Source organism: Epinephelus fuscoguttatus, linkage group LG12 (assembly GCF_011397635.1).
Source record: "Epinephelus fuscoguttatus linkage group LG12, E.fuscoguttatus.final_Chr_v1".
NCBI classification, from domain to species: Eukaryota; Metazoa; Chordata; class Actinopteri; order Perciformes; family Serranidae; genus Epinephelus; species Epinephelus fuscoguttatus.
In genome coordinates, this window is record NC_064763.1 from 33,132,026 (window position 1) to 33,204,114 (window position 72,089).

General features: G+C 40.5%; 1 long non-coding RNA gene across 1 annotated transcript; it reads left to right on the plus strand.

The window, feature by feature from the left end:
- The first annotated feature begins 3,644 nt into the window (after positions 1–3,644).
- On the plus strand, positions 3,645–53,173 carry LOC125898398 (uncharacterized). Its single transcript, XR_007450623.1, has 3 exons — positions 3,645–3,709; positions 12,458–12,519; positions 53,147–53,173. It is a non-coding gene; the product is annotated as an uncharacterized LOC125898398 (long non-coding RNA).
- Positions 53,174–72,089: the final 18,916 nt, after the last annotated feature.

The following is a 72,089-nucleotide window of genomic DNA, read 5'->3' on the forward strand; positions in this document are numbered from 1 at the left end:
TCACATTTTCACTACTAAATCTTTCTCCAGTGAATTTCCATTACCACCACATTGTACATAATGCTGCTATTGTTGTGCATCTCACCGCTAAAAGGATTTTTTTCTTAATGAAAAGTCAAGTCCATGAACTTAAAACTCTATCAACTAGATGCATGAAGCAGATTGTCAAGGCTGCTGCTCAGGACATCAGTGTATTCTTGTTAGGGCTGGGCAGTATGACAAAATTTTCATATCACGGTTTTAAGAAAAAATCATATCGGTATCATTGTATTTCACGGTATTTTGCTCAGGTTCGGCCAACTTGACATGCTGCTGTGTTGTGCTATGGCCTATTCAAGTGCCGGAATTTGTTATTTACCTGACAATGCCTGAATGCAACGCACGCTCCGCTCCATTAGTGCTGTGCTCGGTTATAACTGTCTCGGACTCGGGACAGGTCGTCTTCAGTCAGGAAAATGCAGCCCGAGCCGTGCTCTAGTGTGCTCACCTGTGTGTGTGTGTGTGTGTGTGTGTGTGTGTGTGTGTGTGTGTGTGTGTGCGCGCGTGCGTGTGTGCACGCGTGCATCGGGGCGAAACTACGCCGTGCGCGATACAGAGGGCAGAGGAGAATGGTAAATGGCGGTGCGCCGCTGCTCGTTGCATATAGGGGAAACACTGCTCTTTTTGGTAGGAGTTCTTCTGGGTCATCGTATACAGTTGCTTCGCTTTCAGGACCGGCAGCCATTCTCGCCTCTAAACTTTTCTATATGCTCTCACGCTTACCCGCTCAAGCGTGCCTGTGGTGTGCAGTGGTGAAATGGGTCCCCGCTGAAGCACTTTCCCGCTGCGCACGTTCCGGACGTTGTTTGGGCGATTCACTGGTATTGCGGTATATGAAAAATTCATATCATAATGAAAATAAATACCGGTTTTCGGTACGAACTGGTATACCGCCCAGCCCTAATTCTTGTATTAGCATTTGCATATGTTTCCAAGTAATTTCACAGCCATTATTTTATTTAAAATGGCTAAAACACGCAGACTGGTCCTGAAGCCAAAGGGTGAGTTTAATTGTTCAAGCTTAAAAGGACAGAGGGTAAATGTTCCCCCCTGAGCAAACACAGACCAGTGTAATTACAATCTCAGACAGCACTTGCTTCATGCTGCAGGAAATACAAAAAATTTCCTCACACACTGAATATTTATCAGTCAAAATGGGCGTCTAAGCAAAATCGATCTCCAAACAAAATCCCAAGTGGATGATGGAATTCAAAAACTTACGAGCCAAAGTTTATCCACCAGGAAAAACTGGATTTAATTTCTCAGTATGTAAATGGGTGAAAATAGTGTAACTGCATTAAAATGCACAGTGCCTTATCTTGTCTCTCTCTATTTCCTTTTGTTTTTTAGACGAGTCAAATTTACCAATTATGATTTAGAAAGCTCCAGATACATACAGTCCTCTGGACACCTGTGCTGATAAGGACTTGCTGATTGAAATCTTGTAAAACCTCTGTGTTATTTTTGCCTTAAAGAAAGAAAACATGGCCTTCTCCTGCATGTTTGGTATTCTTGCAGAGAATCATATCGGAGTAGGAAGGAGACCATTCATCCCATAAATGGTTACAAGCAGCAGCTGTGTATGATTCAGCAGGGAGCGCAAAAACCCACACGGCGCTGTACAGCCCAGAACCCAACAGACACATAACACTGAGATATGGGATATACAGAACGCGCGAGATGAGAGATATGATCGCTAAGTGTGGTAATAAGGACTTGAGGAGATGAGGGAAAATCAGTCAGTCCAGTCAGTGCGCAGCAGGTAGCAGCAAAGCATTACCAGCAGAGCCGAGTGCTGGTCAGATTATAAAGCACGACTCATTGTCTGTAATGACTGTGATTGGTGTTTGTATGTCAGCTGATTCTGATCAGCTGGAGGTGTGCGTGACTACAGTGCGGAGTTACTGCGATGCCTCATTGGTAATCATCTCAGTAACTCCCTCACTGAGCTGATTTTATGTTTGTTTTATTAACTGTCGGCTGATTATATGAGCTCCCACCACCATCTGTCTCACACAATGTAAATATGAATGCTGTTATTCCTCAGCTGATCTGACTGATGACTGATGAAGTGTTTTTTTTTTCTTCTTCATTGTCATTCACCTCTATTATATTTCTGCCTGTTTCAGTATTTTTGCTGCTTAGTTAACTTGTCTTTTATCTAGGGATGCACCAAAATGAAAATTTGTGGCTGAAGCCGAATATTATTAAATGCTTGGCCGAATACCGAGTACCGAATACCGAATATCATTGTTTAGTTTTTCATTAGTTTTTCCAGATGCACCCCCTCCAGATTAGTGTTGTCACGGTACCAAAATTGGGATCCACTGTGTGATACCAATGAAAATATCATGGTTCTGAGTAGTATCACGATACCACAGCGAAAATGAGGCAGATGTGCCTTTTGTCATTTATAAAAAGATAAATCACTTTTCTATAATACATCAATGATATTTTAATGGAATAAATTACTTATTGACTTATTCATACTTCAAAAACAGCATCAATGAGTGATGAACATAGGGGGGATCAAAATAAAATAAATAAATGAAATAAGAATCAACCAGCCACCCTCCTCCCCTGACAAGTCCCTTCATAAGTAACGAACAGTCCCTAAAGTGCGATGACGTTTGTGGGCCGTTACCTGCCACTGAAAGACTAAAAGAGAGAAATGTGAAAGGCTCGTTTCTCCTCTGACACATCACGTACGGTCTGTGTTCAGCTGTCTTGGCTGTTCAGGTACTTCTGGGCAGTCATGACGTCAAGAAGAGGATATTATTGGAGCCGACTTCTCCGTCGCCGCTAAGCCGATGGCCGCCGTATTTAACAGGAATACATTAACGTTACTGTCTGTGACCCCCGTCGGTGGGATTCGCCTTTCGTTTCTGCTGCTGGTTGAAATCTGTAGGCTGCTCGCACAGCGTGCTGAATGATTTAAGCCTATTTTGCTCGCTCAAAACTATTTTTAGTTGCAAATGCGAGTGTCGTGACAGACGGATCGCCACACTGCCAACATTTTACTCCGCCTGTCACGGCACGCTGTTTGATTGCGTTATCAAAACACACCACAATTATTCGGCCTTGCTTTTAGCTTATTCCACCGAATACCGAATGTGTGTTTTTTTGCAATATTTGACCGAATATATTCGGTTACCGAATATTCGGTGCATCCCTACTTTTATCTGCTTGTTTCGGTCTATTACACTGTTTCACGTCTTCCTGCACTGACAGCAATTTGTCTCATTTACAGCAAACATTTGTGCTCTCAACATTGATTGTATAATATTGAATTATTAACAAGTTGTTAGTGATTTGGAGTTTGAAAATGACTGCATGAAAAGAATGCAAACTGTTGGCAACTCCGAACAAATCTGTCACTGCAGTAAACTACATTATCTTGCCATCTCTATAGCACGTTTTCGGACAAACGTGAATCTGGCTTGTTCATGTATTTGAGTCTGTATTTGCATTATAAGGCACAATTTGGCACATATTGCATTTTCCAGGATGAAAACAACAAGTCATCTTTGTGATTCATCTTAGGTGTATATGAAAGGTTGTTCAGAGTTCTGTTGATTGTATCTTTTGTTTCCTCCCCTAGTCCTGACCCTGCCATGCTTCCTCTTTACCTCCAAACCCGAAGGTGATACCTCGATGCCACCGCTGAAGGGTGAGAATGACTGAAGCACCCACACTGCTGTCTCCTGCACAGTCCTCACTCTTCATGTGCTGCACTTTGCCCTCCTTATAATGCATTTGCAATTATTACGGTTAGAAATGTCTAACACACCAGAAATGGAATCCATTGACTTACTACTGTGAAGAAAGATACAATCCATGGCTCCTTCCTGGGCGGAGACGCTACTACTCAAAAAGTCTATATGCATATGAGGTTGCTGTAGTTCAAAATAGAATATTTCATCCTTGCAGATATGGTAATGCGTCCATCATAACCATGAATAGCCCTCTTTACATTAAGAATTTAAACTATTTTGAATCAGATAAATACTAAAGGATGCTGATACAAAATAACAGTCCACTTAAATCTATTTATACATTCAGAATGTACTGTATGTGCTCAATTGCAAGAGCTTTAAAGGATGTACACATGCATCTTTAACTGAGGTCAGCTCAGGATTGCAGGAAAAGTTACAGCACATGCAGCTTACTTTCATAACATTTCATGCTATTATAAATGATTTCAGCAGATGACACGAGCAGGTAATCGCTCTTTCGGCCCCAGTGCGAGAGTATGACCCTCTGACCTCTAACAAACACACACAATAGAGTGAAAAACCTGTTCCCTCCTTCGTTAATCAAGCCACTTCACAGAAACAGCAGGCTGAAAGGGTCAGTGGAAATGAGGGCTCAGTTTTACAATCAGTTTAATGTGGCATGTGCTATAATAAAGATGGTGATAACGATAGGCCAGACAAAGACAATGGTTAGGTCATTTTGTATGTTCCTGTCCTGTTCATCCAATCTATCCTATCCAAATCTACCCCATCCTACGATCTGACAACACTGAATGACCTGGAAGCCGCAAAACTGAAACCAAATATGACTGGCAAGCCAAAACTACATCAAAACTTTGTACCTAAAGGCCCTAACACACCAAACCGACAGTCCGCCATGGGTCAATGTTGGGCCGTCAGTGAATGTCTGTTGCCCTGGTATTTGCAGTGTGTCCGGCACTGTGCTTTTTTTTGTGTCTGATTTAGTATGTTGAATTGCCTTTGGAGATGGTGGAGCCTGTGGGTGAGTGATATCACTCTGATTGGCAGTTCATCTCAGTGGAAGATAAGAGAAGCAGAAGTAAGGAAAGCAAACAAATGGCTAAATTTAAGAGGGCATGAGATTTGACATGTGTAACGTGTTATTTTAGGTATGATTTTTTTTTTTTAGTTATTGTGCTCTTTAGCAGAATTAGTTCATAATTGTTTGTGTCATTTCGCTGGTTAACAGGAAATTTGCTTTGTTCATTTGACATGTGGTTGTGTTATTGATAGAGTTGTACTGATACCGATACCAGTATCGGAAATGCCTCCGAGGTATTGGCGAGTACAGCCTATGACCAGTCTGATACCACGTAATGCCTCATGTCATTACGCATACGCACGCTACAGGCAAACGAAACGGAAACGGAGTTTAAAAAGCATTCTACCATAGCCTTTAAAATCTCTTTTTACCTGGGGCATCGGTGGCGTGGTGGGTGGTGCTGGCGCCCCATGTGCGGAGGTGGTGCCTCGCTGCAGTGGTCGCGGGTTCGACTCTGGCTCTCAACCATTTGCTGCATGTCATCTCCCCACTCCCCCCCCCCCCAAAAAAAAAAAAAAATTGTGTGGCTCACTTTAACCTGTGTCTTGATCTGTGTCAACACTGGATAATAATAATTCAAATAAAGTTTTATGGCAGTTGACAACAATTCATATCCCATCCATTTTTTTTTTTTTTACGTGCTGGTATCGGATCGGTACTCGGTATCTGCATATACCTAAGGCTCAGGAATCGGAATAGGTATCGGGAAGGAAAAAGTGGTATCGGTACATCTCTAGTTATTGCTAACGGCTAACGGGCACACTACTATTGGTTGTAGTCTTTGCGGTGTGTAAAAGTGCAACTTTTTGGCCAAGACACAGGCGACATAGGATGAAGCAACCGTCAGCCTTTGTCATCACAAGTTCTTTGATGTTGGTTTGGTGTGTCTGGGCCCTAAGGATACATTGTGAGTCCAGCTTTCTTGTGGATAGGACTGGGTAATATATGGATATCATACAATGGGACTAGATATCGTCTTAGATTTTGGATGTGGTAATATTGTAAGTGTAATCTTTTCCTGGTTTTAAGGCTGCATTAAAATAAAATTATGCAGTTTTATGAATTTATCAGACTGCTCTGGTTGTTTTATCATTTGCGTTTACCCAGTTAGTCATTATATTCACATTACTGATAATTATGTATCAAAAATCTCACTGTGCAAATATTTTGTGAAAGCAGCAGCAGTCAGCCCCACAGTATTGTCACAATATTGATATCAAAATATTTGGCCAAAAATACTTTGAAATTTAAGTTTCTCCATAATGCCTTCTCCTTGTAAAATAGTGTTTCTTCTTCCATCTAAAATCATGCAATCCAAGACAATGTGAGAACAGATGTTGCTTGCTCGCTCACAATGTTTAAAATTAGAACAGTGAAACGAGGAATTATGAGAAATAATGTGAGGTTCTAAATCAGTTTGACTTCTCGTCCCTCTCCAATGAGAAATTTGTAAAAATTTTACCCGCAAAACAATTCCCTAATCTTAGCCACATGTCTAACTGCGAGGCGGTGAGTCAACCAGGCTATCAGTTGCCACCGGCTGCCAGTGCCACAGAATAATCACCATAATCCCACCACACCAGCCATGGCAGCCCCAGCCAAGCTGCTAGGAAGGTGCTCATCTTTGAAGAGCTGGAGTCCAATCAGCAAAGGAGATGGGGGGTGAGGCATCAATTTACACCCTGTTGGGCTGCTCTCCAACCTATCTTGGATTGAGGCAGACTGATGGAAACAGAGGAAGAGAGAGATGCTGTGATGGTAGAGGCAGCTGCGGCAGTAGATTACATTATGAGAGAGAGGCTGATTGATACAGAAGGATGGTTAATTTGGACGACAATGGCAGTTATAAGAATAGTTTTTGAGAGCTGTGGGCACAAGTGTGTGGTGTGAATGAGTGTGTGGGTTTGTGTTAGTCAGAATGTGATCATTTCACAGCTTTGGGACTAATGAAATTGTTTGTCTTGTGTTTTTACAAGGCTTTCGTATTCGTACCTTAAACAGTATGTCACCTACTAGATGTGTCTCAGCTGGAACCTAAGGAAGAGGAAGGCAAAAGCCACATTCTTTATAGATTTCTTTTTGATATTTTGTTTTCCTCCCCTGGCATTTCTTTTGTTACCGTATTTCGACACAAGGCAACATTGTCAAATGTGCACTCCACTTAATTAGGTCCCTATAATGCTGGTGAACTAGTAACTTCCCCATTCAAGCAGGTTGCCATTTTGACAAGCAAGGATGTTCTCCAACAGTTCCAGCAGCTGTTGGCAGGCGTATATTTAACCCCACCTGCAGTTTGTTTGACAGTCTGGTGTTTTGTGTCTAAAACTAATCATCTTTGACTGTGAACAATTAGCCTGAGATGGAAAGTTCTCACAGAGGGTTGCTGTGCAAGAGCAGAAACAAACAGACGAAGCAAACCAGGGCTCAGTTTCACTTAAATTTCTTCCAGTCTTTAACTTTAGAAAACTAATCTCTGTGTGCCTGCCAGTTCTTTTGATCTCTTGGCCCGCTTCTTTCTCTGCTGGCTTCTCTTAGTGCCACCTCTAAGTGATTTATTTGCTGCTAATTTGTTGGCTTGTTACAAGCACATGGAGGCAGTGAGTCCTCTGTTGCCTTCTGGTTCAGCCTCATATCCAGTAAAAGTGAAGGAGGGAGATAACTGACAGCAAGTGCTGCATTAAAGGTTGTGGTGACCAACTGTGGAAGTTAATTTTCCAACTGCACCTCCTGTGATATTTGTTGGTATAGTCACTGTGGACTGTAGTCTCTGAGAACAGATCTGTCGTTTGCCTTGGATGACTGTGGGAGACTTAGTGACCTTTCATTTCTTAAAATACACTCAGACTTTGAATGGATGCCAGATGTCTCTCTTTCTCTCCGCAAATACTGTCTTAGTGTGTTTGGTGTGGCCACTCTTACGCTGCTCTTCACTGTTTCTCCCTTGTCAATTGCCGCAATTGAAGTGAAGCAGATTTTCAAGCTGTTGTACCTTGCCAACTTTATAGCTTGCAGACTGCTTTAGAGGACATCCTTGATGGAATAAAGTGAATGCTAAAGCAGAAGTGACAGTGACTTGTTTACACTGAAGAACCACTAGTTATCCCCGTGACTGCTGACTTCATTATCTGTCTAACAACTCCTTTGGGAGATAATGAAATAGGGTGTGAATCATGGTGTGTGTGAAAGAGAGAGCTCTTGTGTTGTCACTAAGACTAAAGAAAATCCTCCAGCATGAGGACACAAACTTTGATTCCACCACCTTTTCTGTGTGACAAGAAGATTGCTGCTGTGAGTCCAGTATGTATGCTCAGGTATACCTAATGTTAGGTCAGTGGATCTCAAATGTTTTTTTTTTCTATCAGGCCCCTGTTTTGCAGATAAAAATATTTTGTATGTTCTCCTCTTACCTCCCAAGCTATTCCCATGTAAACGGACAAAAAAACAAATAAGCCTTGTTTATACCTGATATTAACATGTGTCTTAGATGATCCGATCACAAGTGGACAGCGTTCGCTACAAGTGTAAATGAATGGCCAGTTTCAGTGTGATCCAATCACTCAAACCACTTTCTGAGATGGTCAGGGATGCATTTGACAAAATATCTTTTGTCGTGTAAGCGCTAATGCGTCCATGCGACCATGCCATTGATGCAGGACATGGTGGTTGTTTTGGTGACAGTGCGCTAATGCTCTATAGCTTGTCCATTTTACAATGAGTTGGGTGTAGTGTTGCGTGAATGTCTATCGCTTTGCCTGATGGAAGGAAATTATTGAATTCTTCTGACAGCAATATCTCCAGCTGCACCGACACAACAACTGATGTAACTAGTGAGCAGCTAGCGAGAGTGTGGACATAATAGCTGTGCACGGGGCCCTTTGACGTTCAACGTAAGTGACCTAGGCAGTAACCATATCTGGACACTAGTGCTCAGCTGGAGATGCATGATTGACATAGGTGAATTGCAAGCTTCTCAGCTGTCCAATGTATTCAGATCACCAAACTGCAGTGTCAACAGGCTCGTACACATTATGTGCTGTGACCTGAATTTGCAGTGTTATCTAAAATTAATACAAAGCTGAAACTTAGTAAGGAAATATTTGTGGCTGATACAGGAAACTACATCAGAAATAAAGTTGATGCACTTTACTTAATTGTATGCACATTCTAAAACTACAAACAGTTTTGGTCAACTTTGGTTTAAGGTTCATCTGGAGTTTTAAGTGTGAAATTGTGCATTATGAAAATTATGCATAGCTCAAGGCTTAGTGTATGATACGATTGGGAAAATTAAGTTGCCAAGTTAGTAATCTGTTTTATATACTTCAAAGAGCAGAGACAGGAAGGGACATGGTGAGAGGGAAAGACAGACAGACAGAGAGGAGAGAGATCTGGCAGGGATGCAGTGTTTTCTGTGTTGAGAGGTTAGAAATGGACTTCTCGTCAGGAGATGTGGAGACGCTTTGGGCGCTGTGCTGACTCTGATTTCTCCTTTTTGCAAGTTAACTCCAGCTAGCAGAGAACTTGCAAGGTGAGCTGAAGTGACAGCAGGAGGAGAGGCTTGAAAGAGTGGAGGAGTTGCTGCTGAGAGCAGGAATGGTGTGAGATTTGACTAGAGAGCCAAATGGTGACAGAAACTACTATATTTTAACTTTTTCTCATTACTGCGTGATTTTTTTCCGCCTTAAATTAGCTCTAGTATAATGCTTACAAGGTGCCAAGTAAGCAATTGTGTTCTTTTGACAGGCGGATGTCATGAGACCTCAGCATGTCATGAGATCCACAGTATTTTTATATTTTCTGTCAAGGGGGAAAAAGTGAAATAAAGAGCATATGTTGATGCCCTTGGGCCACGGCTTACCACAAAAATAAGATTTTAGACGGAGGCACACTGGAAAATTGCCTTACATTGACCATGTCTACGGCTATTTTTTGCTTAGTGAAGGGACAGATTTGAGGACAACTAGAGGGGAAACAGCCCATATTCACAATATAGAAAGTACCTGGAGAAAAAGACTCTGCAAAGAAAACTAATTGTAATTCTTTGTGTTCTGAGCTGAGTGGTCCCTTTAACCACCTTAAAGGCAGGAGAGCAAATCATATGCCAGGGGAAGAGAGTTGGAGAGTCTGGTCCAACTCGCTGGCTGGGTGTTTCTCAAAGTAACACTAGAGGACTTTGAAAAGACTTTGAAAATAGGCTTCTTTTAAAAGACTAAAACTTGACACTATCTCATATCTAAAGACAACCTAGGTTTGGGGTCTTGCGGGGACTTTATTTTCAAGACTACAACCAGATTCCTTGAGACGTTATTTCCCATCCTGCTCTTGTTAGAAAATATTACACCAAATTCACTTTGAGAAATATCACATATTAAGAATTATCCCTTACATATCCACAAAAGCTCATAACTCTCGAAACACAAGATAAAAGGTGTCATATGTCGACAATATTCTTGTCAATTCGGCATTAAAATAATCCACGAGGAAACTGTATTTGCATACAAACTTTACGTTTTGGCCTCAATTTGCTACCAGACTCTGTTGGTTAGCTGAGTGGGAGAAGACCATGGTAATGAGAGGACCATTTCAAAATTTAAGATTTCTCACTACAATAAGTGCCAGTTGGTGGATCAGATAGGTGCTGAATTAAACACAGACTTGTTCTCTCCACAACTCCACAAGTCTCTCTTTGTTTTCCACAGTCCAAGAGAACCAAGACTTGTTAAAGTTCTTGTGCCTCCCCGGGGTCCCCTCATGTCTACCCGGTCTGCTGCTTCTTGTTAAATGATGGAGAGAGTGCAGCTATTTGTTGTTGACAGTGTTCATGTCATTGAATTTCAGTATTTGCACGAGCCAAGACTAAACACTTATTATATTATTAAATATGTTTGATTATGTCAGAATGTCAAAATGAGGAAAAGACTGACCTAAGACAGTTAGGAAGGCTTTTTATGACCACCTTCCACCAAATGATCGAGATCACGAGCTTGCTAATAGACCTGGATCACTGTATGAATTCATTTGTTGCAAGGCTTGTCATCAGGGGATTGGGCTCAGGTGTGTCTCATTCCATGTGCCGATTGGATAGTACCCTCACTTCAATCACACCAATTGGCCTAGGAGCAGCTTGCGGCGCTGGTCTTAGTGCAACTCTATCTGGGCCTGCTTGGGGCGATTTCCGTAGTTCAGACTGATGACGTTCCCTTTGGGGCACGTATTACCATCTAATACTGTAGGGCAAACCAGTGTGGTTTAAGTTCTGTATTAGATGAACAGGCTGTGCTTTGGTGTGCACATGGATCTCTGCAGTCAATAGCAAAATCAAGCTGTGGTTCTGTGCCTCTTTCTCTGAAATGTGCCTTTTGTGTCCCTTTGAGATTGAAGCAGGAGGTCGTCCTAAAAATAGAACTTTTTGTCAGTGGTGATAAAAAGAGCGTCGTCCATTAGGGGGCTGGAACACTGCGCTCCTACAATATGTTTGGCATTTTACAGCCAATCTCTGTTCCTGAGATACCCACAATTGCAAGAATAGATGGGAGAATATGTTTACATGTGACAGGCTTAAATTATGTGCGCTGTATTTTAAAGGGCTGACTGGAAGGTCATCAGAGTGCAGTATCCGACAACAGTCAGAAGAAGATGAATTACTGAGGATGTGGAGGGATTTCTTTTTTGTGTAAGTGTGGGTGTTCATGTTTGTTGGATGTGTATATAGGTACGTGTGCATATTGGAAAAATTTCCCCATTTCAAGTGATGTAATCTATATTCCATCAGCGGTGAGGGCCCTTAGGTCCCTGGTTATCACACTGTTATGGGCCCTGAGCAACAGAATGACACCAATGTATAATATCACCCCTGTGCCCTATTTCTCAGAGGGAGAGACAGAGATCTCAGAAGAAATGTCTGTCTTTACTTTATGGCTGGATGTGAAATTTATATGTCTCGGCAGGTTGTATCTTTTTCCAGTTTAATGACCTCTTAAGAACAGAGGATTCCTGTCGTAAGCTTTTGTCAAACATGGAGCATGTTTGTCTTTGTTTAATTGAGTATTTCTTCTCATTTAAACAGGACATACACAGATTGATTTGCCTTTTAACCTGCATATGATGAATAAAGATTGGTACTGTCCTCTTCGACAGAATCCCATCAACTGTGCCACAGATCTTTTCTGAGGTGAAGCTGAATAGCTGTGTGTTACAAACGCTATGAGACAGATGACTTGCAGGTCTGCACAGTGAGAGGAAGTTAGAAATTGCTGGATGCTTGACTAACAGACGCTATTAGATACCACCAGATACCACAACAAGGACAGTTTTCAGAGCTATGATACTCGCATGTTCAATCCACCCCATTCTTAAAGCCTTTTTGTATTTGGGACCAAATCAAATTGTAAATGTAGCTTGATAAATAAAACGGTCCTTTTGATTTCAATGTATTTACCCATTTCTGTGCATCTTCCGCTCCATATCCTTCCTTCATTTACAACCTTATTTTCGGCAATGAATGTCTTAGCCAGTTTCTGCAGGGATGCAAGAGACTCTAATTTGCAAATACGCCTTGGTTGAACAGATTCCTATTTCCTGTCTCTTCTCTTTAATGCAGGCCTCCCCATGAAGCGAGTGACAGTGCAGAGGATCGGGACATCACTGCAACCAGGAACACAGGTGATTAACGAGTGTTTGTGGAATCGTGCTGAGAATATAGTTAGGATGTGTTCATGTGTGTGACTGTTTGCTGTGAAGGTGTCTACACTCGGGATGTGTGCACATGCTTAAGTGCTTATACATTTCTATTAGAGTCAACAGCCGTGTTTTCAACACATCCACAAGTCTGCATAAATGACAGCTGATTGTAGTGGGAAAAGATGGTATAGTACTTAGATGGCGGAGGAGATTAAGGCAGTGGTAACTACTTGCTCTTGAAAGGTACTCAATCAGTGTGCTGTATCTTAATTAAATCCTGAATCTAATCATTGAGTGTATTAATTATGGGCATATTTTCATTAGATAATGAAGAATTGTTCTTTATGAAAAAGGAAAAGCTGATCAACGCGAAATGTGTTTTTATTGGGGCAGAACTGGTTATTTACACATTTATAGACAAAAACTGAGAAGCAAAATTTAGTGGCGATCCCTGAGATATACCAGTCCACTTGCAGCGATTATTATCATTATAAATATTCATGATGTATATTGTGATATATGTTTTGCACTTCTCCCACATTGAAGTTTACAATAACTCACCCAGACATCTTCTCGCAATTAGTCGAGGTTGTGATGGTTACAAGGCCTGGCCAATATAATTGATGTACGGTAAAAACACTGATACACACACCAATTAGTAACAACATTAAAACCACTGATGGATAAGGTGAATAATAATTACTTCATATCAGTGCAATCATCTGCTGGGAAACTTGGGTCCTGGCAATTATGTGGATGGCACTTTACAGGCACCACCCACCTTAACGCCATTACAGGCCAAGTGCAATCCCAGATTGCAGTGCCCCCCCCGCCCAACAGCACAATACAGCATACCACACAGGGCTTGACAGTGTGAGCGTTTCACCCGCATTTGCGATTAAAAATAGGTGTGTGCGAACTGTAAAAAATATTTAGGGGCACATGTGCGCATAAAAAAAACAGCTGAAGCAGCCTATATTTTTGTCAATAAAAAAATATGATAATCTAACCGCAAATGTTGGAGGAACTCCAGCCACCTTCCCTCTTCCCTCTCCCTCGTGTGACACGGTTATGGGCGGTTTTCCAAGCCACTGTCGGCACAATGCTGCTGGGCAGGGTGGAAATAAGTCCTGCAGAGTTTCAGAGGACCTGGAGAATGGTTTAGGATAGTAATAACATTATATAAGATAATCATATTGCAAAGATAATATATATAAGATAATGACATTAAAGGCAAAATTAAATTGCAATACTTTTTCAAAACTTGATGATTTTACCTTTCTGTACATTTTGTATACAAATTCATTAAATAATTTTGCTTGTAAATGTCTATTTGCATCACGTTTATTACGGAAAATACATTATTTGATCAATTTACATTTTGCCCCTAAAGTTCTTTGTGCGCTCCTTACCTTTTCAACTTAGGAGCACATGTGCTCCTTGGGGAAAAAGTTAGCGTCAAGCCCTGCCACACTGCAAAAACTGCCAAGGAATGATCCAAGGAGCTCAAGGTGTCAGCCTGGCCTCCAAATTTCCCAGATCTCAATCCGGTCAAGCGTCCATGGGACATGCTGGTACCCTAGAGGTCCTGTGCCAAGTTCTATGACCTTTGACCTGTTGAGGCACAGGACACAGGATCTTTGAGGGTGTACTGTGATGCCTGGCACCAGGGCATTGTGCATGGATCCTTTGAGTCCTGTTGGTTGCGAGGCGTGGTACAGTACCAGCACGTCCCATCCACATGAACGGCAGGACCCAAGGTTTCCCAGCAGAGTGCTGCTTTGTAACAAGTTGATGAAGTTATTTACTTTATATGTCAGTGGTTTTAATGTTGTGGCTGATCAGTGTATAATCTTTAAGGTACTTCTTTATTTTGAAATTCGTGTAGCACATCTGTGTCACCATTTCGATCCAAGCACACCACCCTCCTAAACATTCAATCAGTGCTGGTGGCCTAGTGCCGGGCAGACAATGGCGGGAAGCGAAGAAAAAGACAATGAGGATATTTACTGATATCATCTCATAGTAATTGCAGGCCTCCGAATTGAATCTAATCAAAATCGTATCTTAGAAAACTCTTGTAATAGTGTATTGTTGTACAGAGAATCAATGTAATATTGTACTGTAATGCAACTTGAGATTTATTACCCTACCTGTTAATGTAGGGGAGGGTTTATTTTTATTAGTTCATGAACTTTGGTGACTTCACAGACTTCCAGTCTTTCGGGTATGGGCCTCTTATGGAGTGGCCACAAGCACGCCACCCACTGATCAGATCTTCCTTATTTATTCTTATGAGCGTTATTGTTCGCGCAATAAACAATACACAATGTGGATGTGTCTTTTTCTGTGAGGTCCTTTAGTTACCGAACTCAGTTTGGTCAGCTGAATGCGTCTGTCTTCAAAATCTCCTGAAGGTCCACCTTTTTTAAAAGTACCGTATGAAATACTTGATATTTCATGCATCAGCAGTTATGTCATCTTTACCTTTTTATTTGTGTACACTTACTTCTTCACTTGAATGGAAAAAGAAGTGGAAACCAAGAGACAAGTGTGCCTGAATAATTTACTGTAATGTTACAAAGTTTAAACTGTCTCCCCAAAAAGTTGGTTAAACTTGAATGTGCACGTTTTTTTTTTTTTATGATATTTTTTTAATATCAAGTGTCCCTGTAAAGAAAGACCCCCTCGCCCAATCTGCTGTGTGTATACTCTGTACTTCCTCTGAGAACATTTGCAGTTACACACTGACTGCTTATGGAGTCTTGCCATGGTGAAACTGCTAGAAAAGGAAAATGTCAAATAAAAATAAAATATTGCTTCAACACTGTATATAGTCCACTGCGTGCTGCTTACGTCGGTAAAAAGAAGTACTCTTATAAGTTTGGGTAGAAAGTTCAGGGCACCTTGGTTTTTCAAATCAATTCCTTGACTTTTTATATAAAAGAATGTGTGTTACAGTATAAGGCAGCTCTGCACTCCAGAGTCTCATAGCTGGATCTGTGGTCAGCGGACTCCTCTCTCTTATTCTGTTAAGTTTCCCTGAGATAAAGCCACAATCGATCAACTACGCATCCTGCCACTCTCCCCCATCCCTCCCCATCTCTTGACCTATACTCAAGTACGCCGGAGACTACTCTCAACTGCTGTCTGTGTTTGCCTCTCCCTCACTCCCAGCTTCCCTCCACCTCTCTCGCCTTTCTCCCCACCAACTCTTTAATGCATCATTTATTTGTTCCATTACCCACCAGACAGCAAAGCAGAGCTGCTGGTTATTGTAAGAACAGGCTCCAGAGATCAGCTCAGAGCAGAGCGCCATGTTCTCTAATGCTTGCAAATTCACATCAAGCACAGCAGATTACACGATTAGCTGTAAGATTTACTCACTAACGGGGAATGTTCTGATTGCAGAAGTTGCTGGATGAATAACTTTACCTGCTGAAGTCGTGCTGTGAGCTGAAGGGAATGCAAAGCAGTGTCACATAAACTGACATCCTCACATGCTGTGAATGATTGTCGCTTGTACGACCCATCCTGACTGCCTGATGCTTGACAGCTGAGCTCACATTCATCTTGGACTTTGCATTGACGTGTGCCTATAAACATGGATGTATGTAAATGTACACATCTACATTCTAAGCATGTCTTGTTGTTTATGTGGGAGTGTACAAGGCTGAGTCCACTTATCAGACTGGGCTCTAAGACTGAGGGGGGAAACAACAGGAAACTAAAGAGGAGTCCTTGCCAACCCTATAGGCGCTCTTCAGAACATTAAATAAATTCAAGTAGGTAGTACATCTGGCTGCATTTTTTTTTTCTGATGGTGGGTCTCTGGTCAATACAGTGTAATTCTGGGTGTCTAGTGTGAGTACAAAAAGAAACCCAATTCAGCACAATCTGAGGAGAAAGCATTTTTCTCATGATGATGAAACGGAGTTATTTCTGCCATTTTCTGTTTTTTAATCTCGGTGCAAGCAACTAATTATATACAGCTTCACACAACAAAACAAAACTATCCACAGTATTCTGTATTTCTGATCATATTTCATTGTGTTAGAACACAAAGCATTTTCTGATCCAAAGACTCAATTGCTAGGATGAAACAATTTGTCTGTGCCTACGAAAACATTGTTTCATGATCTGACAAGGCTACAGTCATTTTAGTAGGTTTGGGCCCGAAATTGACTTGCCAAAAAAAAAACAAAAAACAAAGTTTTTCAGCATAAAAAAATTGTTTGTGTTATCAATATAATTAATTTGACTAACAAATACCACCAACAACTTTTTTGCTAAATATTATTTTTTAGCCTAATTAAGATTTCAAGGTAAAAGCAAATCATGTTAGTTGTACTGAACTAATTGAGTTTGTCGGATTATAAAAGATTCATAGGATTGACTAAGTAATGCCAGAGTTGGAACTACTTAAAAAGATGCATGCTAATTGGTACTTTAATTTTTTAAAGTTAAACTACTGGATTATTTTTTATAGAGCGCTCTAAAAAATAATTCATGGGGTTAGCGGATAATGCTTAAAATATAGTATAGTATAAAAAACCTTTGTCTCATTAACATATTTAGCCAGTTGACAATTTTTTTAAATTTATTTATCAAAATAACACTACGATAATTACTGAAATTCAAATGGACTTGTTACTTCTTTCTTGATCATAGTAGACAAATGCTGGCTAGTCCTCAGAATTCTTCCTGGATATGATAACATTCTTAGTGATGCACAGCTCAGGTGAGTGGCACTCAGGCCCTCCCTCTTGTGAGTGTGTGTGTGTGTGTTTGAGAGAGACAGAGGGAGACACAGAGGTAGTGGAAGAGAAGGTGGAAGGTGGACTATTGTACGCAATGTTTGTGCAAGTTATTGATAACTTAATGTTACTCCGAAAACCACAGGACCCACTGGTCGACTAGGATATCACTAGTAGGGTTAACTTGGAAATCCAGATGCCCCACCCCCAGCAAATTTGAATTTGCTCAGCCCGCTGAATCGCCTATCGGACCAATCAGATCAGTCTATCTGACAGAGGTGGGCTCTGGGTGGGTGTAACATGATGACAATAGCGCTGTGCTGTAGGAGTCTAAAAGTAAACAGCCAAGATGGCAGCTGCTGAAGGACCGTGTCCATTCAGTTTAGCTTTGGAAGAAACATTAAGCCAACTACACTTATCTTTTTCCTTGAGAGAGGAACAGAAGACTGCCCTTGAAGCCTTCGTTTCCAGGAAGGACGTTTTTGTTGTTTTGCCGATGGGATACAGCAAAAGCATAATATATCAGTTAGCCCCACTGGTTGGCAAACAAATGGGACTTGCAATGATTACATCACCTTGCTTTTTGCTCTGATTGGCTATCGTACTATCCAATTGCGTGCAGCGGCATTTAATATGCCTCAGTTAGTGCCACCCCTTGTGTAGGAACGGTGTATCGATGAGGGCCAGACTCAGAATCTTTCTAGATTTGAGTCTGGATTTCCAGGCTATAGTAGGGTTGCAACGGTTTGCGATTTTCACGATACGGTAACTGTATCACAAAGTATGGCAGTTCCACGGTATCACAGTATATGATATTACACAGTTACTATTATTAATATTATTATACATCATTTTAGTCAGTGAATGAAAAAATACATTTTTTTTGGTTGGAAATCAAACCACTATATCACTGCAACCCTAATCACTAGTCACCCAACCTTACAGCGGTGCAATAACTGCTGTGAATCAATTAATCAGTCTTTCAGCATTAACTGTCACTGCACACAATGGCCAACAGTTCAGGCAATTGGGTTTGCTTTCCTGGAAAATAGACATTATTTTTCCCTCCTCAACATCAGGACAAATTAGTCCTGGAGTGGTGAGTTGAAGGATTTAAATTACTGTTAAAGTTAAAGGATAAAACTCGATGCGTTTCTTTTTGTAAATAACCTTTATCACTTTTCAGAAGAAATTACTGTCAAATGATCAGGCAATAGTAAAAGAGTAAAAACTGACGTGTTTTGATTTGAAGGGCTGTCGAGACTACAATAAATAGGCCTATTAAAATATATCTATTGTGTTTTATTGCTCCACTACTAATTTTTTACCATGGTGATAATGGGTACAATCATAGATGACATATGGCACTTGTCTTGTCCCACACTGTTCCACAGCAACACAAAAATAATATGGCTGACTGCCTTAAGGAGAGAACTGAAGCAGATATTTGAAAAATACCGGAAAAGTTACTTTCCCTGGTAACTTATTATTTTATGCAGTAATTGATAAAGTAATACAATAACTTTTGAGAGAAGGTGTGATTTAAATTGATTACTAATTTTCAGTAACTTGCTCAGTACTGATAATGAGGTCACCTAACTTCCTCCTTTGCTCCAGACCAACATGAGTCATTATTGCTGCGGCCTCTAGACAGCTGGTTAAGGGGAAAGTGAGCTAATTGTTAAAACTACCTATATTCAGTATTTGTATTGATAATGATTGTGAATTAATTTCCTGTAGTGGCTGTCACCCATTTTCCCTTGGGTTGTTTAGCTTGTGCATTATACTGTATGCATGTCTGTTGATTTACAAGCTGTGAAAAATGGATTGTAATGTTTGAGTTTGAGTGTTATGGGCTGAATTGATTAACTCTCTGCGGATGGTGGTCCTCCATGTATACCTAATTTTCCACCACTCCAGCCGAAAGAGTGCATAATTAGTTTTGTCTTAAGACGTGACAGAGACTTGAACCCTAATCAGTTTAGCACTTCTCTGCAGCTGACAAATTTCTATACAAAAAAAATGATAATGCTCTGGTGAGTTTTAGTTGTTTCACAGTATTTCAATTACAATAATGGAAGGCTGGAAAAAGCACAATGCTGATATTCCAGATGATGATTTCTGTGTAGCTGCTTTTCATAATAGCACGAAATGATTGGAGGCACTTTTCTGTACAAAAAGCTGCTTAACATTTAAGACTAATCATAATTTACGGCAAAAACAATCTCAAAGGTGGGATGGGATGGGGAATTTAAAGTTTCTGTTTTACTCTCCCTCACAGTCTGTTCTATTTTCTGTCATATACAGTGGGCAGATTGAGGGGTAACAATGGGGGGGCACCACATGACATTCCTCTCCATCCCCCGTGTCCAGACCCAGACGATGTCCTATACTGTCTTCTGTCTCTGTCTGCAAGTTGGTATGTCTTCTAGTCTAGCAGTGAAATTTGAAACTAGGCTATAAGTAAAATAATATAGAGAAGAAAATATACCAGACCCTGAAGCTGTTGGGGCAGATCGGCGCTGCAGCGATAGTTTTGGCTTGCTGGGAAGCCAGTGGAGCAGTGATGGAGCTCTGTGGCCAGCTTCCTGGCTGTGGAGCGCTCCCACCTCCTGTCTGAAGTGAACTCAGCGACTCTGTGGAGCTCCGTTGTGGGGATTAGCCAGGAATCTTTATTGGGGAGCAGTTCTCTACATCTTGAGGTCATGACCTTACATTTGGTAGGGGGAGGTTTCCTGTATTGATAAACCTGTTTTACGGGGAGCAGGTGCAGCTGGTGGGTGCAACCTGGGGTCAGAGCTTCAGTTTGGTATAAAAGTCTGTACATTCTGAAGGTTGTCAGAAAACACTTGGGTCTCCTCTCCATGCTGCATGCATTAAAGAGACTTTGGGGGTGGCTTCCAGGCTTTTGGGTGCTTTGCAGCTCTTCTGCCTCTTGCCTAAACACGACATTCTCACCCAGGTGCACTCTCAGGTACTGAAATTTGGCAGAGATGGATTTAACGTGAATTGGTACTTGGTAGTACCAGCATGATTCAGTTGGTACCCTTTTTAAGTACCGAGTTCTGTACTCAACCCTAGTGTCGACACACATGGGAACACAAACATGCACACATGCAAATGCATTTAGCCACACAAAGCTGGATCATCTTAAAATGCACCCAAAGATTTTGCAGATGCACACGTCCAGCAGATCGGCAGGGAGACTGGAGTGTGTGTGTGTGTGCAAGCGTTCTGACATTGCAGACAACTCTCATTTACTGTGTTCAAACAAATTAATTCAGCTTCTCACCCCTGAAACGTGGACACAATGTGCAATAACAAACCTAAGACCTTTACGCTGCAGTTGTTTGTCTGTGTTTGTGTGAACTTTGGCATTACGTCCCTGCATTCTTGTGCTTTTCCAAAATAAACACTACCTCAATTCCATTCAGAATTTTATTATTTGACATTAACGTGTGTGTTCAGGCTTTGGAAGCACAGTGAGGAAAAAAAAAAAGACAGCACAGGTCTCAGCTCATCTCTTTGACCCTCTAATAGCTTGATCTCTCTTGTAATAAGCCCCAGCATTGTTTACCCAATTAGGAAGAACACTCAGTGATTGAAAGTGTCTCCCTGTAATATCAAAGTTCCATTGTGTAAGAGGGGATGGGCCTGCATTTAATTGATAAATGATTAATAATAAGCAGTGTTAAATTATTTAGCTTCCTTGACTTAGTGAGGGAGGATTGCATGTTAGAACTACTTTTAATTGTATTATATATCATTCAGACTTGGTTTGGATGGAAAACTTTAGACTGCACTTACTTCTTTGGAAACAAAATGAAATATTTATGCTGCAGTTGTAAAGTGAAAAACAAACGGGGGACCATACAGCCAGATCAAAGGTGTCATGATTCAAGATTCACGATTTACATCTCTATTGCAAGAAACTTGCAACAGAAAAAAAGAATCTAATCCAGGTGACAACTAAAATACTAATTCACAAGCAGAATTAAAAACAAGCTGTCACCACTCAAACGTTGAATATCCAGGGTCAAACTTTGCATAAGATGAGTTGCTTCATTATGATGCCACTTGGTATCCAAGAAGAAGCCTACAAAGGCTTTGTCAACTTTCAGTGAAGCATCATGAACAAGTGGAACAGATGCTCTGAGCAGAACTAAAATTAGACAGTGGTATATTTGATAAGAAGTGAGGAGCAGAGCTGGCAGACAGTGATCAAAGTCAAACTTTTATCTGGCACGGTACTGCAGTTTGAGCGATGGGCAGTGGGGCTCATACCAGTATGGATGAGGGGAAGGAGCGAAGGAAAGTGAGGGAAGAGGAAAAAATGATCAAATATGCAGCAAATGGATATGGTGCAGAGTGAGCGAGAGGCACATTAGCTCATGAAACACAGGATGAACAGAATTTCATGCTCTTGTGCTCCAAATGTCATGGTGTTAGGGCTATGTATTTCCCTAAATGTCTTGAAAAAATGTCAAGATGGCCAGAAAAAAAGATAATTTTCTCTGACTAAGTTCAAAAGTCCTTATTCTTTTGTGAGAAAAGGTCATAATCAGAACGTTTAAATGCACATTTTGCCCCAGATAGGAAGCCACAGTGTTCCCTTCATGCCAAATCCTGTTTGTGATTTGTCAGCTTTAACGTTCTTGTCCATCCATCCCTCCATTTTCATCTGCTTATCTGAGTCCGGGTTGTGGGGGAAGCAGGCTAAGCAAAGCACTCCAGACGTCCCTCTCTCCAGCAATGCTTTCCAGCTCTTCCTGGGGGACCCCAAGGGCAGATGAGATATGTAGTCCCTCCAGCGTGTTCTGGGTCTGCCCCGGGGCCTCCTATCAGTGGGATGTGCCCGAAACACCTCTATCGGGAGGCGCCCAGGAGGCATCCTGATCAGATGCCCGAACCACCTCAGCTGACCCCTTTTGGCGCGAAGGAGCAGCGGCTCTACACCGAGCTCCTTCCAGATGTCGGAGCTCCTTACCCTATCTCTAAGGCTGAGCCCAGCCACTCCACAGAGGAAACTGATTTCAGCTTGTATCCATGATCTCATTTTTTTGGTCACTTCCCAGAGCTCAAGACCATAGGTGAGGGTTGGGAAGTAGATGGACCAGTAAATTGAAAGCTTTGCCTTCCTGCTCAGCTCCCTCTTCACCATGATGGTCAGCGCCCCCATCACTGCAGAAGCCGCACCAAACTGCTGATCCATCTCACGCTCCAGTTACACTCAACAAGACCCTGAGACACTTGAACTCCTTTGCTTGAAGCAGTAACTCAAGCGAGGGAGGGGATTGGTTGGGAGAGAATGATACCCATAGGTAACATTTTTGTATTATATTTAGTTAGATATGATGAATGTTATTGTCATTATTATATCTTTATAGATAGTTTTAATCCTCTGTTTTTAGGTAAATACACACAGATAAAAGGAGGAAAAGTAAAGATTTCGCAACATTTTATACCTGTATCACCAAACCATCTGAATTTAAAGGTGTAGAGAAAGAAAGACTTAGTGAGACATTTTTTGATCCAGAAAGGATAAAGACAGGTTGAACTGGCTTTTAGTTTAAAACATGCAGTTATGGTAATTGCATAGTTACAAGTGGTTGTCTGAATAGCTGCTTTGTCCTGTGTGTTTGGTGTGTGCTTTCAGTGGGGGCTAGGCTGCTACATGCCAGTAAATGATTAGCTTCGACGTAGACGGTTCATTAAAGAACACCTAAAGTGAAAATCTCAGTTGCCCATTCCTCAGCGAGGGGTAATTTGCAGGAGATGAGTCTACCATTCTCCATGTCAACAGGAAGCTAATTGTTGTTTGTTTGCTTTCTTTTTTTTTTTCGAGAGGATGTGAATACTTCCCTCCAGCAGGGCATTGGCAGCAGCGGTGAGATTGGGGAGGGGGACGATAAAAGATACACAAGCAGGGAGACAGAGTCAGAGAGAGAAAGAGAGAGAGAGAGAAAGGGCAAGCAAGATTGCGAGATAGTCATTATTGCCTAGACTAATGAGAAATTAATTACACCACAGCTGGCTGCGCAGACTGTATTAGTGGAGGCTGAACGTAGGGGGCAGCATGCGGCATCAGTAAAGCTTGGAGGCGTTTGGGGATTTGGGGCAAACAAGATGGACCAAAATCAGTAACCGTGGAAAAGAATCAACAGCTAAGGGCAATAGAGATTGAAGTTTGTGATACAACAAAGCCTTTTTTAAAAGACAGTGTGAAATCAAAGACAAGCCTCAGGAAACAGGAATATGTAAAGTAGGTGAACCTAAATTGACAGGACCTCAATGTTAAAACAGGCTTTTTTATGCTGGCAAATACCCACAGACTAACGGCAGCCTCTTGTCATTACAGCTGGGCTGAAGTGCAGTAATGCATATAGATGTGCATGTCTGACATTTAATATGAATGCGCATTCTGGGATTGAAAATATGTCTGCAAAGCTGATACAAACTGCCAATACTTTGGCATACTGAGGCATCAGTACCCAGACAGGTTCAGCTGAGAGCATGGCATTTCAGGTTTTCTATACCTTCTATTTCTATTTAAATCTGAGGTGAAATGAATGGACAGGCACTTTGTTTCTTGTCTGAGAGGTGTCTGAAGACACCCAGTAATGGACACACATGAATCTATAAATGTATTGGTGGAGACAGGTAGTGCATTTACAAGGAAAGGAGACAGAGTGACCTAAACTCAAGCCATATATTATGCACAAAGGCATACAGGAGAGAGGTTCAGCACACACACATACTTCCTGTAATAGATACTAGTGCCTGATGAGACTGTCTGATCATGACTTTGTCCATGAAATATAAGTTATGGGGATACCTCCAAGAGTTCAAATAAATGCTCTCGAGCCAGAATCAGTTTGATAAAGATTAACTGTAACTCTGCACTGCAAAAAAGAAAATGCAAATGAAATACTTAATAATAGTCTTTATTTATAAAGCGCTTTTCAAAACAGAGTTACAGAGTGCTTTACATGTCAATAATTAAAACAGACAAGACATGACAACAGCAACTTTTAAAAGATCTGATGAGGAAATAAAAGACGGTTTAAATGAACTTTTTAAAATAAGGAAAGGCTGTAAGTATGTTTTATGAAGGGATTTTTAAAAAAATATCAGATTGGGCCGACCTGATTTCCTTGAGCAGGTTGTTCCAGAGCCTTGGGGCCCTGTCTGCAAACGCTCTGTCCCCTTTAGGTATCAGCCAGACCTCTGGAACATATGAATGACCTCTGCCCGAGGACCTCAGAGGACATCCTGGCATGTACGGTACTAGGAGGTTGGAGATAAAGCTGGGACAGAGACCATGAAGAGCCTAAAGAGTCATCAGTAATAACTTACAAAATATCTATATACTTACAATTTAATGTAAAAAAACCCAAACAAACACATCACATATAGAAACAAATCTTAAATCCTAATCTTAATAGTTGTACAATAATACCACCATAATATATCTCATCACCAAAAACTTGAAACACTGTGGTTTACTAAATACCAGGGTTAAAAATCAGCACCAGCCAAATGCTGGTAAAATATGCAATTGGCTGCTAGATTTTCTTTTCTCCCCAGCCAAAAAACAATGCTAATCTATTAAGTGGCCAGTAGATTTTTGAATCCACCAGTCACAGTGGCAGATGGACAAAAACATTTATTTCCAACCCTGCTTAGTACTGACTCACTGTGTACCATATCAACAAAAGAATCAAACTGTACTACATGCAGTAGAGTGTTCAGGAGATTCAATAGTGGGTCTTTTCTTGCAGGCAGAATTGACAATAATGAGACAAGAGAATTTGTTGTTCTGTCACAAAACACAAGCCAAGTATTTAATCAAAACAGATCTCTATTGTGATGCTGTTGGTGTATTTTATAGAAAAAGTACCACAGAACTATAAATCTTCCATAATTTGTTACATCTTTATTTGCGGCTTGTGCTGAAAACGTATCTTTATATATTGATGACTCAGCCATATTGGCTTTGCATAAGAGAACACACAAAAGATGATTTTAAGTAGGGTTGGATATCGTTTGTGTTTTTCCAATACCTTGCTGAAACCATAACCTTAAAATGGTACCAGTGCCTAAACTAAAACTCAAAAAAAAGAAACAATAAAGGAGTGGTAAACAACATTAAAGAACTTTTTTTTTGTGAAATACAAAACACTATTGACAAATTCACATAATAAATTAAACCTAACCCAACTACAAAAATTCAAAACTTAACAGTTATACTATCAGTAACAGCAAAGTCATTTGTTAATTGGGATCAATAATTGTCTCTAACTCAGCAGAGACTCAGCAGCCAGAAATTTCTACATTTTCTGTTTAGGAGCAGCTGACATTGTTACTACAATGAGAATAGCTTGTCTACTGTAACAATCCCGCTTAAGTGAGCCTGGTCAGGTTCCCATGGGGGTGGGGGGGGGTGGGTTGGCAAACTTTGCCTGCTAACTTGTAAGCTAAGTCCCTATAATCAGCAGCTAGCAAGTAGCATGGGAGCCTGGCTTGGGTCTTGAGGAGCTTCAGAACTTATTCACTGACGAATACCCTAAACAGCACTCACACCTTTTTCAACCACACATTTGCTATGCATACAATCTGGCACTGAAATAAGGCACTGAAGTCTACATTGTTAATCTGGTTTGATAGGTACCAGTCATATAGAAACTGGTGGCATATTGGCACCAGTTTCGGTACCCGACCCTAATTATAAGTAAAGAATTCAGTGAGATTAAGAATAATTTTTAGACTGCAAGTTGTCTCTTCATATGGCCAAAAGACAGCATATTTCATTTGGGTGAAACCTCGGCTAAGCAAGCCAAGTTCGTCCTGTCTAGGAGCTAATCATCTAGGACAAAATGTATTCCTCTTATTTTTTTTACTGCCAGACCCTGTTAGTTATCCAGGGTGTTTGCTTGACAGTAATAATGAATTTGTGGCATTTAAAGAAACCATAAGGAAAGTTAACAGAACTACATTTCTGGCAAGAAAGATAATTATTTATTGCTACAATAATAATGTCAAATAAATTCGACTGAAAGACTCTTTCTAGCTCACCTACTGCCTGTGTGCTTGTCTACATTGTACACACTGGCAGCAGTGTGGCCTTGCAGCTACAGATACCTTCATCACTGTGCTGATTTGGCATCAGACCCAGCAGCAGCCATATGCACTGCCCTTGAGCAAGGCGCTGAGCACTCGCTGTAAGCTACTGGAGATGAGAGCGTCAGCTAGCCAACTAAGATGCCTTTACATGTGTCTGTTTGTATAGATGCATCTGCGTGTGCAATTATGTGCCTGCAGAGTGTCAGTCAGTTATGAAGGGCCTCGGTAGACTTGATATTCAATTACATGACAGAGTTTTTGTGAGGCGAGACCGATGGCGCTGTAAAACCGCTGCATGCTCTGAAGGAACGCGCCATGGTTAATTTAGCTTTCGTAATGAGACGGCCGAGAGAAAGAGGAGGAGGAGACTGTGGGGGCAGTGCAATATAGAGGGGGTGAAGCAGAGTAATGGAGCAGATGTGACAGATAAGACAGAAGACACACTGCAAGATTTACAGTATACCAAACATCCCAGGTAAACTGGTAAGATTAAAAATGTTCAAGAGGGGGAAAATGTAATCACAAAGACAAAGAAAACGAGCCAAAAAACTATGCAGAGAAGAGAAGTGGGAAAAAGAGGTGAGGGCGAGGTCAGTCTAGATGGATGAGGAGAAAAGGCTGCTAGTGCTGTGACAAGTGCTCTTACGCCCTTTTTATTAGAGGAGGGTGGGACAGATCAGTCCCTATGGATTTAGGCCATTTGTAATGTACGCACACACACACACACACACACACACACACACACACACACAACCTCTAAAGTATCATTATTGATCGTAATAAGCCATTCCTACACACTCCAATAATTATGTCTATGTCGTCGGCTGTCATTTGTTTCTGAAGCAGAGAGCAGGAGGGAACCCAGTTACACTGCATATTTACATCTTAATTCACACTTTGCTCATTCTTTCATTTAAAAAAAAAAAGATACAGCGAATGTTCCATTAACACAAATGGACAAAGTTTTAATTAGAACAATGTTTTCTGGGGTGCTGTCCTCCAAAAATCCTTCACTACCAACCTAAAGGTAAGCCGAATATCTTTGGAAGCACATTTGAAGCAATATGTTATTGCAATATTCCTGGCAAAATTTACATATATTACGGAAAGTCTGTGCTTCACCTTGCAGCTATGGGTAGACTGGGCAGACTAAATACCCATAATAATAGAACTGTCCAGAAACGAGGAGGATAGGCCAGTAGACTTTCTGCAGGCACTGCAATCCTCCTCTGAATGTCAGAGATTTGGAAAGCAGCCATGTTCTCTCTGCCAAAATGAGGGCTGCCGTCTCTATGAGACAGAGAAACAAAGTCTTGTTGTTCCCGATGGCACTCATCAATCTGAATATAACAGTGACTTGTTTCATATGGGTAATTCTACCCTGCTGTGACATTCTCTACACCAATGCTGGCTTCAGGGCAGCAGGCGAGCTACCTATCTACATAACAACAATGGCCCAATTACCTGAGTATCTGAGACACACAGGCACGCACATTAATAATAATAAAGCAGGGGATGCTTCAGGGCAGGCCTACCTTGTGATTGAGAAGTGAACTGTCAATCAGGATAGAGGTGTAGCAATGCATATCCATGGCACTGTGTATATTTAAATAGTGGTGGACTTGGTTTTGCATACTGTAGCCGCGAGGCGAGGTCCAGCCAGGCTGCCATTATAGGTGGGCGTGTATAGTGTCCCCAGGTTTTCACTCAGATCCACCCCTCATCCTCCCCCAGCCCCACCGTTTCATACAAATATGGTCACTTCTGGCTGCAAAAAAACGTGATGCCGACTGCCAAAATGCAAAATTCAAGGCCTAAAAACCTTTTTTTAATGCAGTCTGTGGATAGAACTGCTAGGTATTCTTCTACAATGGAAATCAAATATTGAAGACAACAGCGCTCATGTGGGTTGCAGTATCATGGTATCCAGGAAGGTGCTCTTTGGTCAGGACATGTAGTACAGCTTGAAAAAAACAAAATCCAAGGCAACTCTTCTCTGGTGTAAAAGTTAAAAGGCCTTTATTAAATGGCTAGTTCATGATGAACATTAAAATCACCAACATGTTTCGGCCATGCTCACTGGCCTTCATCAGGGCATAAAGCTACAGGGTTCACAGGTGGCCTAAATGAGGCCCTACTCAGACATGGGTGGAGCTAATCAACACTCCTTTTGCCAGACTGCAGGCATGTAAGCAAAACTCCCTCTACACAATGTATTCATAACTAGAAACCTGCATTATAGGGCCAGTAGGCAAACAATGAGAATATAACAGATATAATTAGGAAAAAATCACAATAAACCATCAATAGGTCAAATTCTATAAGGAGAACAAAATATATATATATATAGACTGCATTCAAAAGCAGAAGTAACATATGCAAATTAATAGAATATATACATAAAGCACAAGCACAAAGACAACCAAAAATAACGAAGCAGGAAACCTTTACATAGGAAGTATTAATTTACAAAAATGGAGTACGGTCAAGGTCCTCATTAATTCCCGGATATACAGTAGCTTTCAATTTGAAAATCCATTCCGCCTCTTTTTGATTGAGACATTTCTGTCTATCCCCTCTTCTATCTGCCTCAGGGACATGGTCAATGCCCATAGCCAACAAAGAGGAGGGGTCATTGCCATGGTGTTCTTTGAAATGTTTAGCCATAGGGTAGTCCAGGTTACTTATCCTGATTGCATACTTATGTTCTGCAAGTCTATCTTGTAACCTGCGTTTAGTACGGCCAATGTAAAAGATTCGGCATACCTGACATTCAAGTTTGTAAATCACAAAGGTGGTTTTACAATTGATAAAATGATGAATACGATATTTTTATTTCTAACTTCAAAGGTTTTAGATTTAACAATATTATTACAATGAGGACAATGGCCACATCTGTAACAGCCCTTAAGTTCAGATTTTAGCCAGTTATTGGGATGTGCAGCTGGTAAATGACTATGAGACACTCTGTCTTTCAAAGTAGGTGCCCTCTTAAAGGTCACAACAGGGGGTTCAGGGAAAATGTCCTTGAGAGTGTTATCACATTCAATTATGTTCCAATTTTTCTTAATGATATTTTTAATTTTGAAGGCTTCTGTGCTATATTTAGTTGTAAAATACACACCTTTAGGTGCCTCCCTCACAGGTTTTCTTTGTAGCAAAGAGTCCCTATTAAGGGCTCCGGCTTTGTTACTTGCCTGTTTGACCATCTGTCTTTTATAGCCCCTATGAAGAAAACGAGCTTCCATCTCCTCACTTTTCTCTGTAAAATCTGATGCCTGATCACAGATGCGTCTCAAGCGCTGGAACTGGCCAAAAGGAATATTTTCTATAAGAGATTTTGTATGAAAAGATTTTGCATGGAGAATTGTATTTCTATCTATTTCCTAAATATTGAGGTATGTAGCTCTCCATCCGCAGTCTTAGAGATATTCAAATCCAGAAAATTAATGTCAGTTTTGCTGTAGTCAAGCGACAGTTTTATATTAGAATTTGTGCTATTAAGGTATTGATGGAATTGTAATAATTCATTTTCATCTCCCGACCACAGCAAAATGACATCATCAATATATCTTCCCCACCATATAATATGATGAGCAAAAACATTATTCTCTGCACTGAATACAAAGTCTTCTTCCCATTTACCCATAAAAAGACCAGCATAGCTAGGACTAAAACATGCGCCCATAGCACAGCCTTTAGATTGTTTAAAAAGTTTGTCTTGGAAAATAAATATAGAATTATTCAGTGTCCGCTCTGTTAATCTTAAAATGAACTCTGTAGGGGGATCATCTGCCTCTGGGCGTTTACTCAAGTAATGTTGAAGAGCTGTCAGACCTTGCTCGTGTTCTGTATTTGTATACAGTGCTTCAACATCCATAGTGGCCATAACGGAGTCTTTACCAATATTTTTTAGCTCATTGATTTTATTAAGCACACTAGTAGTGTCCTGTATGTATGCCGGCACCATATGCAGTAGAGGTTTCAGAAAATAGTCAATATACTTAGAGACTGGTTCAGTTAAAGAATCATTACCAGATATCACTGGTCGTCCAGGCGGATTTTCCAGATCTTTATGAGCCTTAGGTAGTAGTAGGTAAAAAGCTGCCAGGCGAGGGTTTTCATTAAAAAGGAAACAAAACTCTTGATCTGTAATCCAGTTGTTGGTTTTAGCCTCTGTTAGGATGTCCATCAGTTCTCTCTTAAGAGATTCTGTAGGGTTAAGAGAAAGAGATTGATAGAAGGCAGTGTTGTTTAATTGTCTGAGCGCTTCTTGAATATATTTGTCCCCGTTCAATACCACTACACCAGAACCTTTGTCTGCTCTTCTAATTATAATGTCTTTATCTTTAGCTGGATCTCTCAGGGCATCCCTTTCCAATTTAGTCAGATTCTGTTTAACATTCCTACATGGATTGGTATAAAGTTTCTCAATATCATAGTTCATCTTCTTGATAAAAGTTTGTACAGTAGAATTAGGTACTGTGGGGCAAAATGTAGATTGTGGTTTGAATGGAGAAACAGGGGGATACATTTGAAGAGTTGGAGTCTGACCTGTATCATAGGTAGGTTTATATTCAGGTAGATGGATATTTAGATTATACCATAATCTCAGATGCAGTCTTCTGTAAAAACGAAAACAGTCAATTCTGGTGTCAAATTCTTTAGAGGTATACGTTGGTGCAAAAGACAGTCCTTTAGATAATACTTTTATAACTTCATTTGAGAGTGGTTTACCAGATATGTTGATCACCGGTTCATGCTGCGTGTGTAGTAATTTCGAGCTTGTACTTGGTTTCCTCCTCCCCCTCCGTGTGGATTTCCTCTTCGGCCCTTTCTCTCTCTGTAGGGCGTTAGCTCCCCTTGTGTGGGTTCCTCTAAAAAATGCTCTTTATCATTCTTCTCCCTCCTGGTGGATTCCTCATCCTCACTGCTGGTGAAGTTGAAAGACACTGTGCGAGGTCTACGTCTCTCCTGTTGCTGGCCTTGGTGTGTAGATTTCTGTTTAGACCAAGCATACACAGTGCCTTCCTTGTAATCATTTTCATCCCTGCTCCATTTGCGTAGTTTATCCTGCTTCAGTGTTGCTTTAAATTTAGCAATGTCCTCTTTCAGCTTAGTTTCTAGTGGCTCCTTCTCCTGTTGATTTTCATGTTGAGTTATCTTCTGTTTTACTTCTTCAGTTTCCAATTTGATCAGTTCTCTATCTTTATTGGATTCCTCAATAAGAAGTAACATTAGATCACAGGAGCATTTATTGAGAATAGCCTCCCACTTGGTTCTGAACTCAGGGTTGATTTGACTACCATATGCTGGAAATTTTCAAGATAGACTTGCAGAACATAAGTATGCAATCAGGATAAGTAACCTGGACTACCCTATGGCTAAACATTTCAAAGAACATCATGGCAATGACCCCTCCTCTTTGTTGGCTATGGGCATTGACCATGTCCCTGAGGCAGATAGAAGAGGGGATAGACAGAAATGTCTCAATCAAAAAGAGGCAGAATGGATTTTCAAATTGAAAGCTACTGTATATCCGGGAATTAATGAGGACCTTGACCGTACTCCATTTTTGTAAATTAATACTTCCTATGTAAAGGTTTCCTGCTTCGTTTATCCGTTTGCATATATTTAGTGTTATTTTTGGTTGTCTTTGTGCTTGTGCTTTATGTATATATTCTATTAATTTGCATGTTACTTCTGCTTTTGAATGCAGTCTATGTATATATATATATATATATATATATATATATGTATGTATGTATGTATGTATGTATGTATGTATATATATATATATATATATATATATATATATATATGTATGTATGTATGTATGTATGTATGTATGTATATATATATATATATATATATATATATATGTATGTATGTATGTATGTATGTATGTATGTATGTATATATATATATATATATATATATATATATATATATATATATATATATGTATGTATGTATGTATGTATGTATGTATGTATATATGTATATATATATATATATATATATATATATATATATATATATATATATATATATATATATATGTATGTATGTATGTATGTATGTATGTATGTATATATATATATATTTTGTTCTCCTTATAGAATTTGACCTATTGATGGTTTATTGTGATTTTTTCCTAATTATATCTGTTATATTCTCATTGTTTGCCTACTGGCCCTATAATGCAGGTTTCTAGTTATGAATACATTGTGCAGAGGGAGTTTTGCTTACATGCCTGCAGTCTGGCAAAAGGAGTGTTGATTAGCTCCACCCATGTCTGAGTAGGGCCTCATTTAGGCCACCTGTGAACCCTGTAGCTTTATGCCCTGATGAAGGCCAGTGAGCATGGCCGAAACACGTTGGTGATTTTAATGTTCATCATGAACTAGCCATTTAATAAAGGCCTTTTAACTTTTACACCAGAGAAGAGTTGCCTTGGATTTTGTTTTTTTCAAGCGGAAATCAAATATTGTTTAGAAAGTTCCACACAACACTCAACCACAAATATGTTAGCTTGTGGATTGCTATGTGTTCACCATTCTGTCTAGTTCATCCCAAACCAACTTAATAGGGTTTAAGTTTGGAGACTGTGCTGGCCATAGCATGATTTGAAGCGTACAATCTTGTTCTTTTCTTCTAAGGTAGTTCTTACATAGGCGTAGGATGACCTGACCAACCAGGCATAGACCAGAGAGTACTGCATGGTGCTTAAAAATGCTGAGGTAGCCCTTTTGGTTCAGGATGCCAGTCACTTTGGGCAAGTAGCCAACTCTGGATCCAGTGAAAGAGCCCCCGTCCATCATGCCTCCACCTTCATCTTTGACAATTAGTGTCACTCACTGAGGAACCATCTTTTCGCCTACTCATTGGCATGCAACAGCCCTTTGTGATGAACCAAAGATTTCAATTTTTGATTCTTCCGGTCTTCTTCAGTAGTCCAGTGGCAGTGCATCATGGCCCGCAAGTGGACCTGCCTCTCTTTCTCTTTTTGCCATCTTAGCAGTGACTTTCTTACTGCCACTCGGCTTGTCAGCACTGCAGCTAGAAGTCTTGAAGTCACACTTGAAACCCAGCTGCTATGCTTGAACCTGTTGTCCTGTGTGCTGCCTATCACATGAGCTGTTTACTCTCAAGAATTTGTCTAGAAATGCTGTTTTGGCTTTGGGTCTGCCAGACCTCTTCCTGTCAGTTTCCTCCCGTCTCCTAGTGCCTTTTGATGGTGTAGAAAACTGTACCATCACTGACACCTTGGCTTTCTGTGTAATTTCTCTAAAGGGAAGAACTGTACTGTGAAGGAATATAAAGGTTTGTCAGGCTTCTTTTGTCTTTCTCTTGCCATTATGATAGCAATATACTGCTTCCTGCCGTGCTATATTGTTCAAATAATGCTTAAGAGGGTGTAATAACACAGCCAGTTCCAACATCACGTTTATATAAACAGAAGGTTTGTAAGTAATCAACAAATCTGGGGACACCTGTGGGAACTGTCTGTATCAACTTTTAAGGCTTAATTTACTTTCATTGCTGCAAAATGGCTGTAAGTTTTAACCCCTTGCTTGTTCTCCAAAAAGGGCCTTTTCTGTAACTCTGAAATTTACTTTTTTTAGAATCGTTTTTGGCAACTGTAACTTTATACTTCTGGCAGTTTATGGCTTATGCTGCATTCACATGGAATCAGGCAAACGGCAGACGGCAAACCGGATGTCATGTTAGTGGATGAGAGAAGGACGGTAAAACTTGGGCGAGGCTGGCAGAGAATACTGTCCACGGCAATGGTAGACGGCATTGCCGTCCAAAGTTAAAATATTAACCGAATGTGACCTAGTTCCAAAACAGAAAAGAAAACATGGCTGAACTCGACAACGAAAAGCTAGTGCTTTTGGTGCAGCAGCACCCAGAATTATATGACCAAACTTAAAAAGCCTACCATGATGCTTCCAAGAAAGCGTACATATGGGACGCGATCTGGCTAACATTAGCTCTCTGTAGCCCATAGACCGAGTCTGCAGCAAAAGACATCGCCATAGCAACAATCACATGTCACGAGTCACGTGTGTCTCATTTTGCCGTCGTGCCGTTCCATCGGACTGCTTGTTTATTTCTCTTGTTCCGTCCAGCAGATGTCGCCCGTCTGCTGCCTGCCATCTACCTGATTCCATGTGAATGCGGCATTACCTTTGGGCCATTTCAGGATAGTCACTGTACTTGAACAGACGGGTGTTTCTGTTGTTGTTGCTACCCTGTTCGGTTTACTTGGAATTGACAAAAATTTTAGAAACATGTGTCACTGTAATGCAATACAATTTAACAGCATCACAAACTGCAGCCTCCAGAATCAGAAAGGTTAATCAACACCTCTCTAAAACAATTTTAACAAAAACTAAACATTATAGCATTCATGAATGTAGAATTTATTGTAGGACTCTTGTATTAGACTGCATTAGTTTTAGCTCAGTGTACCTTATGAACTGGCAACTGAGTGTATGTTGCTTTGGTAAGCTCTGACAAATAATGTTGTTCTACCGAAAAAGCCCCATCTGTACTTGTTGTTTTGGAAGGCAATGACAAATGGTATATTCTGTGTAATTTGGTGGGCTTGGTAACCCTACCATGTCTAGCATAAGACATGATGTGTAGGTGGGGTACCAATAGTTAAATGTAAAGTGTTTCATGGTAAATGAAAGAGTTGGAATTGAGCTTAAAGGCAATTACCTAACGGTGCCTATGCAAAGATTGACTTTATACTGGTCTGGCAATCTGCAATAACCTCCTCTACTTCATGCTCTTCTTCAGTCATGCGTGATGCATGACTTCACTCTCTGTTTGTCTGTCTGTCTGTCTCTCTCTCTCTCTCTCTCTCTCTCTCTCTCAGACATTGCATCATACCAGAGGCTACAGTATGAAAGCTTTTAGATTGACATAATGTCGGCTGGCCCCTTAGACACAGTTATCTCATGGCTGACTGAGCCAGGTGTGTGTAATCAATGAGTCTAATTAGGAGGTTGTTTACCAAACTGCTGATATGCACTAGCCTTTCACATTGTTTTCTGGGGCAGGGCAGGACCATATGGGGATACAGACTGCATGATCTCACTTCGAAAAGAAGCGTGCAACCTCAGCCAGCATCACACATACAGTGCATCACACACCTTTACATGCATGCCTGCAAACACAGTATATCAGACATAAATCTTTCTCTTTGAAGTGAAAATGTGGCCATGGTTCTCTGCAAAGGGAAACGCAAACCTGAAATGTTTCATCTAGCTGGGTCTATAGGGACAAGAGACTGAATAATCTGTCACAACACAGCACACATTTCTCAAAATATTCTCACTTTGAAAAATGTACTTGCTCTAAACATTTCAAACTTCACCTGGTACTAACATAAAAGCGCATACACACTCACATAAACTAATGGTAACGGATGCTGTGATTGAGTCTTAAAACGTGGTTTAGGAGAATGCATTGCAGTAAAACCCTGCAAAAGTTACTGCATAAAGATCAAAATATAATACCCACAAAGAAAAACTAGTTTGTATTTTTGTCATATTTGTGTTGTCTTGGGGGCTGGCAGTGCCGTCTCACATCAAGAGGGTCCATGGTTCAATCACGACCCTGCTTTCTGGGGTTCACATGGGTTTGCTTCAGTTTGTTCATGCATTATGCATTGGAAATCATACCTCTGGGCCCAAGTTTAGCTGAGTGTAATTATGTGTTAATGTGGGTGCATACGGTATTGTCTTCGTTCTAGGATTGAAAACACAATTGGGGTTGCAAGTTGCGTCCGTAAGGTTCAATTAAGGAAGCAGTGATTGGTAGTGAGGAAGGAGAAACGGGCAATGACAAGAGAGACAGAGACAGAGGGAGAAATCAATGAGAAAGAAGCAGAACAGATCCTGGCTGCAACCACTTACTCTGGATTTATTTAGCAAGGGAAAGAGCGAAAAAAGAGGAAAAAGAAGGGTGAGGGAGAGGAGTGCCAATCCCCTTGTGTCTGAACAAAAGCCTACACTCGTTTTCATCATGGTGGAAGCTGGAGGTAACACGAAGTAAGTCAGAGGAGCAAGTCTTTCTGTGCAAGTGTGTGTGCACCTTGTGTGTGGTCGTGTGTTTATATGTGTGTCCAGACAAGAATGTTATGGTTGACCAGGCAGACATTGTGTGGGCTGACACAGCGGGCAGTGAGGGTGCCAGAGCTGGAGAACACATTTAGTCTCAGAAGGCTGCCTCTGTCACAACCTGCTGCTCAACTACTCTGAAGATACCGGCCTTTGATTCTTTTTTTCTTTCTTTTCTTCTTTCTCTCTCTTCCCTTCATTCTGTGCCCATAGCTCTCACTCTCCAGCTGTCCTTCCTCTATCTTCTGGTATATTTTTGTGGGTTTCTCTGTATCTCTCACTCCACTTCATCCCCTCTCTCTATTCCTCTCATTCTTTCTGAAGCAAACTTTAAAACCATATCACTGTGATATTCAGCCCTCTCACTTTAATTAAATCCACTTTGATTCAAAAGTTGTTTTTGCTGAGCAAGAAACGGGCATCTGATTCAGTTCAGCAGCTGTGGAAATATGTCATAATATATACCAACAAAAACAAATCCATAGTGTTAAACTAGAAAGTCAGAATTTTCTGAGGAAGTTTTAATTGCACTTCCTGTTTGAGGAGAACAGTCTTATACAATGCTTTGCTTAAACGTGGCTAAATGCTTGTTGCTACATGACTGCTACGATGTTAACACAGCCTTTCTTTGTGTTTAAGTAGCTTGCTAGTCCGTCTCTGCATAGTTGCTATAGTATTCTAGATGCAGCATCAAAATGGCGGGAAGATTAGCAGTTAATAGTGCATTGAAGAAAGAAGAGGGACAGAGGGCTGTGCCTGTGTCCCAATTTGAGGGAGCACTAGGTAGCCTTTATCAGCTCAACATCAAGCTGCCCTGAAATGGCTAAAAAAAGTTCTTCAACACCAATATTTACAAAATGACCCGATTGAAAACATAATATATCCACACAACTTCCATTTTATTTAATGTTCTGTGATCAGCAATGTGGCTTAGCTGCAAAGAAGCTATAAAGCTGTTATGAATATGTGCAATTTCAACTTTTGCTACATCAATACTCATGTTTTTTCTTAAAATAATTCATTAAAAAAAGGTAAATGTCTTCATGTAAATACATGTTTGAGCTCTGTGGATTTAGATGATCATCATAATTTTGTATTTAATAGTCACATCCACAGTAAAAGGAATTTTGGGAAACACACAAAGTCCTTATGAGCCTTGGTTTGTTTGAGAATTGGACAGCCATCACCACTCATCACTTATCATCACTTTCAGTCGAGCGGTGTTGGAAGGTCCAAACATTTGGATGTTTCAGAGAAACAGTATTTTGTTTTCTTCGATTTGTACAGTTATTTATTGACCTGTTTATAGTACTCACTGATGTGCTTTTTGGCTTTTGCAATGCTTTAACCTCAACATTCATGGAGGAAAGCCTATATAATTACATCATCTGACAGAAAGAGACACAGAGACTGTTTGAACATTGATGTTTGCAGCTGAGCAAACAGAATGAGTATAGAAGTAATTGAAGAACCACTTAATTAGTATTATTAGCAGTGGAAGTGGTCACAGAGGGGGAGAGAGATCTGCCAGTATATTTAGGGCTCCAGCTGAGTGTCTGTCTGTGTGCCTAATTAAATCTGCTGAGTCACATTTGGGGACTTCAGTTTAGGTTTAAATGCAAGAAATGCTGTCATAGCTCAAAAAGTTGTAACAATTTCACGGTTACACAGGGTTCTCATGGTCGTGTAATTCCTGGAAAAGTTAGGAAATTTGAAAAACTGTTCCCCACAGAATTAGAATTTATATGTGTGTGTGTGTGTGTGTGTGTGTGTGTGTGTGTGTGTACGTGTGTGTGTGTACGTGTGTGTGTGTGCGTGTGTGTGTGTGCGCGCGCTGCAAGCATTATGTTTTTGGGTTGTCTGTCAATATGCCTTGAGGGAATTTCTTCAGCTTTGGCACAAACATCCCCTTGGACTCAAGGGTGAACTGATTAGATGAAATTTGGTGGGCATAGGTCAAAGGTCAAGGTCACTGTGACCTTGTCTGTCTCATGCTTGTGAATGTGATAACTCAAGATAACCTTGAGGGATTTTTTTCAAATGTGGCACCAAAGTTCACTTGGACTCTATGATGTAATCATTAGATTGTAGTGGTCAAAGGTCAAGGTCAGCATGACCTTGCATCTGTTTCATTCTTGTGAATAGGATTTTTCAAGATCACTTCAAGGGATGTTCTTCAGATTTGGCAAAAACATTTCTTTTGACACAACAATGAACTAATTAGATTTTGATGGTCAAAGATCAAGGTCGATGTCATCTTGCATCCATCCCATTCTTGTGAAGGCAGTATCTTTGGGAAAACCTTCTGGGCATTTCTGTAACTTTCACATAAACGTCCACTTGGACTGAAGAAAAAAAAAACATCAGAATTTGGTGGTCAAGTTGATTGTGACCTCACAAAACATGCTTTTGGCCATAACTCAGGAATTCTTAGGTTATTTTTGACAAAACTTGACACAAATGTCTAATATATGATAAAATGATGACGTGATGCTATTTTACATCCAAAAGGTCAATAGCAAATAACTTCACTGTGGCATAATATTATTCTGCATGAAACACTTTTCTGGCCATTATTCAATGTCATACCTCAGTAACAGAAGGGGAGACATTTGGTCAGACACTGAATTGGTGACACTAATCTTGGATGGCCATCTTGACACTGTGCTGATTGAATAGATATTCTGTGCTGCCCGAGGAAAGATGTGTGTGAAGCAGCCATGTTTATACAGACATGGGTGTAAATTTGTAAAAGAAACTGAAGTGTGGAGGCATACAAGTGTAGCGTGTTTCTTGCCTGTGTTTCCCTTTGTATCAATGTCTTCTCTCTCTAAATTCTGAGATTTTGCGGGTCCATGAAGGTAGCACAGGTGGAACTCGTCTTTTTCTTCAGCAGCAGCTTGTAGAGTTGGAGTGGATAACGGATCAGTCAGTCTGATCACATTGATGAATGGGAGAAGCAGCTGTTTGCAAGTGAAAGCAAACTTTTACGGTCAAGTTTCACTTGAATTGCTGCTGCTCCATCTGTGCTCAGAGTACGCTCTGCTGTGAGACTGAATAATAAGAAAATAAGATTTACAACAGCACTCCTAATGAACAGTTGAGCTCAAAAAATAGAAAATCAAAATGGAGTGGCAGATTTTTTAATTGTGGTGGGCCACAAATCCTATGTTTTCCAGGTCTGAGAATGGTTGGGAATCAACAGAATAGGCCTTTCTCAATCTGAGTTCTTGCGGACTTGTGAAACGTCATCAGTTGTAGTCCAAGTACTGTTCCAATTCAAAGTCTGCATCCAGCCAAGTACAGTCCAAATGCCCGGATGTGAACTTCCTCTGCCCGGTCCATTGGGGATGCATCGGGAGGTGACTCGTGTGGACTTTTGACAGCCAGGTATCCCAGAATGCATTTCTCACAGACCAGCGGCAATGGCAGCTGTCCTTGGGAGTTTGTACTCCTGAGTCGAACTTGCCAAGTCCAAACTCCCAAGTGCTTAAGTCCGAACTTGTCGTACTTGGTATTGAGACACGCTGAATGTGTTGGACAAGTTTTCAATTTACGTTGTTTTGGCTGTTGTTTAAAATATGTTCAGAAAAATGCCAAAACGTATTTTTATGTTACGCAAAATGTTCCACTTCCTTATATTACTAATTCAAAATCAGGTGCTGAAACATCACTAGTATCAGCTACTGTCTATTGTCTTACTAAATGTCTGACAAGGCAGTAAAGTTGGCGAGCACTACCAGTTTGCTTACCCACAAATGCCTGGGAAGTTCATGTATAATGATGTATGGCTTTTGAATTACAAATACGATACAAGTCAAGGAGAGGCAGACCCAAGCCACGCTGGACGTAAACTCTGCACCTAAACATTTGATGTTATTGGCAACAAGAGGGAAGTGTCTCTTGTCAGCTATGTTAAAGGAAAAAAAGCATCAAGAAAACCAAAAGGCCACGTAACAGATTGCCAGCATCGACACATACTTCACACCTTCCAGGCCAGATAATGTTACCTTTGCGTCTGTTGTATGTGCAGAAACAAAGACGTATCATTCCATATTCCATGCTGCATTTTTTTTCTTTACAGAGAATTTTTTGGCTTTTGCCTTTATTTGACAGGACAGACTTAAGTGTAAAAGGTGGAGAGAGAGAGGATGACATGCGGAATAGAATCCAACCCATGGCCTCTGCAGCAAGGACATTGCCCTTGTGCATGGGACACCTGCTCTAACCACTGAACTACTGGACAGTGGGTTAAGATGATCGCGTTATATGCCTAATATTACCTGTTTGAACAACTTAAAGTCATGGAAATAAGGTAAAATATTATTGAAAAGAAGTTTAAAAATTCATTGGTAAAAGTGGTTGGGAGGCCTGGTTACAGCATTCTACATGTGCCACTGTGGGATTTTAGATTTCTGTTACACTGGGAGAGAATGGTAGGCATGATCAGTGGCATACATTTAAGGGTCAGTTCATTGAAATCAAAGTCAGGAAACTGTCCAACTTTGCCATTGTACTATCAATCAAAGCTGATCTATTTGATTTTATGTGCCAATGTGCAACTGAGCCACTGCCCTACTGCGGTGGAGATGAATCGAATTTTCTGCCCAGAGCATTAAAAAATGACATTTGCAAATGATACCAGAACTGGGGTATGAATTGTTCAACCAGAGAGAAGTAAAAAAGATGAAAAAAGAAAGATAATAGTCATATATGTCATTTAAAGCACATTAATCAATTTAAGTTGCATACATACTGTACATCTCCAGTATTAATATCAACATGTGAAATTATAGTAGGTTGATGTGCATTTTAATGTATGTGGCACACAATATTTTTCTGGGTCTGTGAAAATGTTGCAGTTTGTCATCTTGGGAGGTTTAGAATAGTTTGGCAGTTTAGTCCAGTCTCTCTCTGTAGGTGTCCTGTAGTGTTGCACTGTACGTCTTGCTGCTGGGGAACTCCCTGACTTCCCGGTCCATTTTGATGCTCTTTGGCTGTGGGAAGGAAATGCTAATCAATGGAACAATTGCTCCTCCTTTCTCTGCAAAGACATTGTGGTGATATTTTTCTGCCAAAAGAGTGTATAATAGATATCTCTTCCTCACTGATCTCTTTCTTTATCTCGGTCATATCCTCTTTTTTTCTCTCCTTCCACCTCCTGTGCCTCTCTCCTTCGCCTCCCTCTCTCCTTTATATGTGTTTGTGTGCATACTGTTTTGAGGATGTTTATTAGCTATCAAGTCAAATTCATACATATTTCCTGCTTCATAACAGGCCTGGCGGACAATTCATTTGAGAATATGAATATATGAGAGTATGAAAATGTGAGATGAGGCAGAGGGAAAGAATTGGGTCTGTCTGTCACTGGAAGATGTTGAATTCCTCTGGTTGCTGCATCGGGAGAAAATTAGCAAGTTATTTCCATTACGATTGATAGCAGGTTACAGATTCAACAGAGAACTGAATTATAGAGAGGAAATTATGGAGCTAGATGGCAGCTATATGCCATGGCGTGCTTTTGTTTCTAAAAGCAGGGTGTGTGGAAAAAGTGAATCTCTTTATTCTGTAAAATCTGCTCTTCTGGCACAAAAACTTCAACAGAATGGATGTTGTGTAAAAATTCAGCCCAACTAACAAGTGGTCTATTTGAGCTACACAGCTTTTTAACATCTGGAACTACCTATAGTTTTATTGACTAAAAGTAGGGCTGGGCGATATGGCCTATAAATGATATCGCAGTAGTTTTAGGCTTGTTATAATGAAATGAATTAAAGCAGAATCAGTGGTGTTTTTTTTTTGGGAGCACCTGCCCCATCTTTGGCTGGAGGTGTTGATGTCTTTGTGAAGAGCTTGAAGCTAACAGTTAGCTGTTAGCTGAATGTTAAGACGGCAGCATTAAATGGTAGGATTTTACTCACTGTGAGTGGTAAACAAACTCCAATATTTGTGAGTCACACTGGTGCTCCATGGTTGCAAAATTCCCCTAAATTCTAATGTGGGACCCTGCAGGTAGAAAACCACTTGCCACATCTGCTCACACACTTTCACCCAGGACAAAGTAGTCTGGATGGGCAGGGCTGGAATTGCAATGTTTTTAATCTTTTTTTTTTTTGTGACTGTGAGAGGGAGAGAGCCATAAAGAGAGTGAGCGAACTGAAGGCCAGAGCAAGTCTCATGCCAGCAGCTTAACAAAATGACATGGCAGTTTATACTTTGTTCACAATATAGTCATTTTATATTACCCACCTGGGACAAGCTCTGATGCATCAAGTATTTTTGATATATCGCCCACCCATAGCTAAAAATATGAATATGTCACAGCTGGGGGCTTCAGTGTTAACTGTTACCTGTTCATTTAAAGATATACAGTGGATAGAGCACATATCCATAGGAGGTGTGAATGAGAAATACATTTTATGTGGGGGAAAACAGGATTAATTCTTAGCTATAATTGTCTGCAGAAACACTTTGAGTATCTGCAATGATGTATCACACAAAGATCAAGCATCTAATGCAGAGTGCGATCAATCATCCTGCCAATCAATTAAAGTAACGCTGCAGTATGTGAAGAACAAATGAAAGAACTTTGAGATTTGCTTTGTGGGACCTCGGTGAGGGAAAAGTGGACAAGCCATCATGTAATTAATCCATTTGAAGAGAGCGATAATAGATGGGATTGTCATGTCGGCTGCTCATTTGAGTCCAATAATGGATCATATAATTAGCAGAGGGGTAGAAACATTGTCTTTTTTCTCCACTATAATTAATCTTTTGGTTGAACAGACTATCCACAAAGACCTTAAACCTCATGGACTGGAACTCAGATCTTACTTCTCAGGCACACACAATAAGGCCTGTGGAAATACTTTTACAGTAATAGACGTAATGAATTACACAGGCTCATAAATTACACCCAACCCCACTAATTCAGAGTAAGACATTTTAATAGTCATTTAAGTACTCATATTGAGCATATAATTCATAAAACAAGTAATCCAGAGTCCAAGGTAAGTTTTTTGAAAGTTCAAGCTATTTCTTTTGAGTTAAGTCTTTTTATGCTTGGACCAGAATTATTTGAGGAATTTATGTGATTAAGAAACGCATTCATCACATCTATGCCTGGTCTATGTCGACTTCTAATTCATGGACACATTCCAATGATTACACCATCTTTGACTATCAACCAAGTTCACCAGGTAATCTCTATCAACAGATATTTGTATATGAATGCAGAATCTGTAGGCAACAGGACAAGATTTTGGTATCGGAAGCACTCTGGTTTTCATTTGCAGTCCAATAAACATTGACTTATATTGAAGTGGGCCTTGGATGCATGCAGGTTAACAATTCGTGTTGAGAGCAAAAGCAGCGCAACACTATGGCCAAAATGTAATCACTGAACCTCTCATGATGACAATATTGTTTTTTTATTAGCTTTTTATACCTCTGCGCTGGTGATAGTCATAGCCAGAGGCATTACGCTTTTGTCCATCCATCCCATTCTGGTGAACGAGATATCTCAAGAGCCCCTTGAGGGAATTTCTTCAGATTTGGCACAAACCTCCCCTTGGACTTAACAACAATCTGATTAGATTTTGGTGGTCATAGGTCAGAGGGCATGGTCAGTGTGACCTTGTCTCTCTCATTCTTGTGAACGTGATATCCAAAGAACACCTCAATGGAATTTCTTCAAATCTGACAAAACATCTCCTAGGCCTGAACAATACACGATTAGTATTTGGTGGTCGAAGGTCAAGGTCATTGTGACCTCACAAAATATATTTTTGGCCATAACTTAGAAATTCTTACGCTAATTATGACAAAACTTCACACAAATGTTTAATGTTATATAATAGTAAAGTAATGACATTTTATTTCCAAAAGGTCAAAGGTCAGTTCTACTATGACATCATAATATTCTGCATTAAACACATTTCTGGCCATAACTCAGTGTCATATCTCAGGAACAGAAGGGGAGACATTTGGTCAGATACTGAACTGGTGACACTAATCTTGGGCACCCACCTTGAAACTGTGCTGATGGTACAGATCCTCTGTGCTGTCAGGGGGAAGATGTGTGTGAAGCATACTTGCTTATACAGACATGGATTTAAACATTAAGAGAAACTTAGAGGCATACAACCATGGGTGTGGTTATTTTAATTTTAAATTGTTCAGCATTCATATACAGATATGTGTTTATAAAGATTAGTGTGTGATCAACTCCAACTCCATTCTCGCTTCTCAAGCATAGACTGTAAAATAACACACACCTACCTTGATGTCACCCCTTGGTTTCTGTACTCCCATTTTGAAACCTCATGTTTGATATTTTGGCTGTCAAAGTCTTGGATATTTGGAGCCTGAAGTGACCATATTTGGATGAGAGGGTGGAGATAACCCTACTGCTAGCTTGGTTAGGATGGTTCATGTACAGCTATGGTTAACAGTGATAATGCTAAAGATAATTTTCGCTATCAAAAAAACAGACATGGAACCATTGAAACAAAATGTACTTACATGAAAAACTGAATATCCAACTCTGTGGGTCTTTTAGTACGGCCAAATGCTGAACAAGGCATTTTTCAGTGACCAAAATGTTACAGTTAATTTTGATGAAAGCCGTGGCTATGCCTGTACTCTACGTGGTCTGCCATGCTGTTATTTATCCACTCTGTCTCCATGTTTTGTGCAGCTAATAACATCTATCTAAATCAGTGTTCTCTCAGTTTTTATAATACTTTGAATAAAGTTTGGACAAACCAATTACTGTTGCAATTAAATACACATTGGACTAATAACAGATGTAATTTTTGGGGCTGAATGCACAGTAGTAGGTCAGTTGCAGAGGAATTATTACTTTACAGATTTAAATGGGATTAAGAACATAATCTCTGCAGTTATTACAAATCAGATCAGGTCCACAGCTAATACTTAAAGTGTGAATAAGACTACAAATGAAAGATGAGTTATCGGGCATCATTTGAGAGTGCAAATATAGGTCAAAACTCAACAATTTACCTAATTTAACTTGTATGTATGGCAGTATTTTTAAGTCTTTGTCTAAACCTGCACATGATAACGGGCAGGATGCAGAAAAGACAAATGGTGCATAAAGTTTAAGTTACTTTATCAGAAAATCTGACAAAGAACTTCTGAATCTAAAACATTTGACCTCAACAATGCAGAGACAGTTAGGTTTTAGGACTCCGTACTGAAGAGTCAGGAGAGTGGAGGGACCCATGCAAACCAAAAGATCACCAGTCATTAGAATAAGATGGACTGCAGACTGCTGCGGAAGGCTGTAGGTGCTGACTGGAGAATGGTAAACAAGAGGCAGGGCACAGGAGAAAGCTGGCAGGTGACTGCAGAGTGTAGGATGGAAACTGGAAGACTAAATTAGGAAACTGACATGTGGCATAAGATTACACAGGCTGGAAGTCAAAATAACTTGCCAGAAAATATTTAACTTTGTGTCACAAAAACATAGTTAGTATATCAGAGCAACTTAATGAAAAGTGACTGAAGATGATGCCTAAAATCGTCTGCAACAGTGAAGAATGGAGTGTGATCAGGGAGATGAGGGGGAGCTGAGGGCGAGGCAATTCAGTGTAGACTGAAAAATGCAGAGGGCCGAACCATGACTCACAATCTTATCATTCAAGATGAAAGGTTTTTCATCTATATAAAAAAAGTCCTCCACATTGACATCTTTCTAACTTTTGAAAAGGAAAAGAGGTGCTTGTTCTTTTTCCAACTCAGATGGTCCTCTCAACACATACTGTACATCATGTGGATGAGCTGTCTATGTTGAAACACTGTCGAGCCCCGAGGCAGAGCTGGCTGGCATCTGACAAAGCCAAAACAGATGCTGAAGCAGCAGATGATGAACAAATTAAAATCTGCTGATAAACAAAACAGAAATGCTAAACGTCATTATATTGAGTGGGTCTCATGTACTGCACATTGAGCTTTACTGTGTTACTTACTTAGATCTGCAGTTGTTGCTGTAAATTTCCTCTGTGGCTATGGTTGTTGCTCGTTCATTGTTTGTTTATCTTCTGGCTTTGCTCTAGTCACAGTGAAGATGCTGACTGAGAGAGAAAGACTGTTGCTGGAGTTCGAAATGATCGACATTGAACAACAAATGCTCTTATTACAAATGTTACGACGACGACGAAGAGAGAGGCGACTGCACCGATGGTCTGTATGCCCGTTGAATGGCTCGAGGCGGTGTTGTGGTTCTGCAGCAGGAAGTGAAACCTTGCGAAATGCTGGAAATTATGTAGTTTGAGGGACCAATCATAGCTCTTGCAGTCTGCGTTGGGTCTGTGTTGCCTTGACGCATGGTTACAATTTTTTGGAGTTGCACATCGTGTCTCTGTCGGTTGCAGAGGGACGCAATGCCTCCGCAAAGCCCTCTGTGTCCTAGGTGCGCAGTGGCATAAACCTTGCTTAACTCAGAACTTACATCACTGCTGGCGGCACGCTGTCACAAAACACCTTAAACATTTAAATATTATAATGTGCAATACTGCAGTGTCATTAAAACTGGGGCAGGCAGAAATCTAGAAAAGGTAGAAAAACAAAATTCAAAAAATGGCAGAACTTGAAAACACACCCTCTTCCTGCAGCAGTTTAGGAGACAGACCTTCAGTCGGCGACTGTATCAGCTCAAATTCAGTAAAGGCAAACCCCAGAAGTTTGTTAGACAGGTCTAAGATTTGAAGCTTGAAAAATGAGTCAGTCTTACTTGTGTATACGGTATACCTATCCACTCATCCATTCATCTACCTCTGCTTCCTGGGGCCAGGTCTTGGGGGCAGCACGTTAAGCAAGGCATTCCAAACGTCCTTCTTCACGGCATTATTTTCCACTGAGCTCCTCACTGTATCTTTAATGCTAAGCCTAGCCATCCTACGGAGGAAACTCATTTCAGTCGTTTGTATCAGCAGTCTCATTCTTTTGGTCACTACCCAAAGCTCATGACTGCAGGTGAGGGTAGGGACGCAGATGGACTGGTAAATGGAGAGCTTTGCCTCCTGGCTCAGCTCCCTCCTCACCACAACAGACCAGGAAAACGCCTGTAGCAACACCACCCCAATCTGCCTGTCCAGTCAACTGCTCCATTTTACCCTCAGTCGTAAACAAGACCCCAAGCATATCGAACCATTCCTCACAAAACTCTGATTCTCCTTATGCACGGTTGCCAAGCACCTTTTCTTTCACACAGGCACATTCTCAGAAGCCCACAGAGACATACACACATACCTTCGCACATGCATACACTCGCACACACACAAACACGCACGACACTTCAGCATCAGCTAGCACAGATGTTGATGGGAAAGGGGGAGCTCTTGTCTTTTTGCTGCTATCATGACAGCACAATCACTGAAAACAAATGGTTTGACTAAGCTTTGCATACATATGGAGATCATTTACATATCTAACGTGTGTATTTACACAGTGAAGTGGAGAAAGAGGGAGAACAGCTCCCAAACGCATACCATCTTCTTTTTTAATGCATTCCGTGTTTTCCATCCTGCTGCTCACAAAACCATTTCCCACGCCACGCTCATAGATGCATCTTGAGCGGTGCTCACATGATTTAAGAATTATAGCCGTGATACTGCAGAACAGGAAACCAAACAGAGCTGTTATCTGTAGAGGGAGAGAGGCATCCATCACGGAGACTAGAATAAAGGGCAGCAATGGGAGTCATTATCTGTGGTAAAAGACAATGACGTGTGACTCTGTAAAGGACCTTGCAGGTAAAAACGCTGTGGGCTCAATGATTTCTTCATCAACAGCATTAAGACTTAAATAAGTAGTGGAGAATGTTAGGAGAGAAGGGTTTGGAAAGCAACACTGACCTTGCTTCACATGGTTTCATTAGCCGGACTGCTTTCTTTAAGAAAGTACTTCAAATACCTTAATCATATTTGCAATGTCAAAGTAAACCAAATGCAGCACCGATATTATATTAAAAGTTGAATTTTATTCACAGTTAAGTATAATTCTGCATCTCTACTGAAGTGTGAAGTCTGGTTTCATTGCAGAAAAATGCAGGGAGTGTCAAATATCTTCTTGTCTGTCACCTACAATTTTCACACCTTTCAGCCAGAAAATACATTCTAGACATAAATACGGACTATATTTAGTTTCTTGTTTGTATATAAACTTTAGATAAAGAAATCAAGCAGGTTGAAGCAGGGCTGTTTCAAGACACTCTGGGGGCCCCAGCCAAGCGGCACTTTGGAGTCACCCTCCTCCCCAAGTAAAGAACAGTCCCTAAAGTGCGGTGAGGTTTGTGGGCTGTTACCTGCCACAAAGAGAGAAATGTGAACGGCTCATTTCTCCTCTGACACATTACATACCTGTGTGCCGCCACGGCTCGGCTGTTCAGGTATTTCTGGGCAGTCATGAAATCAACAAAGAGGAAATTATTGGACCTGGAGCTGGACTTCTCCGTCGCCAGTAAGCCCTTATCTTGCGCCGTATTTGACAGGAATATGGCGTCTGTGACTCCCGTTCAAGCCACAACTGGCAGGATTCTCCTTTCGTTTCTGCTGCTGGTTGAAATCTGTACTCGCACAGCGTGCTCCTGAATGTTTTCTTTTGCTTGCACAAAATTATTTTTAGTCGCAAATGCGAGTAAAATGCTCGCACCGTAGAGCTCTGTGGAAAACAAATCACTGTAGCATATATAAACAAATCTAGCCTACAAGTAAAAAGAAATAAATAATAACTTTCACTGCTTAAAGAGACTTAATAGCTCAGCTAATACCTGAAATGTCACTGGATACAAACCACTGCAGCAGCATATTGAGTGCCAGGTGGCCAGCGCGCGCCGTTATTGGACGGCGCATGGACACTCACCCTCTTGCGATTGGACTTTGAACTTATCCCACAGAAGTGGTACTGTGAGGTACGGGTGGCAACCAATCAACCAACCAATCATGCAGGACATGGTCTCAATTTGCATGACGCGTGAAAAGAGACAGAAATGCTGTGCAGTCCCACACAATGCGAGACGTCTGGTCACCCTACTTCCACTGCCACTTGCAAGCAGCAGCTAATAGAGGGCCCCATTAGGGGGAATTCCAACGTGTTGTCGTTGTTGCAGTGTCTATAGGGGTTCCATCATATTGTCATTGATGGACCAATGTCAGCCGTTTCTGGAGGCCCCCTTCCAGCTCGGGGCCCTCGGCAATTGCCTAGTTTGCCTGTCCGGTTGCGACAGCCCTGGGTTGAAGCAAAGGACTGTGATGGACCATGAAACAAATGGAGGAAGTATTATTTGTGGTGTTAGCAGTTGCAGGGACTTAAATGAACTTAGTTACTTTTTCAACTTTGTTTAAGTTACTTGAACTTCAGCTCTGTTTTATTCACATAGCACTGAGTCCCTGTTGCAGTCTTTTGTTTTTACACACTCTCTCCCTGTATCAGCCTAACATCCTGTATCATTACCTCCGCCAAGGAGGTTATGTTTTCACTGGCGTTGGTCTGTTTGTCTGTCTGCAAAATAACTCAAAAAGTTCTGGATGGATTTTGATGGAATTTCCAGGAAAGGTTAATAATGGGACAAGGAATAGATGATAAAATTTTGGTGGTGATCGGTTGAAGCGAAGTGGATAAAATAATAAAATGGCAGGAAATCCGAGCTGCTTGGTCTGTGCTCTAGTTCACAAATGTATTGACCTCATGAGATATCATCCAGATGCTGCTTCCATGCAACTTTAACCCAAGCTGCTGAAAACAAAAGCTACTATAGAAGTTATTTTCATTATCGCCATGCTGCTGCAACATTTGACCTCAAGTTTAATTGAATGCAGCAAAACCACTTCAAGTGCTGCAGTGGGATTTGTAAGGAACGAGGGAATCGGCTGGAAATCAATAGGCCACATGTTTGTTATTCTTTGACATGCGTCTGTGAGTCTTTGATCGGATCAATCAATGATTCTTTCTCTTTTGTACAAATGCGATGAATGCATGTTGCAGAGAGAAAGAAAGCAGGAAATATCAGTGTGAGACTGGCCAAGGAAGAGGGAAAGAGTAGAGAGATAAAAGTTGACAGGCAAGCAGAGAGAAAAGGGAGAAGGAGGGAAGAGGAATAGAGGTGTGTGTGTGTGTGTGTGTGTGTGTGTGTGTGTGTGTGTGTGTGTGTGTGTGTGTGTGTGTGTGTGGCAGAAGTATCCCATGCAATTAGGTCATTCTGAATAATTGGCTGCCGGAAGCTCTCATTAAAACCATCTCAAGATTGAGGCCTTTGATCAGCCTACAGACCAAATGTAAATAGTTCAACGAGCATATGTAAGGCAGAGGTAAGTTAAGTTCACAAGGAACATAATTTCTACTTTGGGGTCCTAAGCTGCATCATTATTGACTAAACGTTTGGCTCCTTGGTCACATTTCAGTGGTAGGATAAGAGATTTCAGAAGGGAAGAGATGACTGCACGTGTATTACCATTTTCTAAAACGCCACATTTCGACATTGAATCCATTAAGACAAACCCCTTTGCCTTCAAACTGACAGTACTCAACACTGATCTACCAGCATGCATTATGTGTCAAACCCTCAGATTGACCTCAGTGGACATTTACATTATATGTGGCTTCCCACCTGCTGAACTCGGAACAAAACAGGCTTTACATTTAATGGAATATGGCTACTTCTGTTCGAATAGGGGAAGAAAATGAACATACATGCTGACTCACACACAGTCAGCACAGGGCAGCTGGGGCAGAAATACAGCCTGTCTGCTCCACCTGTTGACTCTCAGTCTGCCTCTCCATGTGGAATTTCCCTCAGTGATGGACAGTGGCTTATAAAGGTAGCCCACACTTTGACTCTGACAACATGTCATAAAATTGAAGTAATCCACTGGCCCTCCGAAATGCAGTTGTCAACTGCAACAGCAGTCTGCTATAGTGATGCCCCCAGGCGGAGAGAGGAAAACAAGCCTGATCTCTGCCAAAGTCTCCCTGTAGTCCTCTCCACCCAACGACATCTGAAACCCTCAGTGACGCACAGAGAACATTGGAAAGTGTTATAGACCACTCTGACATGACAAATACATAGGCATGGTGCTATGAATAATCATTTTACTGTGTTAAATGTAGCATTTCCTGTGTCTCTGACTCATGACAATACACCTCAGGTGCCTTTTGTAGAGTATTTTGAAGAGAAGGACAGTACAATGCATTTCAATTGATACTTTATTTTATTTAACTAAACCTATAGGATGAGTTCATTTTTTTCGAGTCTATCTTAATTAGTGTTTGGCAGTGATACAGTTATAATATTACGGAGCCCCTAAAGGCACATGGAAGGGAAAAAAAATAGACGGTTGAAAAAAAAAAAAGGTACTTTTGTGAGATCTCGCAAAACCTTTGCAAGAGCTCGCAAAGGTTTTCGCAAAACTATCCTTTAAGTAATGTACTTCCAGGTCAGTTTGGCCCATAGAGACTGCATAGAGACTGCAAACAAACGCAGCAATGGAGCGCATTCACCCGTTTTGAGATTGGCCTCAAATATAAAGACATTAAATCAGTGCTCGCGAATAAACACGGTTTTCATGTAAGTGAGAGACATCTGAAGCGACTACTTAACGCAAGAGGACACTTTCGTCGAAAAACATTCTGTAACTTGGCGGTCCTGATTGAATTCATTAGCAACCAAATACAGTACTCTGGACAGCTTCACGGTTACCGGTGGATGTTTTCTAAATGCAGAGAACATGGACTACGAGTAAGGAAAGAGGATGTGCGCTTGGTGTTGAAGGAGCCGTGTTTACTCACGAGCACTGATTTAATGTCTTTATATTTGAGGCCAATCTCAAAATAAAACTCTATGAGCCTCTCCCACAGGTGAATGCGCTCCATTGTTGCGTTTGTTTGCAGTCTCTATGGGCCAAACTGACCTGGAAGTACATTACTTAAAGGAAAGTTTTGCGAGATCTCGCAAAAGTACTTTTTTGTTGTTTTTTTTTCCAAACGTCTATTTTTTTTCCCTTCCATGTCCCTTCAGGGGCTCCATATAATATAACCTTACCCAGTAATGAATTTCTACTGAAATTCCAGTAATATTATTACAGGCACCACAAAAACAAATAACCCCTTACAACCTTGCTTTTGTTGACACCCCCCTACAGATTTGAAATCCAACAATCAGTTACATTCCAGGATTCATTTCTGTAATTGTCACGCTGTTCATGCACGTCACAAAGCAGCAAGCTAGCTTTGAAGATGCACCACTTACCGTACATTCAGCAGCTGGAAATATAATTATTACTTTGATTTTGTTGGGGGGGAAAGATCACAAGAACATTGTTGTTCAACATAGTTATACTAAGACTCTTTGTACTGTACTTAGTCCTCTACTGCAACAGACAGCACAACAACATGAATCTCGTGGGAATATACCCAACTATAGGTGAGCCCTCTGCGGCTACAAATAACCAAAACTGGGTTTTAATCATGGACAGCTGCAGGCTACAGGAGACAAACACCAAATGAAGCTTGTGGCTGTATATGTAGTGGATGAAATGTTGATCTCAATGGTTTTTTTTTTTTATCTTTCAGATAGATCCTTTGGAAAATACCAGTCACAGGCAACAGGAGATCTCCAGGTAAAAATAATTTGCAAGCTTTCTAGCCTCACGCCTCGTTTCCACTTATGTATGTGACTGGTGTCCGTAGATCCGTAAATATATGGATAATGCCTCTAGTGTCCAACGCAAGGAAGTGCATTTCTTTACAGATGGCTAGAAACCTGAAAGAAACCACCTGTAGCCATGGGGGGAGAGGCTAATTTTGTCAGTTTTTCAGTGTAGTTTTCCGCCATCCAGTAGTTTGGAGTTTGCACTTGGAGTAGTACAGGGACAGAAACAGGACCTGCCAGGTATGTGGCATGTTTTGTGAAATATTTTATTAAAAAGACGTATGAACGGCTGAACGAGTCATAATGACAATCTGACTGTACATAATGTATAGCCATATGTTAGCAGAATGACATTACTCAGGTTCACAGTGTGTTCAAACTAGATAAGTTCTTTTTAATCATACACTCACTTGACAATCAACACAGGCAACTGAATTGAAAGAAATAGCCTGTTAGCTAGTTAGCAGCCTGTTAGCTAAGCTAGCACACCATCTCTCCGAAATCCACACCAAAAGTTCAATGTCTTTGATGTTCTCAAGGCGAATCCCGTACTGAAATATTGTGGAGGGGAGGAGTTTCGCAGGCACATTGGATATCAAGGAGATTCCCATACACATGAATTGACTTCCTAGTGCCACGTCTCCGCACACATACGGAAGTGGAAACGAGGCGTTAATTGCGCTTACTGGATATCACCCCGACATACACACAGAGGTTCACATGAGAGGTCTGAACTTTGAGGCGAAAGGACGCAAATACTAATTTTGTGGGGTGTAACTGAAAAGTAATATAACTAGTAGTGTGATGAATGAGCAATAAGTAAAGTAACAATATTACCTTTGAAAGGAGTAATGAGTAATAAATTGCATTTTCTGAGTAAAGTAAGGAGCCCAACATAGATCTTATTCCATCACATGCCCATATGTACACTGGCTGCTGTAACAGTTTCATCAGCCTCTTAGATAAAGTATACTGTAAGTTATCACCTCCATTAAATCCTGCTTATGTAAAGTATTCCCATCACAAATGCTACCATTGTATCAAGCTTGTATTAACACAAACAGAGCCACCTTCTCAAGAGTGTAATAGATCAAATTTCATTGCTTGAAATCAGTATTTAATGTTGGAGTAGAGATTAAGATCTACATTTAACATGTTATTGCAAATCTATTTCATATTTCCCTGGTTCCTCAACATGAGAGCACATGAATAATGGTCACCCAGCTGGTTTGCAGCCTTCGATACAACTTCACTGTTGATAAACATCATCATGAGCGAGATTTGCCATGCCTAATTGATATAATATGCTTGGAAATTAGTCTCATTTATTTGGCAGAAAACACACTCTCACTACCAATATTGTCTGTTACTGTATCTTGACATATCTCTCACTTAGCAGAGGCGTGCAGGGCTGGTAGGAGGATGTTGCTATTATATTAATAGACAAAGGCTGCTCAGGAGCTTAATTAATGTTTGGGGAACATTTGCAGCATTTTCTTCTCAGCCAAACTCACACTAAAAGGAGGTGTGATCGGCCCATCTTTTTTCACTGCCTTGCACCTTTCTGTCAGTAAATTATTCCTCTACATGTCTTCTTGTCATTTAAAGGAGTACTACAAACTCTCACACAACTCATGCAGTATGATTTAAGTCTCATTTATCCAGTCATGGTCAGTACTTACCAAACTTATGATTTTTCAATAAAACCTCACAACACTTAACCATAAATAGTCTCACACATGGACAAATCCGTGTTTCCCACAGGATTTCTGGAGACCATGGGGGGTCTGGGGGCGTGCTTTGTTTTAGTATATATTTGATTTAAAGGCATCAATCTGGTGAATTCTGACCCCCAATAGGGAATGGGCACAGTGACGTCACCATGGACGTTGCTGCCATGTTGATGGCTACGGGCAGCAGTAAACAAACGCAGTAGTTGAGTCGCATCGAGTGGAGAAAGTGAGGGAAAAGATGTTAAGATGGCAGAAAGGAAAGGGAATTTACCAGGATACATTGAACCACGAAGCCAGGGACTGGTATATGGAGAAAATGAACGCTATAAATGGTTTGGACCTAGCCTTGGACCAAAACGTCTTGAACCCCGTTTTTCGTTTGGGGGTTCCCGGTCTAGACCGATTCACGTCTCCATAAACGTTCAAATCAAACATGTAATGTACTCACCTCATAGGCACTGATGTTAGGAAGGTGTACGGGGGGTTGCTGTGTGTTTGTATATCCGTTATTGTTCAATAAACATGCATTTTTATCTCGGATGTAAGCCTCTTACTACCAATGTGCAATACACCTCCCAACTGCTATAGTGGCGCTGTGGCGCAGTAGAAAGCCGGTGCACTCATTCATTGCAGGATGAAGAAGGGGTGAAGAAAATTTCAGACACCCGAGATAAAAATGCATGCGGGGGTCGCGGTCATTACACGTCGCCACTGAAACGTTCACTTATAGCCTCTCTTTGGCTTTTGAGCAGCTTTATAAAACTCTTGAACATGTAATGGCTCCTTAATTAGCAAGTTGACTTTACATAGATGGCATATCTTTTCAATTTCTCCTGACATTGTGTTGTTTGGTTTGTTCACCGCTCCGCAACATGTGCGTTAGTGTCGAGTGGGCGGAGGCGTTGATCTCCCCCCCTCCGCCCACCCTCCGCTCTCTCACTAAGCAGCCTCCCTCTGTCTCTTTCTCCCTGCACTACACCTTGAAAACTACATCATGGGCAGAGACAGGCCTGAAGTCAACAGGTTTTCAGATGTCATTTCACCCCGTTGACACCATGGATGAGGAGATATTAATCATGGCAGTGCACCAAGATGTCAGCATGTCAAGATATCTTCTGGCGGAGCTGCACTGCTCTGCACAGCAAACGCAGCCATTGGATGTTGACGGACGGCGGAGCACGCAGCGGATAACCAGCGCTGCCGTTCCGCAACGGACACGCATCCAGTGGAATTCCGGTGTGAGAGCCAAGTTATGATGGCAGAATATGCCTAGATTTCAACATCTTTGTGCTTTTTATGTGTGAAAAATGTTCCATTTTTACTGATAAAAACACTAGTGGCATGTTATGGTGAAGGGTTACACTTAAAATATGGCTAAGGATTAGTGGTTAAACATTTCAGTAATCAAAAGAAAAATGACTGACGTACTGATCTGCCTCTGGAGGGCTATTTTATTATTTTAAATCTTGTGCAAACAAAATATTCTTTTAAAACTCCCTCTCTCTCACACTCACAAACACAGCTACAGATATGCAAAACAATACAAAATACACAATACGAAAAGTAAACAAAAGGTAAGACTCAAATTAATTACACACAAACAGACACAAATTACAGGCCCATTCATGGCAACCCACTGGATCCGTTGTGTGTGCGAGCCGGCCGAGGCGTGGGTGCTGGAGCTAATCGCGGCCGTTCAAGTCAATGTAAGCTGCTCCACCAGCCGGCCAGCCAGCTCCGTCCTAGCCGCAGCCTAGAAGCGACTCGGTGCTCCACTCCGCTAATAATACGCACCGGGTCTATTTTTGACGGATGCCGCGCTCCAGCTGGTGCGCTACAGAGTGACGGGCCGCCATAGTCTCGTCAATGTATGGGAAACACTGCAAATAGCACATCAGCGTAAGCATGTGTGTTTAAACTCTGCTCAATGGAATACAAGCAGAGTTCAAATGCTTGCCTAGGCACTCTATTCATATGTGGAGCTGTTTCAAAAAGTAAGGTTTTAGTAAAAAATGCATGTGCATTGCAAGTACAGAGCAGATAAATGGGACTGGCAATATACTGCACGAGTTGTGTGAGAGTTTGTAAAGGGATGTTTTGATGTAGTTTTGCTGCAAATCAACTCAAAACTTCTGTCCTTCTTTGATATTTGTGGAGCATCTCCAAAATTTCAAGTAACAGAAGGTGAGTAACTGATATAGAAATGATCCTTTTATGGGTATTTTTGAAGTATTTTTTTAAATTAACCTAACAAAATGTGCAAAACATCAAAATTAATTTCCTCTTTGAAGGCCGGAATGGTTCCAGCACTGCTTTTTGAACGAGCATTATTTTAAGCATTTACTTTTAGTACCTCCTCTTGTGTAATTTTCCGTTTCCTCTCTTCTCTCACACTGGGCTGGTGTGTATGCCATCAAAACACTGCCAGTATCCTCATTTTTATTGAAGCTCACAGCTATTAGTTCCCTGCAAGTTCTCCTTGGGGAATCAATTCTTTGAAGACTGAACTACTAAATGAGAGCAGCACCGCATCGTCCACTCTTCTCTTCCTCTCTCCCTCAGTGATACACCCCAGCCCAGAGCCTTATATAGACAAATAAATACCTCTGCCGAAACACAAAAGCATGTTTCACAGATACTGTCAATACTCATAAACATACATGCATGCATATACAGATTTAAGCATATTTTAGATATTTTTCATTCTAGGATATTACTCATGGCTTCTCTTGTTTCCCCTTTAATTAGATATATTAGCATGAAAACAAACAAAGAAACAAACACACTGAATACTTGCTGTTTCCTCTACATTGCAGCTCACCATTTCTCCCTCCGGTATTGAATATGCAATAGTGAAAGCCATATATAATCAAACATGCAGACACAAATACACATACACATTGCTGCAGACAAGAAGTCAATACACTGGTGAATTTCTTTTTTTGTTTTGTTTTGTTTTCAAATAATGAAAACTGGAATAGTGAAGGATGTTATTTTGATTTATTCACATTTCTTATTTAATTACTGAACATTGCTACTCTGGTCACTGAGCAGACAAGTGTGCACACCATACTGCTCCACTGACTCCACGAACATTCGTATGGCATCAGTGCATGTGGATTTAGAACAGATATACTGAAAGACTGATTCCAATTATGTCGAAAGTGAGAAATAAAGCTTCTAAATCTTCTGGCTTCCAAGTCTTTAAATGCTCAAGCAATTAATTGAGAAAAACATGAACCGGGTTAAGGCCAAAGCCAATGGGATATCATGACTGGTGCTGTCCAGCTAATGAACAACACCATGATTGCTAATGTGTTATACAGATGGTAAAAGGCTGCCTTTTTAACACCTGCTGTGCATCAAGCACCAGCACATGTAACAGGCAGTGACACGTGTCCTCTGTTCAAATAAAATGGTACGTTTATTAAAGCTTAGAAAAATGGACATGTTGGATTTTTAGCCCTCATTTCAAGGCATACTGTACATTTGTTTGTTCTTTTTTTCTGTAGCCAAAACGCAGAAGAATTCCCACAGTTTTCTATTTACAGTCAGCATAGTCACATACAGTAATGTCAATTTTAATGTGTCTAATAAACATACCAGCATCAAGAATCCAACATAAAATAAAAGTTTCTCCACCATAAGAGCAAAGACTAGTGAAAAAAAAAAGTGAGTATCTACAGTTGCAGCGACATACTGGTTTGAAGCAGGAGCGATTGCTCTGAGACAACAAGGGAGGCTGAACTTCCCCTAGAATTTCATAGAAGAAATGGTCAAATATGCACTATTGAATTTACATTACAATAAGAATTTACATTGCATTAAATGTGTGCTAGGATGCGTTTAATATCATGACTATGATGTTCAAACGTGTTTATCACCAGTTTTCAAACGCGACCTCCCTGTGTCAGCACAGCGGACGCAGAGCTTCCAAGCATTCCTATGAGACAGTGCAGAGAAGTTTTTTTTCATGCAGCAAAGCAAGATTGTCATTGGATAAATGCGACAAAATCATCACTTCCAGGGAGGCTCAGCTTCCCTGGGACCTAATGGAGCGGTAGGCAGGAGAGGACGCTCGGTGTATGCGTGATGATTGGAGGAACTGTCTAAAAGAGCCTACAAAATGCATGTAAAAAGAAAAATAAACTCTATAGAGACTTCATAAAAGCTAGAACAGAGACTGCTGAAAAAAAAATACAAGGTGTACAAAAATAAATTAACCAATATATTGAGACAAGCAAAGAAGAAACATTACAATGCAGTTCTACAAGAAAATAAAAACAACATTAAGGGTACATGGAATATTCTGAACAGTGTAATAAATAATAAATTTAGAACTACAGATCTACCTAATCATTTCATTAAGGATAATAAGGTGATTAAACACATGAATGAAGTTGCTGATGAATTTAATTCTGTTTTTGTAAATGTTGGGCCTAAATTGGCAAATGACATTACAAAAAATCATGGTCAAACAGAAAGTGGCTGGAAAAGGGAAAATAAAGTGATGCAGTCAATGTTTCTTGGTGAGGTTAGTGAAAGTCAAATTATTTCTGTGGTAGCTAAAACAAAAAATAAGACATCAACTGATAGTGATAGAATAGATATGAAAGTAGTAAAAATGACCATTGACTGTATTTTAAAACCGTTATGTTATGTTTATAATCTTTCATTTAAAACAGGTGTTTTTCCAGATAGGATGAAAACAGCAAAGGTCATTCCACTTTTCAAGGCAGGAGATAAACACAGCTTTAATAATTATAGACCGGTATCATTACTTCCCCAATTTTCAAAAGTGCTTGAAAAGTTGTTTGTTCAAAAACTAGATAATTTCATTGAAAAAAATAAAATATTAAGTGAGAGTCAATATGGTTTTTGGACAAATCGCTCTACTGCTCTGGCAATAATGGAAATAATAGAAGAAATCACAACAGCAATTGACAGAAGGAAATATACAATAGGGGTATTCATTGACCTAAAGAAGGCATTTGATACAATAGATCATTCTAAGTTGAATACTAAGTTGAATACTTATGGTGTGAGAGGAATCGTTCTTAATTAGTTAACTAGCTATTTACATAATAGAAAACAATTTGTGTATTTTGCTGGTAATGCATCTGAATGTTTGAAAATTGAATGTGGGGTCCCACAAGGTTCAGTTTTGGGGCCGAGACTTTTTATTTTGTATATCAGTGACATTTGTGAAGTTTCTAAGTTGTTACGGTTCATTTTGTTTGCAGATGACACTAATTTCTTTTGTTCAGGAGATAATTTAAAAACATTATCTGAAAGCATTGAAAGTGAAATGGTGAAACTTAAAATTTGGTTTGATGTAAATAAGTTATCATTAAATGTGATAAAAACTAAGTTCATGGTTTTTGCTAAAAGAAGTAAAGACGAAATTTCATTGTCCATTGATGGACTTAACATTGAGAAGGTATCAGAGTTTAAGTTTTTGGGAATCACAGTGGATGAAAATATGACATGGAAATCCTTTGTATCATACGTACTGTTCACTCATACTGCCTTATCTGGGTTATTGTGCAGAAGTGTGGGGTAATACATATATGACTAATATAAAACCTTTGTTCATATTGCAGAAAAGAGCAATCAGAATTATCCACAAAGTTAAATTTAGAGAACATACCAATAGTTTATTTATTAAATCAGGGTTATTGAAGTTTACAGAGATAATAGAACTCCAGACATTACTAATTATGTTCAAAGCCAAAAACAGAGTTTTACCAGAAAACCTACAAAAGCTCTTTGTGTTAACTTCAGAAGATGAAAGTCATAGAAGAAGATTTGATTTTAAGCACCAAGTTGCTCGGACTACTTTAAAACAAATGTGTATTTCGGTTGTTGGTGTAAAAATATGGAATTCTCTACTACAGGATTTGAAAGGTTGTACAGATACTCATCAATTTAAAAAAATCTACAAATGCAAAAAAAAATTGTCAATATGCACTTGAAATTTAAACTGGATGTTAATGATCAATTAATTTGAGCTGGTAAAAGTTTACTTGTATGGGATATGTATTTATTTAATTTATTCCTTTGTATTTGTTTTGATTAATTGTTTTTGTTGTTATTATCAAAGTGTTGTTGGTGTTGGCTATTGAAAATCAACTGTATGTGATGTCAGACCATCTTTTCTTTTATTATTAATTGTTCAAATAGGGGGCAGGCACATATAAGAATCTTTTTTCTTCTTGCTGCTCCTTTCCAATCATGGAGGTGTTGATTTGAAAATGTAGAGTGCATGTGCAAATTCTGTTGTCCACTTTCATGTGAGGAACAAACAAATAAACTAAACTAAACTAAAAGGCTGAATACTTTGTGATTGACAGCGCTTCGCATTTTGAGCGCAGTCCTATCCAGATATTTATATATACCTTGTGAGTTATAATGGAGCCAAATTGTGTGCCGTTACCTTTGTTAAATGTTGCTGTTGTCCCTGGTTTTACATGAGAAGAGGAAAAGATTGCCAATTGCTAGGCTAATTTATACAATGTAAAATGCCATAGGCTTGTGCTAATAACATTAGCATATTGTATTTGTGGGGAAAATGTGTTAAGATAAAGACAAGTGTTTGTTTGTCAGTGCTGCGAGTTATAGTGAAGTGGTTTTGTGTACTTGTGTTTGAAATTGTCTCTATTAAGCCATGTTTAATGTATGATTTGAATCAACTTAATGGCACTTCACAGAAACCTCCGCCGCTGACTAGTGTTTTGGAGGTCTAACTGCAGAGTGACACAGACACACCACCGCACAAGTATAAATGCTCACAACGATGTAGGCAACGTGCGTTCCTGCGTTTTTTATTTCCATAATCCATATAACTAATTTTCACTGTTTGTACACACAACACACACTGTAAACAAGGGTTAGGGTGTTTAAACCCATCTGAAAATCTTTGAGGTTTGTTTTGCTGTGGTTCTATGGCATGAGTATGGTTGAAAAACGACTTCAATTAAATGTTCCTTTTGTAAGTTACTGCCTTGCTACAATATGACAAATTTTATGATGTAAACTTAAAGTGAGCTTCCCCTGCACAAAAAACAGTAACTAATGGTTAAGTAATGAATTAATGAATTGTTACTATTTTGTGCTGGTTCAGTAATGAAGAACAACTCAGACCCAACCCAGAAAGGAAATAGGTGTTATTCTCATTCACAGATATTTATGAACCAATCATGTCTGGGTCCAGACATTAGAATCTGCCCACTCCACGGAGTTGACTGATTCGTTTGGCATCATGAAACAGCTGTTCCTCCAATGAGCACTGCGTGGGGGGTCTAACAATTACCCAATCAGTACCACAGGCAAGACAAACGCTGTTGTCAATCTGGGCCATGTTCAGTCTGAAAACAGTGTACGCTGTTTTGCTACGGTTTACAAGTTAAATGATGTGTTACCCAATCAGTAGCAATGTGTATATATAAACCAAATTCAAATAGATATTTATTTATTGTACAATTTCAATTGTAATTTGACACTTGCTTTGGCAGTGTATGGTATGTTTCCCATGCCAATAAAGAACTAAATTAAACCCCACCATATTGAAAGGCAGTATGCCTGCGCAACACAACAGGGTGTTCAATGCATCAGTGCTTCTGTTCAAAAACATTTCATCACTAAGTTTTAGTCGGGCCCTGTTCTCAAGCGTTGTAGATAAGATGGACGCTGCTATGTACTGAGACTGTTGTAAATTGACATGCCTTCCTAATGTTACCCAACACTGCAGTTGGTTTTTACTTCATGCTAATCCACTCTTAAAACCCTGACAAAACAGATATGTTAGCATAGCTGCGGATCAGTGTATGTTTCATGTTTCAAGTGGATACATTGGTCTCCAGTGATTGGTTAGGGAATATTGAATCCCCCCTCCTTCACAGTAATCTGTCACAGTGTGATATCAGGCATGAACCAATCATTATCTAAGGAATCATTTATACACTCTGCTTAAAAAAATAAGGGAAAACTTAATGGTCACAGTATAACACCAAGTCAGTTAAACCTCAGGGATCTCAGTCTGTCCATTTAGGAAGCACAAGTGATTGTGAACCAATTTCACCTGCTTTTATTTGCTTGGTGCAAATAAAAGTGACAACAAGTGCATTGGAGAGGTAGACAATCACCTAAAAGGGAATGTTTTTTGCATGTGGTGGCCACAGATGGTTACACTCTCCTTATCCTTCCTGACTGATTCTGAACCGTATGTGCGGTTGCAAGACGGTTTGCTGTGTATCCTTGCACAGTCTCAGGAGCATGGAGGGGATACCAGGAGACCAGCCATTACACAAGGAGAGTTGGCAAGGGCCGTAATGGGGCATCAACTCAGCACCAGGACCGGTATCTGCTCCTTTGTGTGGGGAGGAACAGGAGGAGCACTGCCAGAGCCATTCAAATTGACCTCCAGCAGGCTACTGGCATGCATGTTTCTGACCAAACTGTCAGAAACAGACTCCATGAGGGCCTGACATCCTCTAGTGGGACCTGTGCTCACAGCCCAGCACCATGCAGCTCAATTGACTATGAAGGATATGCTGCCTGTAACACTATCCAGCATGACCAGTTTGGCGGTGGGCCAGTGATGGTCTTGGGAGGCATATCGTTGGAGGGTTGCACAGACCTCCATGTCATAGCCAACAGTACCCTGACTGCTGTTAGGTACCAGGATGAAATCCTCAGAGTGATTGTCAGACCTTACGCTGGTGTAATGGGCCCTGGCTTCCTCCTGGTGCAGGACAATGTCCAGCCTCATGTGGCCAGAGCGTGTAGGCAGTTCCTGGATGATGAAGGCACTGATGCCATTTACTGGCCCTCTCGTTCCCCTAACCTAAATCCAACTGGGACGTGATGTGTTGTGCGTCTGACACCAACAAGTACCCCCACAACCTGTCCAGGAGCTCACTAATGCCCCGACCCAGGTCTGGGAGGAGGAGGAGGATCACGCACTGACGTTTTTGGGAGTGCTTTCAGGCACACGGGGGCCGTACACATTACTGAGTCAATTTATGAGTTGTGTGATATAATTCAGGCTGATCCAAATTCAAGTTGGATCAGCCTGTGATTTTTTTTATTTTGATTTTCGGTGTGATTTTGAATCCAGCTCTCAGTGGATTGATGATTTTGGTTTCCATTGACTGTTGTTATGTCATTTTGTTCTCAACCAATTATATAATGTAGATCAGTAAAGATTTTCAACTTGAATAATTCATTCATCAAGATCTGATGTGAGATTTGAGTGTTCCCTTTTTTTTTGGAGCAGTGCAGTATCTCCCAGTCTTTTCCCAAGTAACTCATCATGATCTAGTTCTTAAGTCAGAATTATTCAGAAACTAGTCATGAACGATTCATTCACAGCACACATTTCATCAAAAGCTGATGATTTCAAAGTTTGCACTCTCAGTATTCTGTGTGCGCATTTCCCATTGAGTAACTGTGTGGCCCTGAAGACTGCTGTTCACCTTCAGAGCCACAGTGGTACAGCAGCCTTGCTTTACACTCTAAACTTGATTCATCTTTGCTGCTTAGATTAAAGGTGGCCATCTGTTGTTCTCTTTCCCATGACACTGGCTTCTGTCTCTCTGAAGGATCTGGGGGACACAGTACTGGCAAAGGACAAAGATGGAACCAGATCACGACATCACTGATGACAATTAGTGGCCACACATAACACTGTCCCAGCAAGCCCCATTTGTGCTGGAAACTTTTCTTAGAGAGATTTAGAATTTTCAACAAAGCTATTCAGTCATTGAAAATTAACTTCAAACTGTAGTTTAGACAACCAACAGTTTGAGATGCTTTGAAGTGCTTTTTTTCTTAGAGCATCTCAGTTATCATCTACATGTCCATCTTCTAAAACTGACAAGACAGGCAGTAAACCCTGGTCATCGGTGTCAAAGACCTTCACTTTGTTAAACATGCAGCATTCGCCAACCACAAACCCTCCTCAGGGAAGGTAATTAGTGAATTCAGCGTGTGTAACACTTGGTTGGAATTCAACCTTTAGGGTAATTATGGAGTCTTAAAATGCCAAGTCAACACTTACCTAAGATAGAAAGCGTTTCTCCTCAGTCATACAGGGAGAAAGGGAACAGAAGAGAAAGTCTCCACAGTTTGAGATAAGCTTTGAGATCTAGATTGCACCGTTCATTAAATCACACAGGTGCATCTTGCACCTGGTTTTTCTAACACACTAGAGCTTTCTTCAATCATGTCTCCTTCATAATCTCTAAACAGATACCTGCACATATATGCAGAATCTGTAAGCATCAGGGATAAATTTTATCATTGGAGGTGTTCTGGTTTTCATTTGTAGTTTCACCATTTGAGCAGCAGTTTCACCATTTGAGCAGCAGTTGGCTGCAATGCAATTTTGTAACCAATCATCTGAAAATTTAGCTTCATATTTGTTTTTTATTTATTAGCAGGATTCACTCAGATATCTGGTTGGAGTTTAGGAGAAATGACACGCACACAGAAGAAGTTTTGGCCCATATATCTGCTTGCTACACTGGATATCCTGAAATATTGGCCCTAGAGGCCTATTGTCATCAGACCGACAGCCGATGGCTTCAGAGACTTCCCTTTTACATAATGAATAATGGGCTTTTCCACCTGATCCCATTAGATATGAGATCTCTATCTGTGCTCCATCTTTGGCAGTTTTTGTTTTGAAATCATGGAGGACACAAGAATTGACACCAGTGAAAGACTATCTTACTATATAATGATGAAAACTCTGTGGGTGTGTGTGTTCCGCGTTTTTCTCCTCACTGACTTGGTCAATCCATGTGAAATTTGGCACAGTGGTAGAGGGTCATGGGAGGATGCGAATGAAGCAATATTACATCAGTTGGCCAAAGGGGGACGCTATAGCAACCGACTGAATTTGCAAAGTTTGAATGGGCATATCTCATGCCCCGTATGTCATTGAGACATGACACTTTGCACAGAGATGCCTCTCCTCATGAGGAACAAATTTGCCTCAAGAACCCATAACTTCTGGTTATATAGATTTTCCGCCATTTTTAATTTTTTGAAAAACACTTCAAATGGATCTCTTTCTAGGAAGTTTGACTGATCTGCATGAAACTGGGTGAACATAATCTAGGGACCAATATCTAAAGTTCCCTCTTGGCAAAAGTTGGAAAACTTACTAAAACTGAGCTTCTATAAGGCAATGAATATTGCGGAGGGCGTGGCTCATCACATAAAAGTGTATAACATCTCAAGGGTTTCACCCATCACCACGCAACTTTGTAGGCATATGACCACACATAATCTGAGGGGACCCCTCCATTATTGACCCCAACAAACAAAATGGGGGCACTAGAGAGCTAATTTCTTAACCGCCATATCGATTTTAACTAAACTTGGTAGATATGTAGAACAGGACGCCTCAAGGTGACTGGAGAAATTTAACTCTAATTGGCAACTGGGTGGCGCTATAACAACAGAAAAATGCTTAAAAATGGCTAAAATGCGACCAATCGCTGTGGCTCCCCCTGTGGCCGAATGCTTTGGGTTTTTTTTCTAATCTTTGGTATGACTAAATCATGGTATGGTATGCTGTACATAATCACGGAAACTGTCAGTGTGTCATTCTGTCAGTCAGTCAGTCATTCTACCAGTGCGCCCCACTTTTAAGTCAAAACAACATATAAACACTTTAACTATCTGCCTTTCAACGTGCTACTTCAACTACTAATGTACAGTTTTAGCCCACTAACTATCCCACTATTGGCAATGGTACTACTGTACTTTCAATAAAGCAATCGTACTATCAAATTCACAAAAACTCTGTCTGAATACATTGCTCTTCTTAATGGGTTCAGTTGACATTTAATCTGCAATTTGCTATGACCTGTATCCCAAACACACACCATGTGAAACTGTACGTGGGCAACTGTGCACTCAGTGGATATGGACTAGTTGTAAAAGTTTCTCATTCGAGATTGAGTGTACTACTGGGAAAGATCCTTGTGGTTATAACTTGAAATCTTTTTGCCATTGGACACTAATTCTGCAAATAAGTGATACGGAGTGCAACTGGTACAAGTAATTGTTATCTAACACAGAGCTACTGCTGTTTTAGGAGCAGATTTGTTTGGGAAAAAAATGTGCAAAATGAGGCAAGCGTATTTGTATTCTGTTCAGACACTTATTTATTATTTACTGCCGAGTCGGATGTATCAGAGCTTTTAAAGTAAAAAATTCACTGTCTGAATTATCAGTTTGACCTGAACTGTCACATATGTGCGTTTAAAGAGATAAAATGCTAAATGTACCCAGAGTAACAGTAATATACCTACCGACCCTTGAGACTTTGTAACAATATTCAGCCTCTAACAAGAAACAGAAGGATCAATCTGTCTCCCTGTTCACCAATAAAGTCATGCACACAATATAAATAAAGCATCTGCACTCGTAGCTCCCCTTTTGGGAATACATCCAACAGAAATCAATAGTTCCCTCTGAGAAGCACAGTACATATCTGCAACAGTTTGTTTCAGAGTCTACAGAGAGCGCCTGACACACATCCCACTTCTCTGACACAAAGATTGACAAGGTTGCTCCCAGAGCGGATCTCAATTCAAAGGTTAATAAGCCGTGGGTTCACCTCGCTGACTGGCTGGACGGCTGCTGTCTCCATTTACCAACATTTGTCCCTCATTCCACCAAAAAACTTATTCACATTAAAGTAGTTCTGGGAGTAAATTAAAGACAGACATCAGCGGTGTATTAGATGATTTTATTTGATGCTCTTCTTTATGCCTGCCACAATCTCTTTCTTCTCTCATCATTTTTCTCTTGTCCTCAAATTATCCTCTTTCTCTATTAACTGCATCTATTATCAAAGCACACCCACCTCAATCCATGTTTATCCCCCCACAACCTCACACTTCATCCTACGCTCTGGTGTGTATGTGTCAGTTTGTCTTCGTGAATATGTGTATTTAGCTCTTTCATAAGAATAATTGTAATCCTGTTGCCATGGTGGCTTGGCTTGTTTAATTGATTACTTAAATTTGTCATTATCAGATTTTTTGTATTTTCAAGTCAACGTTATCGCAAATTCTTGTGCACTAGTGATTCATATCTCTGAACTATTCCTAACGCTTTCTTAGCTGTATTAATTGTTAAGGTCAATTAGAGAGGGTGTATTAAATGTGAGCATAATTTGAGGTAAGCCATGTGGCGTCTCAGAATGGAGAACAGCTTTTGTGCAAATCTTGGCACAGCTTGTGATTTTTCGCCCATGAGAATAACTCGGCAGAGGCAGTCAAGTGTTCTCTTGCAGATAATCGGTCTTTTCAGCTTTAAGCTCTCTCCAGTAACCAAAGCGTTTTGTGACCACAGCAATGATTGAACTGCTTTGCCTCTTTCACTTTCTGATGAACCAATTGCTTGCTTTAGAAATTCAGAGAGCCAGCTGTCATTGTCAGATCACACAAATTAATCTCCTCTAAATCAGCCCGGATGATCGATGTGCTGAAGTGTCAGAAAGTGTCAATGTCTGTGTGGTCAGCCATGGTTTCCTCCGGTGCATTTATAGATTGCACCTACTAAAATGCCATTCTCAAGTGGAGCAGACTAGGACGTTGGCAGACAATCCACTGAAACAGTCATAAACAGTATTTTGGTAGTCCGGATGAAATATGATAATGGAGTTGCAGAGCAGTTAATGGGTCACACTAAATAAAGGTTTATAGCCCCCTCCTTCAAATTAAATCAATAACTTGCAGGAAAATCTGATGATAAAAAGGAAAAGTTACAATGCAATTAAATGTTTAGATTTCCTTTCACAAAGTGTAGATTGGTGCTTTTAAAAGGGTGGCGTTTAATCCAAACAGTATGCTGTATTTTTTTTTTTTTTTAAATATTGTTAACCAGGTGTAGAGTAATACTAAGTTAGTAATGTATAAAGTGCAGTTTACCATTTGCCAGATAAAATAAAGAAAAACTGAAAAACTTTAGCATTTGATTCTGAATTAAGAACTTCTTTTTTCAGTTATTCCTCCATCCATCCTTCAATCCACCCATCCATTCTCCCTGGCATATGTGAGTCATGAGCAATGGCAGCAAACTGAGCAAAGTAGCCCAGACACATCCTTCAAAGGCATCACCTATTTGGCACACTAGATTGATATGTACTGTACTCCTCCAGCACGTCTTCCCAAGGTCTCTTCCCAGTTGTATGTGCCTAGAATGCTTCCACAGGGGGGAGCTCAGCAGGCATCATGATCAGATGCCTGTACCCTCCCATCTGGCTGCTTTCATTGCAAAGGAGCAGCAGTTCTATGAGCTCTGAGCACCTCACCCTGCAGAGTCTGGACACTCAGCCAAGGAATCATACAGACTCTTTGAATCTGCAGTCTGATTCTTCAGTCATGACCCAAAGTTCATGCCAGGTTTTAATGTATGTTTGTTACTTTTAAACAAAGAGGTTTACCTTTTAAGCTCAGCTCCTCTTCGCCACCACAGTCATGTGCAATAACTGTTGAAGGTGCACCAATTCACCTGCTCATCTTCTGATCCATACTACGCAAGAGCAAGACCTGGAGATGGTTGAAATTCCCCACTTGGACCAGCAACTTTCTTCCTACATGGAAAGGCTGTTTTACTGATTTCATCATGGCCTCACAATGACCCTCAGCCCGACCACTTTACACTCATCTGCATACTATTTGTGTGCTTTAAGAAGTGCGGCTCAGGGCACATATTTCAGTCCAAACCCGACCTAAGCCCAGGAAAGCAGTAATCAAGCCCAACCCGAGCCTGAGGCAGTTAATTTACTGAGTTAGTCCCTGTCGTGCTATAGGTGTTACCATGGTTACAGCTTGCATGATTACACACGTGTCACCTGGAAAATGACTGTCAAAAGGTTGTTGTTGTTGTTTTTTTCGTATAGGCTATAGGTAGATTGTTTTAACACACAACTCACACATGCTGACATTATGCAATGTCATCAGCAGTCTTCCATGGTTTCTTTGGAGTCATTGTGAAGGAAGAGAATAGCATCCACTGTGGATGGCTTCAGCGCTGTCCTTTGTTCAATGGCTCTTCCAGCAACGCAAAAGGTCCATTCGCTGCTGCTGCTGCTGCTATTGGAAAGGCAAGGATACTCAAAGCAAGCTCAAGCTTTTCACACAGAGCATGACAGTCAGGATCAAGACATACCATAGACTGTATGAATAATAGATGTACTTACCATGACATCACCCATTAATTTATGGACCTGCCTCGAGTTCGGCATTATGGCTGTCGACATCTTGATTATTTGGAGCCAGAAGTGACCATATTTGGGTGAGAACCTGGAGCTGTGGAGCAGAGAAGGGTGGATCTGACTGAGAACCTGAGGACACTATCGGACACTCAAAGCGGGCCACCCTTAATTATGCACAACTTAAAGCCTAAACAAAATGTGAACAGGTGACTTATAAAAAAATTCTCCTGCTGTACAGTCACAAATGAGTATACTAGCTACAGATACCAAAAGCATTTCTGTACAAGGCAGTAAAATATGTTTATTTCTGCTATAAAGTTGGGCATTTGAACATGGGGGTCTTTGGGGATTGACTGGCTTCCAGAGTCAGGCTCAAGTGGCCGTTCAAAGAACTGCAGTTTTTGGCACTTCTGTGTTGGCCCTGGAAGTTGCATCTTGGGAAATCCTTAAAGTCTGGTTCTTGAGTTTTAAGAACTAAGATTCTTTCTACAAGGACTCTCTACAATCCTCGCCCACAGAATGTTTTGGGTCTGTTTGTCTAGACTGCTGGTACCTGTCTGCTACGTCGGACCTTTCTGAGCTTATTACTTTGAATCTGATGGCTTTCTCCACAGATTCCTTCATTGGCTGCTGTCATGAAAGGCACAGACAATCTTCTGGCTACAGCTCAGAGCAGCTGTTTCACCAACGGAGGCTTTGAAATAGACCCACTTGGACTGCTGGGATAAATTAAGTGCTGAAAGTTTTATTTTAGGATATGTAATTATGGTTTCCCTGATTGGGTAATAAGCATAGCTGTATATTATCAGTGCAATTCCTTGGCAGTCTATCCATAACATCTTGACAATGAGCTTGTAGTAATTTTTTTTTTTTTTTTTTTTTGGTTGACTGGTTTTATAACCTGCCATGTTGAAATATTCTCTCATCAAACCAAACTGGAGTGATGTTGGAAGTAGACCAAAGTTGCGGCATGTGGAAATTAGGAGACTAAACTCTAAAATAACCATGACATATTGAGCAATCTGACTCTGTCCGCGAGTCAGCAGGTGTTCCTCTCAAACAGGATCAGTTTAAACTTCCACCAGTGTGACCCTTATCATATTGGGTCTGCGGGGTGGATATCTTCCCCCTTAGCAGTCCTTAATGCAGAGTGATACCTGAATGACCATTACCAAGACATCAATCTCCATTCAATTGCCTTCCAGGGAAGATAGCTTGGTAATAAGTTAGGGGAATGACCGCTTTCGCCAGCTGATGGTAATTCACTATGTATGCAGGCTGTCAAGTACATGGGCTGAGGTCTTTGATCAAAGCTTATGAGGGGTTTGATGGGTTTAGTAAAGATAAAGGGACGAGGGAGGTAAGGTAAGTGGACAGAAAGGAAAAAGATGGGGATATGGGGGGTATAGAGAGAAGGGGAGGAAGAAAAGCTGAGTCACATGCTCAAGAAACGTGAGTACTGTGTAAAGATGCAAAACACATCGTAAGTGGAAGAATTCTTTACTTTGTAGATTTTCTTTAGATTCTACCCAGCTGTTTTCCTAACAATTAAAGGTCCCTGTGTGAAATACTATAGCGCATAGACTTTTGAGTGGGACTTTTGTTGTTGCACACACATGCACACACAACAAAAACACTCTCTGTTTATCTTGCTGTAATCCTTTTTCACACTCAGTTTTATGACATTATGAAAACGCAGTTTGATCTTATATTCTATGTTTATAATGACTGTAAAAAGTGGCTGTGAAAGCAACAATTGCTGGAACTGTTCCCTAACCATAATGCACCCTGTGTACAAAAGAAAAGAAAGGGAGTAAAAAAAATACAAACTGCAATTTTAAATATTCCAGACTTACATAATTAATGGTTTGCAAAGTTCATGGATCCCTA